At 36.1% G+C, this 72,089-nt stretch overlaps 1 protein-coding gene across 3 annotated transcripts; it reads right to left on the reverse strand.

Moving 5' to 3' along the window:
* Window positions 1–5,535: 5,535 nt before the first annotated feature.
* Oscillin (glucosamine-6-phosphate isomerase Oscillin) lies at window positions 5,536–57,451 on the reverse strand. Of its 3 annotated transcripts, none has more exons than XM_069840056.1 (8): window positions 57,366–57,451; window positions 50,742–50,891; window positions 46,617–46,718; window positions 42,187–42,369; window positions 38,191–38,375; window positions 35,688–35,861; window positions 24,366–24,433; window positions 5,536–16,563 (listed from the first exon to the last, which is right to left on the reverse strand). In XM_069840056.1, the coding sequence occupies exons 2-7, from the start codon at window positions 50,863–50,865 to the stop codon at window positions 24,368–24,370; spliced, it is 834 nt and encodes a 277-aa protein (XP_069696157.1). In that variant the 5' UTR covers window positions 50,866–50,891; window positions 57,366–57,451; the 3' UTR covers window positions 5,536–16,563; window positions 24,366–24,367. The 3 variants fall into 3 exon arrangements, with proteins under 3 accessions (XP_069696157.1, XP_069696156.1, XP_069696158.1); XM_069840055.1 differs by having other exon boundaries at window positions 57,225–57,440; XM_069840057.1 differs by lacking the exon at window positions 24,366–24,433 and having other exon boundaries at window positions 57,225–57,440.
* Window positions 57,452–72,089: the final 14,638 nt, after the last annotated feature.

The following is a 72,089-nucleotide window of genomic DNA, read 5'->3' on the forward strand; positions in this document are numbered from 1 at the left end:
ATTTGCACAAGTTATTTGGTTGGAGTTTCTCAGGGGTTTTTCCTCAACCAATTGAAGCAGAATTGCTGGGTAATTTTCGATGTTGGACCTTGGACTCATTTCGCCATTAATAATTCACATATCATTATCATCCATACAATAGCCCGAGTTAAGTTCACGGTGTGCTGTGCTATACTTGTACAAGAGAACGGCTGTTCGGCTACCAGTACCCAATCATTCACAGAATAGGAGTGGTAACCACAATAAGCCTCAGGCTGCAGTGTAAGCCTTCGAGTCCCTCTTCCTTACAAGAGGAAAAAAAAAGTAAAATTGTCTGTATATTTGTTACAATTTTACTTTATTTTATAATACCTTTACTAAATGATCATATTCTGATATACTGTACCTTGGTCAAGCTATAATAGGGGGAGAGATGTCCCCCATAATCTTGTTATATCTGGATTCTGTGGTTTTGCTTTGCCCCCCCCCCTCCCCCGAGGAAACGGTTCTCTCTCCACCTATGGCTGACAGTTATTACCCCTGCAACTGTCGCCACCACTACTACATTTCCATCACATTCTCTACTGTTATTGCACTTAAATCCATATTTGCACACGTATAATACGAGTAACTTGAATATTAACACAAATTACAAAATATACATGATATAGGGTACATCTGCATTTCAGTTTACAATTTGGATACATTCATGCATTTCTCTAGGAACATGCCTGATTAGCATTCCTCATTAATGACATGTATGCAGGCTACATTCATGAAGGTTTAGAGAATACTTACTTACTGGCTTTTAAGGAACCCGGAGGTTCATTGCCACCCTCACATAAGTCCGCCATTGGTCCCTATCCTGAACAAAATTAATCCATTCTCTATCATCATATCCTACCTCCCTCAAATCCAATTTAATATTATCTTCCCATCTACGTCTCGGCGTCCCCAAAGGTCTTTTTCCCTCTGGCCTCCCAACGAACACTCTATATACATTTCTGGATTCACCCATACGTGCTACATGCCCTGCCCATCTCAAACATCTGGATTTAATGTTCCTAATTATGTCAGGGGAAGAATACAATGCGTGCAGTTCTGCGTTGTGTAACTTTCTCCATTCTCCTGTAACTTCATCCCTCTTAGCCCTAAATATTTTCCTAAGCATCTTATTCTCAAACACCCTTAACCTATGTTCCTCTCTCAAAGTGAGAGTCCAAGTTCCACAACCATAAAGAACAACCGGTAATATAACTTTTTATAAATTCTAGAATAATCAAATTGATAAAGGAAAATTACCACATAAAAATCCTTGGCAATGACTTCTGGTGGTATTTAGAGATGTTTCTCTTTCTGTATGCCCTTCAGCTTAGAAGCTTAGTCTGCTTATACTAATTATTGAATCAAAGCCATATCCACTCCAAAATCCCTATATTTTACATAAGATTGTACAGATTGTAAGCTGTTTTGATTGCAGGTGTGTTTCAAAGTGTACTGTAACTAAAGTAACAGAAAAAATGGTATTTTTCATTATTTAAGTCTCCCCTATCATAATTTTTGTTTTCCATTACATTAACTTTTCAAACATATATATATATATATATATATATATATGTTATTAATGATGTAAAGATTTCAGCTTGGCTATGGTTTAAAGGTTGCCATAATGAAGAAACACAATACCAGGACATGATCAACACGTCAATTCAACCGACAACAGAAAACATATGAATTTCTAAGAAACTTATACTATATTTAATATAGACATTAAATATAATTTATGTACTATGAAAACTATTGTACAATACATCTGTATCACTTATTTACTTAATATGGACAGAATTTGACACTTCAGTAATACACTTTATCTGCTAAACTGGAGAATTTGCCATGGTAGCTCTGAACAGTGCTGTTACAGTTATGGCCAAATAGAACTAAATACACAATGTTGCCAACATAAGGATGTGATGTTGGTCTGTGGCGTCATTAGAAGCAGAAATTTGTTTTTTTCTCTCTCTACCTACTTCGTTCTGAACATTACTGAGCGATAGCACCACTGTTAGTGACAAGATGTATTTGCGTAAATTTTGCGAGTAGATTATGTGTTGTAGATGAGGGGCTCGTAACAGGAACAGTTTTGCTGTGGCACATGTGCAGACCTCTCATGCAGTGGCAGCGTGTTCCTTACTTGAATTTAATTTCATGTGTACATTTCAGATCAAATCAAGAAGATCCCTTCTTGCTCTGGTTATATATTGTGCATATACGAAGGTTATGTTTGGTTAGTTTAGGTTCTTATTAACCAAGTCCGCGCATATGCAGACAGCCAAGGTGATCCTGTTGGTCATAGTCCTTATGATAGTTTTTGTTTCGTAATATTGATGAACAATAATATGATGAAAGAGGTGAATAATGTCATGGTCGCTAAAAGTTTTGTTCTTAAAAGAAGAAGTATTTTCTCTAGACCACGAATAAAACTGCAACATGCTTGGCGAACATTAATCGGAAATTTACCTTCCTTCATTTGAATGATATTCCCTGAAACAACCTTTTCCCCCTTTATTTCGTTGGGATAACCTACTTTAAGATCTTACTACATCTGCATTTTCTTTTGATGCATTCAGAACACCGCCGTTGTACTGCATAAACTTCGCACTTGAATAATGGAGTGAATTATTTAAGAATATAGTCACGAATTTTATTACCACCATTTTGATTGTCTTCTGTTTGACACGGCTCGGTGACTAAGTGGCTAGCGAGCAACATCGACTACAGACGTTGGTCTACAGTGAGTATTACCCAGTTGTTCCACTTTATCTTATCTTCGTACTTGGCATGGGCATTACATTATTACCAATTTATTTTAGGGGCAGACCATTCAAGTCTGTATATCACCACCACAATATCATCATGAATTCTCAGAACTGTGATCAGAAGAAAGAAACTTTGTTAATTTCTCAATGACCTTTTGAATTAATTGATGAACTAGTGGACTTACTTGTGTTAAATATGAAATATTTGTCCGGCTTACAGCTGTTTCAGTGCTTCGTGCACCATCATCAGAGCCTACTAGATCGCGGCATCATCTCAGACTTCTCTGCCTGTTAGGAGGGTGTGTTTTATTGTTGGAAGGTGTTGAAGTGTGGAGTCGAATAGTGTGTGTGTACTGAAATTGATCTATGTGTTGAGGATTTGATCAGGGTGTGTTTTAGTGTGTTTGTATATTTCGTATTGTTCTAGTGTGTTGAGTTTTTGGTTCTTGGGTTGTGTGTGTAGGATTTCCATGTCCGTATTTATGTTATTATATGTATGGTTAGTATTGGTTATGTGATCGGCATATGTAGATGTATTGTGTCCTCTGGTTGTAGCTTTAATGTGTTCTTTGTAGCGTGTTTGGAATCATCTGCCTGTCTGTCCTATGTAGAACTTGTCGCAACTATTACATTTGAGTTTGTATACACCTGTGTGGTCGTATTTATTTGTTTGTGTTTTTTGTGTGTTGAGATGTCTTTGTAGTGTGTTTTCTGTTCTGTATGTTATGTTGTATTTCTGTTTTCTGAATGAAGATGCGATCTTATGTGTGCTTTTGTTTTCATATGTTAGTGTGATGTATTTCTTGTGTTTGTGTTGTGTTTTGTATATTTTTGTGTTTGTTAAGTTTTTGTTTTGTCTTCCTTATGATATTGTCTATTATATTTGGATTGTATCCGTTCTCTTGTGCTATGTATTTGATTGTGTTCACTTCTTCATTGTAGTGTTGTTGGTTCATGGGTATGTACAGTGTATAACTGACAAATAATTCTAGGCACAGACCAAAAGGTTGCATAAAATCTAATATGCACAATGGTGAAATCTTTAGATATGTGAATTGCCTGCGAGAATCATCAGTTCAGAATCTGCGTCGAATTTTAGAAGTCACTGACTCCTATCCTTATCAAATGTATATCATCGTTGTTCCTGCAATAACTTCTATGTGCAAAATATACAATTTTTTAGTAGGAAGAAAAAACACATTTATTCATCCTATGACAGGCATACATAGGGGATTGTGAATTCTTACATTTTCGAAAGAAAGAAATATAATTACATATAGGAGATTTTATTACACCCTAATCGAATCCTCAACACACAGATCAATTTCAGAACACACACACTATTCAACTCCACTTTTCAACATGCAAACGCACCCCTACAACAGGCAGCGATGTCAAGATGATGCCGGGATCTAGTAGGTTCTGAGGATGGTGTGAAGAATACATCGAAACAGCTGTAAGCCACATGTGGTTACACAATTTAACACTAGTAAGTTTGCCATTTAATCAGTCATTTGAGATTTTATTATTTGCTGTATCACTATTTAAGTTATTTAATAGAGTAAAAATCTGAAAATCGATAAACATGTCACATAGGAGTTATTGCAGGAACAATGACGATATCTGTATGTTATAATTAATCTCTATAACTTCAAAAGTTTTCGGATTTGATGGAAAATTCTATGTCCTTATATGCTAGATAGTCTTTTTCACACTGTCTTTTGTTAGTTTCACGTATGTTTCACTTGAAATTGCACTGACATGCCTATTAACAATGGAAGGAGAGGGGTCACTGGATGTCTGGACTGTTTAGTTTATTTGTATCATTATCTCTGCATTACCCCAAATGGAACCATGGTTATGGTTGGTGAATTTGAGTACCTCCTGCATGTCAACTGCAAGATGGACTCACGTTGAACATTCATTTCTTTGTTCACATCGTCATTCTGTTTTTCTTTCTCCATCACGATGTCTAGTATACTAATATTATATAATATTGTATATTAATTTTGGATGGCTTTTTTCAGATGTAGAGAGGTACGGGCGGGCGTCCGTGTTTGGTGTTACTGTACCAGGACAATGGTGTCTTTGTTTACACAACTTAAGACAATTTAATCAACTGTAATTATTATCTAGACTGCCTCCGTGGTCTGTTGGTCAGCATGCTGAGCATGCTGGCTTCCGGATCAGGAGGTCCTGGGTTCGATTCCTGGGCTCGGCGCTTGGTGAATTTTTCTTGAAGAAGAAGAATTCCCTGGGTGTCTACAGTCTGGAAATTTGTATGAATGTGAGTGTGCCGGATTAATATTAATTAACCAATCATCACAAATATAAAAATACATCAGGACTGTTGCTGGGCAGTAACCTGAACACATGTTTCAGCGTTACATTGTTGACAAGTAACTCCATCTGTTAGCACAACCATAAAGCATCTAATAGATGCTATAGAGTTACCAACAACGAAAAAAAATATATATATTATCTAGAAAAAAAACTGTCAAGGAACCAATTCAATTCTGGTACCAGTTGTCACAGGACAGATATTGTGGAACGAATTCTTGAGGTGTAAATTGCCAGGACACGCATTCTTGGGGCAAGGAAGTAAAGGAGAGAGAGAGAGAGAGAGAGAGAGAGAGAGAGAGAGAGAGAGAGAGAGAGAGAGAGAGAGAGAGAGAGAGAGACAGACAGAGAGACTGGAAGAACTGGGTTTGATGTGTAGGAAAGGTGAATCTTCAACACATTTTGATTAAACATTGCCTATAATTCCGTACTTCAATATACAAAGTATATCAAACAAGTAGCTATGAATGCCATATATTTTCAAGAAGAAACATCAGTTTCTTCTGTACATGACTCTCGATTCCCTAACAAAAATACCAATACTCTCTTTACAATAAAAATGTGTAATACATAAATCACAGCAACAAGTTGCAGTCTATACCTCGCTGCACAAGCCAATATTCATATATAAATATATTGAGATAAAAATATAGTACATACAGAGTCAACACAAGTCTTTCCCGGATTATAAACGTTTATTATTGAAAAACTACGCTAGGTACAGAGATGTAGATTTCAGCCAATAATACCTCAACTTACAAAGTTTTCATGCATACACTTTAACATGTCCTCCATTTGTTGCCCGGAGAAAATCCAATCAATATGCCATGTTTTCGTCAACATCTTGCTTTTCTGATGTCCAAATTCGAACATTGTGTCTGCTGGCTTTTCCGGAGGTGTGTAAGATTGCTTCATCAGAAAACAAATTTGCTTAGGTAATCACTGTGTTGAATAATTTTGAGGGAAAAATTGTTCCGGGGCCAGGTATCGAACCCGGGACCTATAGTTTGACGTATCAACGCTCTACCAACTGAGGTTCCCGGGAACTCTATCAGACACTGATCAAATTTTTCCCTCTATATCCAAAGGTCCCGGATTCGATACCTGGCCCAGGAACAATTTTTCCCTCGAAATTATTCAAATCAACTTTACAGGGAGTTATACCTGAAAGCTTGATTTGCATAATACACGTCACTGTTCGTTAACAGAAAACCACAATTTAAGTCGCACAGAGTTAGTGTGCACTCAACGTTGGTTGCTTGACGGTTGTCAGCCCACTTTGAGGTCTGTGGATATAGAGGGAAAAATTTGATCGGTGTCTAGTAGAGTTCCCGAGAAGCTCAGTTGGTAGAGCGTTGATATGTTAAACCAAAGGTTCCGGGTTCGATACCTGGCCCCGGAACAATTTTTCCCTCGAAATTATTCAAATAAACTTTATAGGGAGTTATACCTGAAAGCTTGATTTGCAGTCACTGTGTTGTTAAATTCGTTTCAGAATTTCTGCGGCAAATGCAGCATTTCGGAGTTGGTCATCTGGCAAGAAAGCTTGCATGATTTGCATTTTGCAGCTGTTTGTGCAAAATTTTAACCGCAGTACTTGGAGGTATGTCAAGTTCATTTGAGGCACGATATGTCTTTTTTTTTGGAAAGCGTTCAAAAGCTGTATGCACAGCACCAACAGTCTCATCTGTCACTCTAGATGTATCACTTCTCTGGTCTCCAACACTGTCAGTCTTTCTAAACTTTACATACCACCCTTTGATGGTCTTCACATATGACGTATTTCATCCATACTCCCTTTGAAAACATCTCTGAACTATAATTGACTACCTCGTTTCGTGATACCACAAAATTCACTGCACTTTCTCGTGCACAAACGTCATTTTGATTCTGAACTGTACTGTAATGCAGTGCTACATTTAAGGAAGAAAACTCTATGAATCAGTCAATATAATGCTGCAACTTTTATTTTTCTATTTAAAATACTTTTTAAGTTACAGTTGTTCATTATCAGGGAAAGACTTTGTGTTCACGCCGTACTTCATCAATCACAAAACTACCTGAACAACATTACGATCTAGTCTTACAATCCCTCTTCATTCACGGCTACGAAACATTTCTCACAGGCCTGTAAGCAAGAGAATAATGATAAATGACATTTGTAACTTAACAAGGCTCTGTGTAGAGCAATGGTCAGTGTACATAGTAGAGTCAATAATGCTGTGAACTGGTAGATGTGCAGCATTCTGTATATTGTATCCGAGAATTCAATATACATACAACTAGTGCCACGTTCGGCAACAGGCAATAAGCCTATACACATAAAGTGTAAACATTCACTTATATGAAATATGTCACAATTATAGTGGCCAAGTCTATCATGTTTGGAGAGTACGTAAACATAAAATTTAGTGAAAAGTTACACAAAACAGTAAATTAAACTCTGAAAACGTTGTGACACGAGTCTGGTGAATGGACGGTGCAGTACAATCGCACCCCTAGAATAATACTGTCGTAACTCCCAAAAATTGAATTTTGAGTTACAGGCAGTTTTGTAATCTTTATTTAATCCTCTATCAAACAGTAGAACTGTCATACCTCTGAGTTTAAGAACAAAGTCTGCAGGACTCATACTGATATTTGGTAATCCTGATTTATCATACGACTTTGAAATGTTACTTTGCATTTACTTAAAAATAACTTTTGGTGGTTATGACAGTATTATCACAGTCTAGTATATACGGTCACGAAGCTCAATACGTGGGAAATATGCATCCATAGATGGTTGCTAACAACTAGGATCGCTACTATCGCCTCATCACAGACAATGCGAAAATAGTACCTGCACAGTCTATTGTTACCAGTACCCTCATCAACTCAAGTTTCGTGACTGTATATACTAGACTGTGGTATTATTTTAAAGGTGCGAAATGTTTTGCAAAATATGGGAATAATCTTGATAACAATAATTAGCATGCCAGTTACATTTGCAAATCCTTGGTTGATTAAAAAAAAAAAAAAACATTTTTAGCACTGTTTTTTTAAGTAGGTTATTTTAAGATGTTGTATCAACATCTTAGGTTATATAGCATCTGAATGGAATGAAGGTGATAATGCTGATGAAATGAGTCCGGGGTCCAGCACCGAAAGTTACCCAGCATTTGCTCAAACTGGATTGAGGGAAAACCCCGGAAAAACCTCAACCAGGTAACTTGCCCTGACCGGGATTCGAACCCAGGCCACCTGGTTTCGCGGCCATACGCGCTAACCGTTACTCCACAGGTGTGAACTTTAGCACTGTTTCCAGCAATTATACAACTGCTAGTAGAAGTGATTCATAGTTGAAGCAAAATGGGGTTAAATGATCCCAAAAGCGACAATTGGAAAACAACTTTTTCGTACGTATCTAGTACAATAAAAGGCCTGAAGTTTACACCTGTTCAACACTGTGAAAAAGATGAAAAGCAGGACATTTTATCTGGAAAATTAGGATCTTCTACTAAAAGACATGACAATGTGACATATGGCGTGAAGCTTATTTTCAGTATTTTATATAATACAATTTGTTTAGTCCCAGTATATGATAAAATTGATACAAAACTCTTAATAATCATTAATTAAATTAACTGCTAATAGTACAGAGTACAAATAAGCTTATACCTTGTTTAATTGACAGATTTTTATGCTTCTCTGGTGATCCAATTTGTTTGAGTGAGGAATGTTGTTTGTCACCCAGTAAATAATTGTGGAAATCCACAAAAGATTTAAATTTTACAAACATAATTCCTCTAATGACTCCAGATATAGATGGTTTTTCTCTTTTGTCCACTGAGAATTGATGAGAAAGAAAAACACGACACACTTAGAAGCAGGATATGTCTGGTGAAATTCAGACATCTGGTACGGTAACCTAACTTTCAATGTCTCAGTGAAACAGATTATTATGTGAGGAAACACACTTTAATGTTACACTCACAAACAAGATACAGAGTGAAGCATGACGTTACACTGCCACTTTTTCATGTTCGGCATCGTTTTGAGTAAAACTGTTGATAAGAACATGGGTCTCATTTCAAATAGTTATGCTGTTATTTTCCATTTTGAGAAGTTCATAACCATTAATCACGCACGCTTTTTAGTTGAACTGTGTTCATGAGCCATAGTAAATACAGACTGACCAGACATACATAACACAAGTGAAAACGCCAGCTGATTAGTCTATGTATTTATTTATTTTTTTATTTTATTGGGTTATTTTATGACGCTGTATCAACATCTAGGTTATTTAGCGTCTGAATGAAATGAAGGTGATAATGCTGGTGAAATGAGTCCGGGGTCCAGCACCGAAAGTTACCCAGCATTTGCTCGTATTGGGTTGAGGGAAAACTCCGGAAAAAACCTCAACCAGGTAACTTGTCCCGACAGGGATTCGAACCCGGCCCACCTGGTTTCGCAGCCAGACGCGCTGACTGTTACGCCACAGGTGTGGACTAGTGTATGTATCTTTGAAAATTATTTACATGTACGATTTGTATTCATGTGACCAGATTCAGTTTAATGGAAAAGCACACATCTTCAAAAAATGTCTTGCCAACAACGTTTTTTTTTCGCAAGATAAAACTAAATTTAACATATATAAAAATATCATTACCCTTCTTGTGTTATATGAAATATAATACCGACAATTTTTTTTTCAAACTAAAATACACAAAAACAATGTGCAATATAAAAAGAAGTTACAACAATATAAATATAAATTAAGCTCCATTTCTGAAAAGGTTGCCAGATTTGACAAAGTGTATTATATATAATTTGGAAACACACCTAAAAGGTAAAATGATTTACATTTGAAAGGGTTTGGGAATCGAATATACAAAATGTCAGAAAAATTTACACCTAAGTAGTGTATATGCTCATTTGCAGTTAAGTAAGGGATAGTAGAATCATCAGATATGTTAGAATGATTTGAATGTCATTACCGCGAGAAAAATAATAGCTACGGATTTATTGACATTGATATCTAAACTAATCAATACGCATTGGTTAAGATAACTTGAAATTTCCATTGTCACTCCTATACAAGTGATTTCTCAATAAATAATTGATTAAATGGCGATCTTACTCGTGTTAATTATGTAAGCACGTGTGGCTTACAGCTATTTCGGTGCTACTTGACACCATTCTCATATCCTCACATAATTAACACGAGTAAGATCGCCATTTAATCAATTATTTATATTCAAGTGTTAAAAGTAGTGTACGAAAGATTCAACATGGATGATTTCTCAATATTTGAACCGATACTTTGAGAGCACTAATGGCTATTTCTTTTACAATGCTGTGTGTTAGGCCTAGGTTTTTACATTTGTTGGCAAAGAAGGAGGGTATGGTACCTCGTGCTCCCACCATCAGACCTATTACATCAATGTGGGACAGGGTATATTTATCTTTATAGAACGGGATTGTTGGTTCATAGATCCGTTTCTTTTAACTGTCCACCTCATGCAGTTAATCTGCATGTGTATCAAATCTGATGGTGGGATCGAGAATGTATGCAAAGTTGTTCTTAATGGCAATGATATGAATTCACCGAACAAAAAACATGTAGGTCTACTTTTGATTTTAAAAAGTACCGATAATAATTCTCTTTTGCACTTTTGTTCTAGTATTTTGTATTTTTTATTTTATAGTTAATTATTACTAACTTAGTTTTTTGATCCATGTTCACATGAACTTTTTTACTCAGTGAGGAAGTAGTAGTGTACCGGTAACTCTGTCGTTAATTATAACTTTTAATATCAAGAAACAGGTGTCCTCCCTGATTTGATTCGTAAATCCTTACCAGTACAGTCCATGTCCCAACCAGTTTTATATGCACAGATTTTTGAGTGATAATTTGTAAAATCATATCTTTGTCCAATTATTGCAGCCTTCTTATATAAATTAAAAGTGAGAAAGTATATTAATGTCACTTTCAGATAGGTTTCAGTTACAAGATGTCTCTCTCGTTTTTCCTACAACATATATAAGATGTCTGTGAAGATATAGAAAGATTCAAATTATAATTCATGTAGATTATAAAGCTCGAAATACGTAAGATGAATGGCATGATGAAAAGGGGACTATTTACCAATGTCAAATTAAAATGAAATGAGAACATTTAAAATTATTATACGGGATCCTTTATAAAATACATATTATTTAACCACGTTAACATTAAAATTATCTAGTGAAGGAAGGGAAGTGAAAAATTTTGACTGAGAATTATAAAACATACAGTAATTTGTAACAAATTTATGTATCTACGGCAGTGGTCAGCAAAGATTACATCATAAAATACAGCTCGCAAAACATAGCAAAGGGAAAGGTAGGAGCAGGAGGAGGTGTAACAGGGGAAGGAAGGGAAAAACCTTCACTATTGCAAGTTTTCAGTTCGCAGAGATGGACAGTGAAGATACCCAATCTGGTTCGGCGCATTCCGCCAGAAAAAAAAAGTACTGATCATAATTATGTCCTTGGTATCATAGTACAATATTATTTTGATATGAAATAAAGTGGAGGCTCTACAATTGAACCATCCTGTTCCAAGTGATACAATAGTTAAAACCTCGATAATAAATCTGCAGAGAAGACGAACTTCAGAACTATGTGTTTGTTGCAAAGGCATTTTCTTCAGTAGGTTAACTGAACCAGTTCAAACAAGGGTAAGGGCCTCAACAGCCTGTCGAGTGGAAGAGGCAACACCTCTATTAGGGTAAAATACAGCGGGTACTGGCTGTTAAACCTAAAGATATAAATCTCAAGAGTTGATTTACACTGCGACAAGCCAGTATATATCTATGGGAAATTTGTCACTGAAAATCCTCATTATGTCAAATTAAATTTTCCTGAAACTGAAATGAGTCTTGTTAAAGCTTAAGCTAAGAATGCCACTGCTACTGCTGCTGCTGCTGATGATTATGATGATGATGATGATGATGATGTGGTGAAGTGAAGACAGAGCATTTCGAATTGATAGGTCTTCATATAGCATCCTGTTTAACTTCGATAAAATTGCATTCAGAACTGCCCAATAAAGCTTCTGCCAGTAGCAAAGTCCAGATGTAGTTAATTTCCTTGTGTAGTCATCAAGTGAGGACTACAAGAAGCGGCATGGAGCTTACATCGAAATTATTCTAATAATTTAACTTAAAATATTATGTTACTCATTACAGAATTGCAGGAATTCAACTCCCTAGTTCAAAATGAATATAGATATCTAAAATATGAGAGTAAACTAAAGAGACTGCCATATATGCACAATATTCAGGATTTAAAATAATGTATGACAAGACATTCCGTTAACGGACTGAAAAGAAGCTATAACAGGGCCAGTCAAAAGTGACAGGTGGATGGAAGGAAGTTATTGTGCTCTCTCTCCACAACCATTTAATTTCTCTGTACTGTCGTCATAAAACCAATTCTAACATGATAGTCTCATACACAGGATTGTTCATAAGACTTTCTGAGAAAGGAGAGTGCCCAGCAACTCACATCTGGAACATTATTCACGATCCATTGTCGTAAGCTGCACGAGAAGTAATGAAATGGAGAAAATAATTTTGATTGCGTTCAGTTCAGAGTGGTGAAGAACGACAATATGAAGTCATAAGTAATGAAGGCGCATCTTCATTCAGCCGTAATTTCCAGCTAGACCCTCTATCATGCTGTACTACTGAAATGTAAAATCACAGATATGAATGCAGTAAACATTAATCGAAGATAATCCCAACATTTTAAGCAACAGTGCTTAAATTCTAGTTTATTATATTTCGAACTTAATTTCTATGGCATATTATCTTTGAAAGCCCACTTATAAGGCGAACTATACAATATTTTGGACCAATAAAATGCTATTTCCTAAAGTTTAACATTTTAATAAGTAACCTACACAAAAAATTGTTTATATACACATTTTTACCTGTCATTGCAGGTAACATATACATATAATGCTCAAAAGGTTAAAAAATGTAGCATTCTGCACCCTTTTCAGTATAAAAGTTTTAAAAATACCCTAGGATCCCACCGTTATATCTGAACAGCAGCAATTTTCTTCAAGGTTTGAAAAATTGCAGCTTTAGAATAAGTACTTGTCAACAGAGAGCTTAAAGCAACATTTCTCATTTCCTGTGCAATATCATTACAGTAACAATAACAATGTAAATAGAAGGGCCAACTAATCATTTACTGTATTTGCTGGTTAAAAGATGCATGGTGTGAAACATTTCATATACGTGTAACTGTCTATTTGTAAATCCTTTATATATATATATATTTTTTTTTTCCTTCAGGGGAGAGCTTGTAGGCAAGCACTGCCTTAGGCTTATTGTGCAACCACCTTTTATTGGGATGATTTTGAAGTCCTTAGGACTGCTCATCAAGCACATGATTCACTGTCTAGTGTCATCTTATCAATTCGGCCACAGTATCCCGGTATGACGGAGTCCGCGTGAACAGGAACGTTCCTCAGCCTCCCTATGATGTTCCTCAGTAGCTTCTTCAGATCGATGGCATCTGTTCGCAATTCATGTTCATGAATTTGCTACATCCCTAACCAGAGGGACACAACACAGTCGATTCCATGACTCACCGAGGCACCATCTATCCAAGGGAGCTACACTTCCCTTCCTCTGTCTACTGCAGTCCAATAATTGAAGCTCCTGCTCTTATTCCGATTGTAACTTTAGCTGCATTGAAAGGATTAATTGCTCTCCTGAAGCATCACCTATATTCGAAATGAAATCAAGTTCATTAGCATTCTTTACTTTTTTGTAACACTTGCCTCTCTAAAACTAGGTATATTTCCACCAATCACAAAATGTATTTACAGCTATGTACTTGTAGGAGTTTCATTGTCAAAACAAAATTAATGGTTCACTGAACTTGTAAACACTTATATGGTTAAGTACTCTTTGTCCCTTGTGGCAACTCACGAATAGTGAGAAGATTTCTAAAAATTTCTAATGTGCCGCTCTCGCAGACAGATGCCATCTGTAGGTGGATCTTGGAACCACGTCTGCCATGTCCTATTGGTCAACCTAACTATTGAAGATGCTTAATGGAATGATGCTAATGAAGATAAAATAACTTCAAGGTCCAATGCCGAAAGTTACCAAGCAATTCTACTTCAAGTGGTTGAGGGAAAACCTCGAAAAAAACCCTAACCAGGTAACTTGTCGCAACCAGAATTTGAACCCAGGCTCGCTCGTTTCACGGTCAGGAAGACTAATATCCTTTATATTAGAAGAGTCTATTCAAAACTGATGAGATATTATGTCAATTTTTTTTTGTGATCTGTATAGTAATCCCTCGTATTTCCAAACAGTCGCTGGTTTCATCCCCACTTTAAAACCTAAGTATGTCAAGTAGTGTGGCTGGCTGACTTCTTTTTCTCCCCTCCCCATGTCTTTTATCTGAGAGGGGAGTAGGCAACAGCCATCATTTGGTCGATAAATGGTTCCTGCCATAGCTGGATGCCAGCACAAACCTAAGTGAAAGAAGCCCACCTTTCCCGTGTACATATGAAAGGCATTCAGTTCAGAATCATGTGTACCTATGTAGCCATTGTGATTTTATAAATCTGAAATATCACACAGTTTCAAAACCTATAATCTTCTTCAAGGTCCAATCAGCGTGAAAATCTCAAATTTCATATAAATATTCCTGTTTGCAAGTATGATTACCTTAACATTGATAAATAGCAATGCAGTTTCTTTTGTATTCAAATTCCTCGAGCAGTACAATGTTATACAAGGTGTAGTAGTGATGCCGGTGATTTTTCAATGCTGAACTGTCAGCTGTAATAGGGAGCACATGACGATTGCCCTTTGCAACCACTACTTCAACATTCAGTTGTTATGAAGTTACGGAGTATTGTGTATCAGGCATTTGCAATGAAAGCTTATCACAAAAAAGTTAGTAGTGTAAAACATGTGCATACGCCAGAAAAGGTTACCAGCATGGAAGAAGCTTTTGAAGAAAGACCTAACTGTTCAGTGCACAGGCATGCAATGTCACTTGACATTTCTGATCGTATTGTGCAGCGTGACCAAAGAAATTCGATGTTATTTTTAAATACTTATTTATAAACGGCTTTTAAAGAATCCAGAGGCACATTGCCGACCTCACATAAGTCAGCCATCGGTCCCTATCCTGAGCAAAATTCAGTACTTTAATATAATCCTCCCATCTACGTCTCGGTATCCCCAAAGGTCTTTCCCCCTGAGGTCTTCCAAGTAACATTCTATATGCATTTCTGGATTCACCCATATGTGCTACATGTCCTGCCCATCTCAAATGTCTGGATAACTTTCTCCATTCTCCTGTAACTTCATCCCTCTTAATTTAAAATATTTTCCTAAACACCTTATTCTCGAACACCCTTAACCTATGTTTCTCTCTCAAAGTGAGAGTCCAAGTTGCACAACCATACAGAACTGGTAATATAACTCTCTTTTATAAATTCTAACTTTAAATTTTTTTTAAAGCAGATTGGACGACAAAAACTTCTCAGCCGAATAATAGCAGGCATTTCCCATTTCCTCTCGAATGTCATTTATATTTGTTACTGCTGCTACAAGATTGAAGTTTTCCACCTTTTGAAAGAATAGATTTCCAATTTTTATATTTCCATTTTGTACTATGTTCTGGTTGGGAGACATAATCATACATTTTGTTTTTTCGGGATTTACTTCCAAACCTATTTCATTACTCACTTCAAATAAAATTCCCGTGTTTTCATATAAGAAGTGTATTTTCATTTAGTATAATAATATGTTAAATCGATAAAGTAATACATTTTTCAATATTTATGGTGTTTTCATAATCACCTGATTCACTGTCTCACCTTGTATCATTATATTGTACACAGCAAAATTAAAAAGACTTGAGAAACATCTTTTAAGATATCAGCAAATACAGTAAGTGGACATTACATTATGAAGAGAGATGTCAGCACGAGACATCTTTCATTTTAGCTATATGTTCACCATTCTTATGTTTCACACAAAATCAAACAGCTAACATCTATAAGACCAATCGTTCTTAACAGCAATTTAAGTAACAAGCGTATAAGGATTAAATATTTAAAAAAAGACTGAAGAATACCATACACACCACGTCGAAATGGTTTTCTACATAAAATGTATAAAATTAATGACGTAAATAGTTAATGACTCAAAACTCTTTGTATGAACAGAAAACCTTGTTAAGTATGCTTAAATATATTCTCTAGTAATAAATACAAATAAGAAGAATCTCTTAAAGGCAACCAAAGAACAAATTCAGCTGTTGGATTGTGATGTAACTTGGTTCTTTGCAGCCGTTGTCACTTATCACCGAAGTCAGACCATGGGTTGTCGACCAATTGACTATGCACGCTCCAAAGATTCTGAAAGTAGCACAATCTACAGTTAGCAAATTGAATACTTCTACTTAGCAATTACATTACTGCTCTACAAAGTGAACACTCTGTCGCCAATGTATGTGGGCATTTATAAGATGAACTGAGAATCTGACGACTGTTAGCAAACTGTAATCTTTCTACACTCCAAACAATGCTACTTTTCAGGCTGGTTTTTGAAATACGTAAACAAACTTATTGTTATTATTATTCAGCCAGTTTACAATGTATGTTAACATCTTCTGGCAGCCAAATCAGTAAATTTCTCGTACTATAAGAAACCACTCTCCTCTACCCAACCATTGTCCTTCTCTTAACTGTCTTTTCTTCATCACTTCCAAAATTCCCTTTTTCTATGTTGTCATTGGTTTTCCTCTTTTCCTTCTCCTTGATGGAATTCAATTATATGCCACCCTTGGTAATCTTTCTTCATTCATTCGCATCACGTGCCCGTACCATATTAGTTGTCTTGTTGATATACCCTCTAAAATACTGTTCTTAACTTCCATTTCCTCTCTTATTAAATCATTCGTTATTCTATCTCTTCTTGAAATTCTTGCTGATATTCTCCAATATTATAATAATAATAATAATAATAATAATAATAATAATAATAATAATAAGTAGAGATGATGATGACCATGATAACAATAATAATAATTTTAACCACCATGGTGGTCCAGTTGCTAGAACACTGGACTTATAATCTTGTAGACCCGGGTTCTATCCCTGGTGTACCCCAGGTTCATAACTTGTGTTTGGTAAGTCCGTGGTCCAGGTAACATAAGGTTTTCTCCAGGAGCTTTGGTTCCCCTGTGGTATTCCAACAAATACATCATCATCTCATCTCATTGTGGATGTAGTGTAGACCAGCTTCCGATGGCACACCCTGGACGACTCTTGGTAAATTGGTCTACGTAACTGGCTTCATATGACCAAAAGTCAAGTACCAACAATTAATAATAATAATAATAATTTTAACCACCATGGTGGTCCAGTTGCTAGGGCGCTGGACTTATAATCCTGCAGACCCAGGTTCAATCCCTGGTGTACCCCAGGTTCATAACTTGTGTTGGGGAAGGCCGTGGTCCAGACAACATAAGGTTTTCTCCAGGAGCTCCGGTTCCCCTGTGGCATCCCAACAAATCTGCATTATTACCTCATCTCATCGTGGGTGTAGTGTAGACCAGCCTCTAATAGCACACCCTGGACAATGACTCTGTCGGTAAATTGGTCTACATAACAATTGGTAAATTGGTCATACGACCAAAAGTCAAGTACCAACTATTAATAATAATAATAATAATAATAATAATAATAATAATAATAAGCCATACAGGTTATAGTCCCAGAAGGACTTTACGGTCCACAAAAGTAATAATAATAATAATAATAATAATAATAATAATAATAATACAGTAAAATCTCGTTAATATGCTCCTGCTTTTAATGCTGTCCTATTCATTATACTCTTTTTATGCAGTCCCTGGATATTTCACATATAATCCTGCATAATTTTAGCTCATTGTAATGCATCCAAATCTCGCTTGTAGCACATTTTTAGCATCGGAAATGAGTAAAAAAAAAAATCATATAAATTGCGAAACTTACATGTTTTAAAAGCATGGTGAAGAAATAAATATGTTGTTGTGAGTGTACTGAGGGTTATTGCACCTCGAGTGAAAGAAAGAAATTTCATCTTCTATCTGAAAAAACTCTCCGGTCAGTACCGGTACTGTCGGAAGTTGTATTTACAGATACTTTCCTTTGTATGAAAGTTCAACCCCAACATAATAGACAACATAATACGAAAGACAAAACATAATCACAAAAAACGTAAAAATACAACACAAAAACAAGAACACAAAAAATACATCACACTAACATACGGAAAAAAAAACACACACAAGATTGCAACCTCATTCAAGAATTAAATTACAACATTGCAAACAGAACAAATAATACTCTACAAAAACATCTCAACACACAAACAACACAAACAAATACAACCACACAGGCGTATACAAACTCAAATGTAACACCTGCAATAACGTCTACATAGGACAGACAAGTAGATCATTTCAAACACGTTACAAAGAACACATCACAGCCATAACAAAATTACAAAACACGTCCACATATGCAGAACACTTCACAAATGCTAACCACACCTATAGAGATATCAATACACACATGGAAATTCTACACATCCATCCAAAAACCAGAAACTAAACACACTAGAACTGTACGAAATATACAGACACACAAAAACACATCCAAATGAAATTCTCAACACACAACTCAATTTCAGAACACGCACACTCTTTGACTCCACATTACACTACACAACACACCCCCACAGGAAACAAAACAAAGGCCCAAGACCAGCAACAACCAGTTTTGAAGAAGGTCAATAACAGATCGAAACATGTTAACCAGGTACAGTAATATTTAACACAAGAATGACATATAATACATATTCCGAAATGATATAGTGTTAAAAGCTGTGTAATCAAGATGTATAATCAAAAGTCCCTGTCATTCCTATCCTTTCTGTAAAATTTAGTCATTCTTTGAGTTCTGTGAAGTGTGCAGTAAGTTTGATAGTGCAAAATGGCAGGTCAGAAATCTCTGTCTATAAGTAAAAAATTACATTAGTGTTGCTCCTAGTAGTGTATCATGTGAAGTTATCTGTAATTACTTGAACCGCATAGAAAATGTTATCATTCATGTTTCATAATAGTAGTATAAACACATGGTAAATGACAATCCTAGATTTTTTTATATGAAATGAACTCTTGGTTTACATTTTTCACTGTAATTAATGTATAGTATAATATGTTCCCTATGAAGTGGTATCTAAATTGTTTTCCCCATTTCACAAATTATTTCCTATCTGTAGCGCTGTCTCACTTATAAGACTTCAAGGCCACAGTCCCTCGACTAGCATATTAACGAGGTTATTATGATAGTGGTATTGATAATGATAAGATAACAATAGCAATAATATAATAATAATAATAATAATAATAATAACAATAATAATAATAATAATAATAATAGTGTCTCAGACAAACTTTTTCTTATAAGAATAATTGTTTACTACTACTGCTTTCTGGATGACTTACTTGTTTTGTATTATACATATAGCTCAACTGATGAATGATTGTTTGCGTTTGTAAATTTAATAATCTGATTGGCTATGTATTGTATACTTTTAGTAGAGCCATCGATGTAGCTCAGTCGGCAGACTCGCTGGGCTGCTGATCCGGAGCTGCGTTCGGGCTTGGGTTGGATCCCCCTTTGGTCTTTGGTTTCTTCTGAGGTTTTCCACAGCTGTGGGACTGAAGCCGGATGGTCTATGGCGAGTCCTTGGCATCAACCCCTTTGATTTGATTACGCCCCTTTGATTTGATTACCTGGTTGGGTTTTTCCGAGGTTTTCCCCAACCAAAAGGCAAACGCCAGGTAATATTTTGGCGAATCCTCGGACCTCACCTCATCTCATCTCACTACATCTCGCCAAAATATTGTAAAAAATTGCACAAAATTGTAAAAATTGTAGAAAATTACTAAATTGTAAAACTATAAAAATTTGTAAAAATTGTAATTGTAATATTTTAAAATTTTGACTTGTTCCACATCTTAAAGCTTCATTGCTCATGTAAGATCTATGGAATAAAATAAATCAATGAATGAATGACATGTGACAGGTTCATCTTCTGGTTTGAAAATTGCTGCACAGCCTCTGCCACTGCCATTGTCACAACTAGCACAACTACTACTATTGCTATGCAATTCTCTATGCCTTTTGATCATATTTGAACAGTGACTACGACCTTAAAGTGTCACCTGTATACCTCTAACTCTTACAACATGCTAGGTAACTTGAAACTAAGACTTTTATGTTCAATCTTCAGTTTGTAGTAACATTTAATATTCTGTTATTGTCTCATATTTAACACTAGGCCTACAAATAAAATAAGAATGAATATTATCACATTAAGAGAATCTTATTAGCAACGAGCATAAATTCAGTCACCATAAAGAGAATGCGTCCTTAGTGTTGCCATTTCTCTCTCACACCTTATTGTTGCAGCAGTTCACTTATTTCAAGAACCAGCATGAAATTTATTATTATACCTTTTTAATACGTCGTTAATGCAAGACAATGATGTATCAGTAATGAGAAATAACTATTATAAACAATAACATTACTAACTAAACACAAACGTTAATGTGAGACACTGTCTGCTTCTAAAGTGTTAATCAGGTACGTGCAACAAACCTGGAAGCAATATTGGTTATTTGGCAAGCTGCAATAAATCTATCTGCTACAAGCACAGTGTGCATCTAAATGTAGAAAGGAGGATGAGAAAAATTATAAAAAAAAGGAAGAAAGTAAAATAACACAGAATAATCGAGATACAGTTGAAGAAAATAATATCAAAAGCTATGTGAATGTGTGAGAGTTTACTTGTGTAAAGGTTGATTCGCCTACCCCTTCCTTTCCAGTTTATGCAAAAAAAACACGCACGCACGTACATACACCCACACCACGCACGCACGCACGCAAGCAAACACACACAAAAAGAAACATGCCGGTACACTATATGTATGTATGTAATATGTCTGCTTTTTAGGTCATATATATGTATGTTTTTACGTAATATGTAGATATTTATACGTAATATGTAAGTATTTAATTATAACACTAATATACCTAATGGTGGAGTAGTGTTCAATACAGTTGGATATTCAATAATACCCAAATATCTGTCTGCAGAAACAGATTAATTGGGCAAGTGACCTCAAGATGGAATCATGAACTTCAGTACGGAATCCACATCTGGAGTGGAACTAGCCACAGTTGACACCGGCCAGAAAAAAATCAGCATTGCCAAATCTTGCAGGTAGAATATGTAAGCATCTGTTTTTCAGGAAATTTAAAACTACACCTTTTCCAGTTGTATTTCAGAAAATATCAATTGTATTTCAGACTTGTCATTTGTATTTCAGATTAGTCAATTCAATTTCAGATAGCAATTGTATTTCAGAAAACATCAATTGTATTTCAGATTTGTCAATTTAATTTCAGATAGTATCAATTGTATTTCAGAAAACATCAATTGTATTTCAGAAACTATCATTTGTATTTCAGAAGTTACGGTTGGCACCTTACTCTCCAATGTTGAATCCAATCGAGATCATTTGGTGTAAAGTGAAGACATATGTAAAAACCCATTTTGGAATTCCTGACGTCATAGCTCCTGGTGTTGTAGGCTAATTTATCTACTATACAATAGAGAGTAAAATTGATGAAGCAACACACAGAATATTGTTGGTGGTGATTGTGCTCATGCAGTACAACACAGTACAATTCATCAAGCTGCAACTGCAATTATGGTGAATATGCTTGTCGGAAGCTAAAATGCAATAAAGTTGAGGATTTTTAAATCCATTTTCCATTTTTTAAAATATATATTAAAATCTCAAGTAGGCCTACATTTGTTATTTTGTGAAGTAAAAGTGACTATGTAATCTTAAATTCATTGCTTATTTTCTGAAATACATTTGATACCATCTGAAGTACAATTGACAAATCTGAAATACATTTGATATCATCTGAAATACAATTGACAAATCTGAAATACAATTGATATTATCTGAAATTGAAATGACAAATCTGAAATTAAACTGACTAATCCGAAATGCATTTGATAATTTCTGAAATACAACTGGAAAAAGTGTACACCTTCTTTGAAAATTTGGTTGCAACTTTAGACAGCTTTGTATAAACAGTAAACATATATTATTTAAACACAAACTTAACACAATAAATGGGTTCTCAGTCGATGAGTGGGATTGTTGATTTCATGCTTTCGGTGACTAGCTCCACCATCTTCTTCAAGGATTGCAGTACCGCGGGACTGTGTCTAGGCCGGCATATAAGTGTTCAATTGTACTTATCACTGCTGACCAATCAGGAGCCAGTACTATGTCAAGACTGCCTGAAGTGTTCTGGTTGGTGGCACATTCCCATGCTATGCTCGGCCAAAGGCCCCATCTGTGCCAGGTCCTGGGTCTCCTCTGATACCCCAGCGGGGGATAGTCAGCAAAGGCCCTTAGAGAGCGAAACTAGTTTCTCTGTTGCCGAAGTTGTTCTGTCGGAGTGTCTCTGTCATTCTCTGGGTAGTCAAAGCATGTTGATTGAATGTTTTCACACTGTGCTCAGCTGTAGGCCCCTGTCTCTGTTGATATTATTTCCATCTAGCTGGATTTCAATGGTTTTTTTGATAAGTAGGTTCCAATGACCTTATGCCTTGTCCAATATGGTGGTAGCATCGAAATCTATCTTGTGGCCCGTTTCCAGGTTGTGCTGCGCTACTGCTGACTTATCGAGGTAATATAGTGTGTGTTCAGTTCAAAGTGTGTCATGGCTCGCTGTATGTCGTCACGTGGCTGGTCGATGAGCCTAGAGAATTCAATCTTCCTACACTTCCGCAGTGGTGTATTACTTATGTGCCAGAGAAGTTGCCTAGCAGGTACGGCGTTCATTCAGAAGAGTACTTACCGATACATACAGTAACGCCAGTAGTGGCAGGAATGTGAACTGTTTCGAAACATGTACTGAGGTGAGTTTTTTCTTACTGTCGGGATATGTGGAGAGGGTTAAGATGATTACTTACGTATTTGTTGACATTAACTTCGACGGTCAACATGGACACGGAGCATTTGATTTGTATTGTGGAATGTTGCCGTACACAACCGATGATAACAAATACCCTGCGTACGACTTGGCCGCGCAAAACACAGTTCGAAAGAGGTTATGGTGGCACACAGACCGTACAGACCGCCATCTGTTGCTACGACGTTCAAGTTATACCGAACATGTTCTCAAGTTCAGATTGAACGCCTTGATTAATAGACAACTTCTCTGATACAAAAGTTGAAACTCGCTTCAAATCGCTGACTCATCAACAGTGACGCCATGACACACTTTGAAATGGACACCCAGTAGTCTTATGCTGCGTTGATGTTCCTTGTAGCCTTCCATAATGGTGCGTCCTGTTTGGCCAATGTAGCATTTTTCACACTCACAAGGTATTTTATAAACGCCAGGTATCCTAAGATCAAGGTCATCCTTTACTGGTCTAAGTAAGTTCTGAAGTTTTGTCGGTGGCTTATGGATGGTCTTAATCCCATGTTTCCTTAGTAGTCTGCCAATCTTGCCTGAGGTGGGAGCTAGTCATCAAAAACTTGAAATCAACAATCTCACTCAACCAAAAAGAACAATTAATATCCAGTGCCGGGGAAAGTCTCAAGTGCTACAATAATAATAATAATAATAATAATAATAATAATAATAATGATAATGATAATAATGATAATAATAGTAATAATAATAGTAATAATAATAATAATAATAATAATAATAATAAATACATACAGTGAAACTGATCTATGTCACAAGGCAACTGTCAGTGAAATGCGGTCACCAGAACAAAGTGAACAGGGAAGAAAGGTATTTGTTAGAACCAGATACACACTGTGCTTCATATTATAATATACATAAGCAGAACATGCGGTTACTGTTTAACAAAATATCTACTTCTATCTATATTAGTTGCATGCAATATATGTATAAAGAAAAGCTAGAAAGTCAGTGTGAACTTAATAACCAAACCAGTGCACAGACTTCCTGGGCAACACTGGGAAATAAACAAGAAACACAATACTGGAGGAACAGCAACATGGAAGGCATACAATTCAATAACCAAAATAAAATACCATTATGGTTCATTCTTCGGTTGGTCATCATCTTCGTCTATCAGTTTGTGGTGAACAGTACTCAAAACCTGTATACATGAACATGAGAAATGATTGCAACAACCACCAGTGCAGTAACCAGCTATATTCCATGCACTTAGTTACGTGACACTCTACTATAACAGAGACCAAGAAACTGTGTCAGCACTAGCAAATTCTCAGTTAAATTTCCAGCTCTACGAGCACGGCTGTGATGTTTGGTTGAGACAGGGTAGTTGTCTGCTTGTTTAAGCCTGTCTAATCAAGGGATTTTTATACCTGGGCCGGTGAAACAGCTGAGAGTTCCGTGAAGGGAGGGAAAAGAAAATTCAGAATTTAACTTATTCTCTTACAGAGTTTTGTTGAAAGTACTAAAAGCAAGTTTGTAGTATGCTACTGTCTTTTTCTATCAAGGATTAAAATTTTTCTTACACCTATTTCTATCATTCTCATACGTATTACTTTAGGTACCCTAGTAGTCGAATGTCTAGACTACTGAAGGCCACAGCTAAAGATTCTAGGAAATTCAAGTGAAATATGTTTTCAAAACCTCGAGCGGGAATCGAACCTGCGACTTCCTGTTCTCCGGTCAGGCGCTCTACCACTGAGCTATCGAGTTCGTCTCACGCCAAAGGCTTGGAATTATCCGTTCATACTGGCGACTCTGTTATAGAGTACTGTCCATAGCGTCTGATCTAGTCAGCACTGCTTATGGGTTTGAAAGAAACTTTTACAAATGTAATCTCCATCTTACGACTTTCAACCCATAAGCAGTGCTGACTAGATCAGACGCTATGGACAGTACTCTATAACAGAATCGCCAGTATGAACAGATAATTCCAAGCCTTTGGCGTGAGACGAACTCGATAGCTCAGTGATAGAGCGCCTGACCGGAGAACAGGAAGTCGCAGGTTCGATTCCCGGTCGAGGTTGTGAAAATTTTTCTTTCATACCATGGCATGATAGTGACTACAATAATATTTAAATTCATTAATATGTCACATCAACGGACGTGTATACGTCACCAAACATCGTAAGATGGAGATTACATTTGAAATATGTGTTTAGGAGTGCCTAGAACTACCTCAACATGTGCAATAGAATTGAATGTAATGTCCAATCTGTTTGGTTACATATACGTGAGAAAATTCTTAAAATTCACCTTAAGCTTCAGTCTTCGTCAAGATGTTGTATGTTCTTTTCAAATAACGGATCACAATTTCAGCAAGTTTTATAACATACAAATGTTCCTTTAAATGTAACCTGTTTAATGATGGAACAAAATTTAGTTGTCAATGAAACTCCATCATGGATGTGGAAAAGGCCAAAGTGTTATATTAATATCCCTGGCGATTATACTAAGAATGATGCACCACATGTTTTAAAATCTGGTGCCATGGAACTAATCTGTAACAAATATGAAAATTTTCTTCACATTTATATTCATGGGTCACGGAATCCTGATGATGGACTTTCAGGTGCAGGGTATTATATCCCAAAATATAACGAGAAATGTTATACATCATGTTCATCTCCCTCTAGTCTCGAAACAGAACTACTGGCCATAGAGGCAGCTCTTTTACATGTCTCTACCTTATCTGATATACTTGTATGCATTTTCAGTGATTGATGGGAGCTATTCTAAATATCATGAAATATACTCCAACTTCCTATGCACAAATTACAATCTCTATACAAGAAATATTAAACAAACTAAATCTTAAAAAAGAAATAGTATTCCAATGGGTACCTAGTCATTGTGGCATTACTGGAAATGAGATTGTAAATAATATTGCTAAACAGGCAACATCGTTGGGATCCAAACCTATGCAAATAACTTCTTTAACCAGCGCATATATTGCAGCTAATTCTCATTTAACAAATTTATGGGTCGAATTATGGCTTTCTTCTGATAAAGGCCAAGTACAGAAACCTAATGATTTACAAATGTTCTGCAACATTCCCAGACACATACAAACTTTCTTAGCAAGAGCCAGGACAGGCCATATTATGACTCAGAAATATCTTCACCGCTTCAATCTTGTTGACTCTAGTAGTTGTTGCTGGTGCAACAATAACGAAGAAGATTTGGAACATATCCTCTTAAACTGCCCTGTCACAAACATCCATAGAACTAATCTAAAATTTGTAATCCCTGTAACCTTGGACAATTCTCTCCAGTACATATTGAATACACCCTATCTTTGGAATGTGGCTGCTGAAATATACAACAAGCATCGTGCTTTCTACCCATCATTTGCAAGAAGAGGAAATTCATAGTGAAACATAGTGGAACACGTGTTGTCAGCAAATAGCTGGATACACTACGAAGATAGAATAGAAGTGAAATATGTCGTGGACAAAGACAGCAACGTGGAGAGATTTTCTCACGTACCCATTTCTCTTGCTGTATTTCCACTGTTTCTACAAAAATCACAATCATTCTTGTCACTGCTACAGTAGCAACAGGAAAACACTGCACAAGAGACCAACCAGCACTATGTGTTCTTATAACAGTAGCTACAGAAATCCCTGGAGATTAATTATACTAACATCTGAGTATTCATTCCAGCAGACAACAGTACATTGAATATTGGATATCTCTCGATCTTGAAGTGATGGTCTCACGTCTGATGCTTGAGGAAACCAAACACATGGTAATGTGAGAGTGTCGGATAAATGGATTTATTATGAAGAATGGAGAAGAAGTTTCCATCTATTCTTCTTTATTCTCTTCTCACACAGAAGTTCACTATGAGACTAGGAACTATGATGACTGCATTTAAGTGAAGATGCTCTAAAGCTTTGTGGTGACAAATATGCGGTAAGAAAAATAGTTATTCTTCAAAACAGTGCATGGCCCTATACTGAATGTCTGTGCGTGGAAAAAAATAGAGGGGGATGGATTTAAACTTCTGTTGTATTCATTATACTGTCCAGATCTAGCATTCGTGCTCTAATGTCCATTTGTTTCATAAATAATGAGATGTGGTAAAGTCACTATTTGGAGGTCAACAAAGACATCAATGAGCTGAGCATCAGTATTGGTGGGATGATGTAATGGAGTTCTACTGCAAGAATATTTTTGAACTCCTAAAAATACGGTAACCAAAATTACTCAGTCAAGATCATAATTTCATTTAGAAGTAGGGAAATGTTTCATAAGTGTTTGTTTTTATGATCTATTTCTTTGATTGTGATAATTAACACGTTCGTGACTTACAACCTCGTATATAAGAATTTACAGAGTTGCCCTTTTAAATCGTTTACCTAGTTCTCTTCTATGTATCATATGCAGATCACCAAGGTTCATGCACTGGAGAATTCAGAAAATGTACTACACTTCGACAGTCTTTAACTTCCTTACAAGCCATGCTCGAAGATAGGTTAATTTAACTCTATTTACCATCAATAGCCCACCTCAAGTAATAATAAAAATATCTGTGGTCTATTGTATTTGTTTCACATAAATGACGCACCCATAGAGCAGCCAAGACAAACGTCATAATTACGCTTTAAGTGTAACAGAGTGAGTTACAAAGTAATAACAGTTCTTGAAGACGACATTCTTAAGATCATCATGAGCAAAAGTTCATGTGAACATGGGCTCAATTTTTAATACGCAATTACAGCGCTGTAACTCTGAATCTTAGGACAATTACTAATGAGGTAACTATAGAGGGGGAAAAATACGATTTCAAGGTACTCTTCCATTGGAACATAAGTACGGACCAAGATATGGAATTTGGAATAGGCTTACTTGAAGTTTAAAATATATATACATATACATATATTTTTTTGTATTGTAGGTTAAAGGTAAGTTTTGTCTTTTTTATTTCACAGAAACAAAACAACCAGTGGTTTATGAAAGATATATCTGTATCTAGTAGAATTTGTTCCCTTGCGCAAAACTACAGTTAAAAGCAGATGTTAAAAAAAATAATTTATTGTTTCAATGCCCCTGTGATATCAGCATATCACACATGTGAATTGCAAGGTATGTGTCCCTCAGAGATATATAGTCCAAACACACGACACACTCACTTTGCATTATACAGAGCGTTCCAGCAATAAGTACCGGTTTATTCTTCGACCGCCGGCAACGAGGTCCTTAAACTCTCGGTGTTTCACCAAATTAAAACTTCCATGCATATTTACTACCATCATCATCATCATCATCATCATCATTGGCGCTATAGCCCTTGGTGGGCCTGGGTCTCCCTTAGTAATTGTCGCCATCCGTCTCTATCTTGTGTAGCAGCCTTCCAATTCTTGCACTCCAACTTTCTGGCATCCTCTTCCACTCCACCAATCCACCGCAAGTGCGGTCGACCTCGTCTTCTCTGACCTCCTGGATTTGTTATTACAATTTTTTTACAAGGTTCACTTAGGTCCATGCGGTATTACATGTCCTGCCCACCTCAATTTGCTTGCTTTAACTGTATTGATTATATTTGGCTCTCCTAGAAGTCTATATAATTCATAGTTGCATCTCTTCCTCCAGAGACCTTTACTAACCATAACATGTTGTATTTAACATATTATATGTTACATTAATTCTGTCGTCGATTTGCAAAAGGGGACATGTCCAAATAACAAAGTGTTGGAAAATCGCAAAAACTATAACGAAGTTAAATTAAAATGTTCATATATTTTTCCTAATTAGATCACTATGGATACATATATTCAGGATCCATGAACATTTTAATTTTTTAAGTCTGTTATGGTTTTTTTTTGCGACTTCCCAACACTTTTATTTTGGACGTGTCCCCTTCTGCAAATCGACGAGAGAATTTTGTACTCACCCTCATGACAGTAGCTGCTGGAAGTGTTGACTATTTTGTGCTACACAGAGTTCACATCACCGTAAAAAAAAAAAAACATTGTTCACATTCATGACCTCCACTGCACTAATTTGTCTAACTGCATTACAAATGTAACGATTTCTAAATTTTCGCCTTGTTTTGCCACACGATTTTTTTTTTCGTATAATAAGTTTTCACAATGTATATATGTTCAAGCACAGAATATCTCAACATTATGCAATATCCACGTGGTAACTAAATGAGCAGCACGGCATGACACAACACAACACAACACAACACAACACAACACAACACGACTCCTCTCTATGTAGTCCAATCTCAGACTGACTAGTCATTGAAACGTTACGTGAGTATTGAACACCGAAAGAGGTGGAGATGGCCGCCCAGCAGTTGCTCAACCACTGCTGCCACCTAGCGGCCGATGAATAAACCGGTACTTATTGCTGGAATGCTCTGTAGATATCTGGTAAGACTATATTCGATAAAACTGCATGGGTGCAGATGAACTAGAACATCTGATTCACAATAATGTAAATGGGAAATAACTCCATAAGTATTAAGAAATAAATCTACATTTATTTGAATCTCTCTCTCTTTTTTTTTTATCGAAAATGATCCCAGGAATAAGACAGCAAGTGCTGATATACACAGTGAGTGATATCTATTTAATTCTCAAGATAATCTGATAGTAGAAGTAAAAGTTTTTATAAATTAATTTAATAAACACTACTCAGTAATTAATGATTAATACTTCAGAGGAGGAGGGCAGGACAAATAATTTCAAGACATATGGAATGGAAGCATGTATATGTAAGTAGTAAATTCTTTCAATAATATCTTTCGATTTATTGTTTTGTTGAAATAATCGTACAAACTAGCATTTCACGAAGTTGTGATTTTGTTGTAAAAAACTAGGAGTTTTGAACACTTCAATTAACTGGCAGTACAAATGATATTCCTGCCACAAACATTAGCACTCACTCTGTAACATACATTAATCCCAGTACCCACTAAACTACAGGCATGCACTCTCATAGCACATTCCAATTAATTTACAGTAATTAGTATATTGATCTTGCAAAACAAATATAAGAAACAGCTTTCTAAAACTTAACAATAATAATTACAACAAGGCAGACATTTTCACTCAATTTATCTGGGAATCTACCAAAGTTTATATATACCGTATATAATTAAGACAGTAATATATGTACAAAATAAAAAAAAAAGTGAAAAACGAGGAAAAAGGATTTATATCCATTCAAAATATCAACTGTGAGATTTTCAACTTTTAATTTACATACTTTAATAAAAAGATAGATAACTTTAGTTCATTATTTCCACGTCTGTAAAGGCACTGTCAAGTATCAGTCTACTGGCATGACACAAAACCCATGTTCCTATCGAGTGTCCTCCATTTCTGATATGTTCCTGAAATGGTGTGCAGGACGAACATCATTTAGTACCAATGCTACTGTTTTATGCCACCACTAGCTTCTTTTACTTTTTCTGTACTGCGATAACAGTTATTAAAATAATAATAATAATAATAATAATAATAATAATAATAATAATAATAATAATAATGACAGAAATGAAAGAGGGACAAAAAATAAGATGATATTTCTAGATTTCTGATGATAAAAGGAAAGAGTTTCCCTGACCAAACCATCTTTTGTGAGTGAGTGATCACTAACAAATTCAAGATTTGCTGCCTCAAACCCATCAGCTTAGGATAAAAATATTGCATTTGGCATAGAGTTAGAATTAGAAGAGAAAGTATTCATTATTTATCAGAAAGCCACAGATGGCTCAGGAACCAAAGTTACCCATCCTTGATTTAAGAATATATAGGGCTACTACAAAAGAATCATTCGTTTTCAAACTGCTATAGGCACCGTGCATGGGTCTCAAAATCGTACTGGTGGTGCCGCGCAGTGTCTCAATTCCTAATTAACTACAGGCTCGCAGTCATTCACTAGTCATGTGTGATATAGAAATTACATGCGGCTTTCTTCTGATAAAAAGTTGTAATATTGGTAAGAATGGGTTCATTGATTCATAGTGCTCTGCCCAAGGGCAGGTCTTTCACTGCAAACCCAGCAATCTCCAGTCTTAAGTTATTTTATAGACTCAGTGGAAAGTTCAGTACTGCTAGAGGAGTGTAAAAATGTAACTACAAAGTTCCTGAAATATCAGTGAAGTTGTTTGGCATTTAAATCAGATTTTAGATCATTGAATGAGGGTGCACAGTCATATTACGAAAACATTGATATACTTATATTTGATGTCATGACGTGCGTAATATTTGTGTGTATAATGTCTCTATAAATTACGTATTTTAATGTGATTTAATTCTAAAAGTAGTCTTAATTACACTTCCTGAATAATGGGCGACTGCAAATTCTCTAAAACACAACATATAATGAACAATATCATCAACATACTACCTCTGATTGAGGTTCTGGCTGATATGTGCATCTACTATCAGGCTGTACATCTCACTTGACGATATGTGTCAGAGGAAGAACAATATTGTTTGTATGCATCTGAAGTCTCACTAGTGTAATTTGTAGCTAGTCGGCGACATATGCAATGGAAGCGAAAAAGAACTGGCCACTCTACCCCATGATATTCTGGCCTAGTTGCCTCATAAGTGGTGCCTTGTTGGTATCACTTGTGAGGTTCAGACTTCTCTTTGGACAGTTGAATAAACAACAATATCAACATGCGGAAGCAGTTCAATTGATAGTTCGTGTAAAATATTATACTGTATATTTTAATTCGCTGAATGCTCCTTTCAACATGGATTCGAACACTGGCAATGCTGTAAGTAGTTTCGACTTCTTCAGCTGTTAATTTACCATCATGCAGATATGGTGGAGTAACAACAATGATCCCTTTATCGGAGAGGTTTGTTATTATTCCGGGAAAACCTTGCTTCATCACCACCTTCTAATAAAGTCAATAATCCGCAATCAGTTGTTATGAATGTGTCACTCGATCTGCCTCGGTAGCATTTAGATTTGAAGGCCACCATCTGATCCACATTGGGTGGCTGTTCCACTTCTGAACAATTAATTGTCACTCTACATTTTTCAATATTGCAGGCATTGTTTCCTGAATACTTTTTCTGCTAGGCCAAAACCCAAAATTACAGTAACCATTGTGGATGTCAACAACATTAAAGTAGCCATAAAAATATACCATAATTATAATTGTACGATTAACTCTGAACATCACCCTCATAACAGAATACGACAATCCAGTTTTCATTTTAATTGGAAAGTATGATTCTCTTTACTAATCTTACTGTTGGACAGATTTTTTTCGAAAGCTTTCGATGTGAAATTCACTAATAAAAATGGCAAAAATAATATGTATGGGGCGTTTCGACTATCTATGGCAGCTATTTTTGGGTTAAATGATAGAATTGGAAATATTTCTTATTATGATTCTACGGGTATGATTGTGTTTCAATTGGCAGCAATTTTAACAATATATTCGAAACCACAAATGTCACTCCCATTAAGTCTGGTAGTTCTGTCTCATATTTTATTGTAGAATAATTTCGGAAACCTTGCATTTCATTAAACATATCATCTATTCCTAAACGCTTGTCATAACATTTCTTATGTGACTTCAGTTCGGCATGTAATGGAATAGACACTTGAGTAGACAATTCACACAATTCAATTGTGAAAGAAAAAACAAAATCACTAAGAATGGTTTCATTTACTTCTGCCTGTATGGCTACTTCATTTTTCGAAACAACATTTGTTGAAACTTAAATTTTCATCTTTTCTTATTCTTAATGCGTCTCTTTCGTACCTTCCCGGAGATAGTTGAGATGAGGCAGTCTTTTTCTTGTAATCTTTTATAAAAATACTGGGAACGGTATGCTAGTTTTGGGGATGTTCTGATCTCGTTCACAATAAAAAGAATACCGCAAATTCTTGCTGCGGGTATTGGTTTCCAAGGTCAACCATTAGCACTTTTTTTTTTTTTTTTCGTTGTTGGTAACTCTATAGCATCTATTAGATGCTTTATGGTTGTGCTAACAGATGGAGTTACTTGTCAACAATGTGACGCTGAAACGTGTGTTCAGGTTACTGCCCAGGGACAGTCCTGACGTATTTTTATATTGTGATGATTGGTTAATTTATATTAACCTGGCACATGCACAATCACACTCAGATTCATACAAATTTCCAGACTCTAGACACCCAGGGAATTCCTCTTCTTCAAGAAAAATTCACCGAGAGCCTAGCCCGGGAATCGAACACGGGACCTCCTGATCTGGAAGCCAGCATGCTGACCAACAGACCATGGAGGCAGTCAAACCATCAGCACTTGAAATCAAGAATCAAATATCGATATGAATACATTTAAAAAAAAGTATATTATTTATTGTTGCTAATATTATACATAATATATATGTAAAGAACTCAGTAATTATGTACTTTTTAAAATTTAAATGGTAAATTCCTGTCGTTGTTAACTTAATGGTTATTTATAAACATAATACTATATACATTCTATTTTTTATATCAGGCCAAGCATATAATAACACTAAGATTCTTGGATCCACAATTAGCGTCATTGCGCTTCAGTTTTCTGTTTTGGGAATGAATAAAAACAATATCGGTTGGTGTGTTCCTATAAGCAATACTACACTCAAGAACACAGCAATTTGCATTACCTTTCCGCTTTTTAGGATCATCCATATTTCTAATCATTTAACCTGAGATGTTAAGTATATTCATACGCTTCAAGCACAACTCTATCGCTCTGTCCCGCAGTTAGTAACAACAGTCGCCACCGGAGGAGCTTGCACGGTGCCTATATTCTCCAAAGTATTAATCGTACAACAATGAGTGAACTGGAAACGCACCTGGTTTGCATTGTGTACACCAGTTGGCAATATGAGTGTTGTGCCTGCACAAAATGGTGACAAAACAAGAAAAGAGTTTTGTGTGTTGGAATATGCGAGATGTACGTCTGTTATAACAGTGCAACACGCATTCAGACGAGAATATGGACACGAATCGCCATGTAAAGAGAGCATTTTGCGGTGATATCAGCAATTCAAGACGTGTTGGTGCATATTACCAAGCTCTGTTCCCTTGGCCCCCCAGATCACCAGACCTAACGCCATGTGACTTTTATCTTTGGGGTACATTAAGGACCGCGTCTATGTACCTCCAATGCCACATGCACTGGTACAACTGGGGGAGCACATCAATAATACAGTAATGGCCATTGACAGGACAATGCTACACAATGTGTGGAACGAACTGGACTACCGCTGGAACGAACTGGACTACCGCCTGGGTGTTGTGTCACCCGAGGGGCATACATAAAACATTTGTAGAGTGTGGGAATAAATGTGTTGTATGTACGGTTCTTTTGATGTATCACTCATTGTTATACAAGTAATTCTTTGGAAAATATAGCAGTTTGAAAACGAATGATTCTTTTGTTATAGCCCTGTATTAAAAAAATCCACATTATATTATAATGAAGAGACACGTTTGCATGCAATACAGAGTGATTCAGAAGTTCGGCGACATAGACAATCTCCGTTATTAGTGCAGAGAGCAAAAAATGGGAAAAGGGAATGTATGTAGATTTGAATCTGAAGTGAATTTTCAATGTAAAATGCACAGTTGAGACTGTACACTGATACAAGCCTCAATGAGAATGGAAAATGTCCTGTTGCCACATGCTTCGTCCTCAAAGGGGACATTTACGTTATCGCACTCACCATAGTGTACTGGGTAAATTACGAAATGATGACAATAATCAGCAGTCTTGCCAATACAAGTTCAGAGAAAACCGACAGGCAAGAATGAATTCCCCTGAATGCTTATGCTATCATTTTAAAGAAATGTTTCTTTGCATTGTGAGAAATTAAGCAATTGCTCATTTCTGCATGTCGGCTATTTTTCTCCGTTAAGTAATACACATCTAAAATCCACTAGAACTAGCGGAGGGGCCACTGATTTGGCAGCATTAGGATTGGCAAGAGTGTCGCACTAGCGTACAGCCCCAACGGTTTATTTATTTTACGTTGAAAATTAGAAAAACATCGGACTGAAAATTACATATTTCCAACAACAACTTTCCCCTCTTTCCATTTTTTGCTATCTACACTAATAACGGAGTTTTTCTATGTCGTCGGACTTTTGAAGCATCCTGTATAATTGTCCAGGTAGCAGAGGTACTTTATAGTGACAATTGTTCGTCATGCATACTTTTCACTTATCCTTACTCCCTATACAATTAGTTTATTAAATAAAAAGAAATTTAACCAAGTACTACTGTTTGAATATCATTAGGTATCACTACATTATTGGCAACACTGACATATCAGGAGTTGACTACACAAGTTGGAGATAATCTGTAAAATGTTGGAATTAGTTCATTTAGTTCATCTTCAGGAAGAATCCTTTTAATTCTGAACCATCTAACATACCTTGAAGTACTTGACAGTCTTGACTCTGAGCTCCAATGTTGCATCCTCATCACAGATAAACAGTGTGTGTCGGTGCTGCTGGAATGCAGATACTGTCCACATATGATTCACGCCTTCCTCTATTGCCTTATACAAGGCAAATGCCTTATGTGCCCCTGTTATGAGGATCATTACCTGTTCAAATAGACTAGAATTAATTTTCTTACAAATGGGTTTTAACATGAAAAAAACGTTAATTCTCCTGACTTAAAAAGTGAGATGTTAAATAAGATAGTAGCATATGCCATTCTAAAGGTTGATACAAGAAGCAGAAGATATCAATTTACACATTAAATCAAATCTGAGGATTTCGGAAAATGAGGCTCTACATAAAATCATGACCTCCAGGGAAAGTTGGGTCTTTCATGCACTTTTCATAAATTTTCTGTACATCAATAAAGTAAATTTTGCCTCTTTACAAATCTATAGCATTTTTCTTCGTCTCTTAAAAAGAGGGAATGCTTATTGTTTCGATGCTCATTTTTCAAAAGCAAAAGTTCTTCATAAAATTACAAACAAAAGTGGTAATATATTCATTAAATTTCTGAATAAGTGCTATCATTTGTTGCATACTGCTTTGACAACCTCAAAGATGCTACATGCTGATATAATAGTCATTTTTTACTCCGCAGAATTGCCTGTTACATTCTTTCTCACTTTCCACACTTCTTACTGATCAATATTTTGTAGCAAACCTTTCATCATTAGCTGGACCAAAATCACACCACTTCTTTGCCAACAAGAACACTGTTGGTTATGAAGGGGAATTTCATATATTGAATTGACTCCACTATGTCACAGTGACTGATGCAGTTATAGTTAGATGCAAGGAACTCATTGCTGTATTGACCACTCAGACTTTTATTTTATTTATTTATTTTTTTCATATATATATATATATATATATATATATATATATACATATACATATATATATATATCCCTACACATCAACAACAGCTGCATCATGGATCTTTTAACTATTTGCTTTTTATTTAAAATTAAAGATGTAAAGTGAATTAAGTGAATACCTGCACATTGGAGAAACCCATATTAAACAGTATAGTGTTAAAAACTTTCATTACCCTAATCAGAAAAATGCGTAAAAATTTAGTACAAAAAATTACAGATTGAGGCTTAAACTCACAGAGAAATTTACTGCACTTGACTGGATCCAGACAGATCCTTGCAGTTGAGCTTACTTTGAATTTGTGGGACATATTTTCTATAAATGATTATGTTCTGAAGAAACAATAGAAAAACAAATGCAGACTAAATTCGCATGAGATGCACAAATTGACAACAAGTTGACAATACTCCTGGTATCACAAGTAAAGACACACTCCGCCAATTAGTGACACTATGGACAAAGATACTACCAGAGGATTCCTAAGAATACTGTATTGAGAATTTTCCATCTTTGAGAGAATATTCCTGCACGTGATCACTAAAGCCTTGGTTTTTAAGAACCACTCAATGATGCCTGCGTGAATGAAACGTTGACACAGACAGGTCCACACCCGTTGCAGTACTCCAATGTCGACTCAACACTGTGGATGAAGCTGTACGGTCCGTCATGGCCATGTGGACAAGATGGTGGTCATCCCGTGTTGTGATCACATTACAGCATGCCTGTACGAGCCAAAATGTCACGGTATGACAAACCTGTTTCCCGGAGACCAACCATTCGAACTCACTCATGTGCTGATATTGCGCCCTTCCACTTCGATGAGGCATACCTGCACTAGCTTTCACGTTTCCACTTCGTTTGGAAGCTCTGCACTGAATGAGCAAGGCATAACAATGACCTTGCTGGTGACACAAGAGACGTCACTGTTGGGCCAATGTGTACACCATCTCTCTGGAAACGTAACCAATTATTGGTGGTACACTGTTCTACACATTTCCCGAGTTTGGAGTTGTTCGGACCATTCTTTCTGGGTGTTGCACTTTTCACAAATAATAGTGTAGTATTTATTCAATTGATTTTATTTACCCGAAAATAGAAAGTATAGTAAAAAGAACCTAACCAAAAGCAAAATCTGGCAAGAGCTGAAGGTTGTAGCAAGAAATATCCTCTATACAGTCTGTCAATCACTCTCTACTTGTGGAACTGAGAGTAGTCAAGATGAGTCCATGACTTTTTTGGAAACTACTCAGCACTGAAAACCAATGAATATTCAATACCATTCTTTTCAATATAATACTTTTTAACCTCAGTAATTTGCTCACCGGTCAAGAAACATTATGAACTTATATGAACAATCAAGATAATAATATCAGAATTACTAAATATGTTTCAATAATTACTATCTAAATTTGTGCTTAAACATGTATTTAAGCAGTTCCTTATAGAAATGCGAAATATTCAGTGGGAGCAGGATCAGTCAGACAAACAGGTTTAATGCAGTTAGCATAATGAATTAAATTTATTTCCGGACAAGCAAATAAAGTGTCTCCTCACCTCTTTCGCATCCATGACAGTACCAACACCTACTGTCAGGGCTTGCTTAGGAACTTTAGAGATGTCGTTTCCGAAGAAGCGAGCATTGGCTTCCAGGGTGTCTTGAGCTAGAGTTTTCACTCTTGTTCTGGAGACTAGAGATGACCCGGGCTCATTGAAGGCTATATGTCCGTCTGGGCCGATGCCTGTACAAACAAGTATTCTTACAGACTCTGGTTATATTACTATGGTCTCGAATAAGATAAGAATTTTCAAATTATGATTTACTTTACGACATCAAATGTTTCTTTCAGAAATAAATGTGTAATGAAGAAGAGAAGGAGTGTATAAACAATATGTTGTAAAGTTTTTTTAATTTCCAATGGTAGAATTTTGGCTTAGACACCATTCATCCATAAGACCACGTGCTTTCCAGTATCACATTTGCTGGATGATTGTATAGCATGCAGCTTTCAAGATTTTTCTGCTCATTTCTTCTCCTTCTTTTTTTTAGTTGGTTATTCGAATGGCTGCCTAGAATAACGTTGTAAGTCCGTTTTTGGCAAAACTGAGTTTATGGCTGAAAAATGTTGTATCTCACATCTTGCATCACGTGCTGTCATCGTCTTACTGATATTCACACTACTTCGAGAGCTGTAATATTTTGATTGTGTTGTTGAGCTGAATAACGTTGTAACGCAAATAAAATGGCGGACAATCATACTTGTAATGTGTCACATGGTTTCATAAAAAACGTAAATGGAAAAAGAAAACGTAAGATTAATATCATGCAATGGAAGGACAATGTACATAAGACAATAAAGGATCAGGGGAAAGAATATACTTCGAAGAAAGATGACATTAAACCAGCTGTGAAATGACCTGGATCAGTGAGTAGAATAATGTTGTAAGTCAATGTAGGCCTACAGAGTGCTACAGGAGAATACTAAGACATTCTACCATGGCCTAATAACAGAATAAAGAGAAAAAAAATCTTGTCTGTGTAATATTGATATTGTATGCCTAAACATATTATCTAAGTTGTGTATTTTGTTTCAAGTTCTTATGATATAAATTTATCTATTATTATTATTATTATTATTATTATTATTATTATTATTTAATGTACTCAAATGTAACAACCATAAAGAATCTACCAGGAAATATGGACAGTATTTAGTTTCTTTGCTTTACAACGTTGTTCTTCTGGACTGACATACAACATTTTTCTACTGTAAATGTTAAAAAAGTTGTGTTAATTGGAAGATGAAGACAAAATATATATATATATATATATATATATATATATATATATATATGTTGTTGTTGTTTTCTAATGCCAGGCATTTGATAATAAAGTCATTTGACCTCTTGCACTCCAATATTTTTCAAAGATATTATCATGGCCAGCCACTGAAGCACAGATTTTGAGGTGTTCCGAATCCATTTCTTGGTTTGAGTTGCACAAGGGGCAGTTAGGGGACTGATATATTCCAATTCTATGCAGGTGTTTGGCCAAACAATCATGGCCTGTTGCCAATCTAAATGCAGCTACACACGATTTTCGTGGTAAATCGGGAATTAACTATGGATTTTGATGCAGAGAGTTCCATTTTTTCCCTTGGGATTGAGTTATCAAATTTTGTTTGTTGAAGTCTAAGTATGTAGATTTAATAAATCTCTTCACAGAGTAATACGTAGATTTAGTAACAGGTCTGTAAGTAGCAGTGCTGCCCTTCTTTGCTAAAGCATCCGCATTCTCGTTTCCCAGGATTCCACAATGGGATGGTATCCATTGGAACACAACTCTTTTATTGAGTGATAATAATTGAGAGAGCATTTTAGTTATTTCTGCTGTTTGAGATGAAGGTGTGTGTTTAGAGACTATTGATAGAATAGCTGCTTTGGAGTCTGACAATATAACTGCATTCCTAAATTTATTGATGTGGCATAGAAGATTCCTGAGACATTCACTTATTGCAATGATTTCACCATCAAAACTTGTTGTTCCATATCCAGGAGATCTATAAAGTGAGAAGAGACAGCACGTAACACCTGCACCGGCACCTTGTTCTCTGGAGATCAAGGATCCGTCGGTGTATAAATGAAGCCAGTTTTGTGGAGGGTACCTAATATTAATTGTCTCTAAAGACAATTGTTTCAGCTTTTCAGTGTTTACTTCTGATTTCAGTATTTCTTCTGATAATTTTGATTATATTCTATATTTAATAGAGTTAAAGGGTTTGGTTTAATTTGTAAGTTTTCTTTTAAATTCGGGATATTGATTTTCTGTTTTAATTCTTGAACAATGGATATGAAACTTTTTTGGGTTTTCAATCTACAAAGAGGACTGTATGAATGCCAATTGTTACCTGGTAATCTGATAAGTTTTTCATACTGAATCAGTGCTTTTTCTTCTATTGTCATTTTGATGCTGTTAATATTAGTGAGGAATCTCATAGAATCTATTGGCGTTGTTTTGATTCCACCAGTAATGATTCTGAGAGCTTGGTTTTGAACATATTCTATGTCGTTTATGAAAGGTGAAGTAATTAAAATTTCTCCGCAGTATGTCAGCACTGGCTATATAAACATTTTGTATGTAGTGTTCAAAGTATTCCTAGAGCATCCCCATTTCTTTCCTGCTAGTCTTTTTAGAAGGGAGAATCTTTTACGAGCTTTTTCAGAAATGTATTTCAAATGGTTGCTCCATGTTGTTAACTTACTATCGAAAATAACTCCAAGATATTTGGATTCATAAGTCCTAGGAAGGTGTTGGCCATTGTATTGGATATTGAATTCTCTTTCTTTTATATATATATATATATATATACATATATGGTGTGAATACTTACTGAAGTATTAATACAGACCTAACACAATCATATTTTGTAATATTTAACAATGTTAGTATGGAATAAACATATTTTTAATTTCCTGACAAACTGTAAAAACTAACTTACAACGTTATTCTAGGCAGCCATTCATTTAACGATGTTGTATCAATGACTAGGTTATTTAGTGTCGATGGAATTTGTGATAGTGAGATGGTATTTGGCTAGATAAGGCAGAGGATTCGCCATAGATTATCTGACATTTGCCTCACAAATGGAGAAAATCTCGGAAAAAACCCAACCAGGTAATTTGCTCAAGTAAGAATCGAACCCATGCTCGAGTGCAGCTCTGGATCAGAAGACAAGCACTTCTGCCGACTGAGCTAAGTCAGTGGTTCATTTCTTCTTGTTAGTTACAAAACATACAGGATGAATAGGCCCAGATTCTTATTCAGAGCAAGTGTTTTGCTAAACAATTGTGGCCAGTCTTGAGGCAAAAGGAGCAACTACTGCTCTTCTTGGCCATTCCTTTCATTGTTTCTGCTGCAATGTCAAACCAAATAATGTGAAGATTTTTTGAAGAAGAAAAAAAAAATTTTATGTTGTAAAGTCTTACTTTTTAATTAATATTCAATCTGTTCTTCTTTTGCAAACAAGGACTACATTCCATTGGCATCAATTCTATTGCTGATTAACTGTAAACATTTGCGCAGCAGTACACTGCATAGACTAAGACAACATTTGATGAAAAGTTTTGCCCATGCACTGGACCAACATAATTGTTAATGACAATGAGTTAAATACTGAAACCCTTCAATTGTTTACTGGACTATTTTCATCAAACAAATAAAATTGTTCAATACTTATTGTTAAAAAAAAATGTGGGGCATTTCAAGGTTATTTAAAAAATAAAAGAAAATGTTATTTAATATACAACAATAATCAGATATTAAATTAGTCACTTCATCTCATAACTCCTCTGATTTACAGAAAAAGTAATAAAATATCTTAAACTTGGACAGGTTCTTAGTTTAAAATGATTTTTGACGGACATTGGGACTCATGGTTTGGACTAGTATTCGAGATGTATAGTAATCTTAACTATGAGTACATTTTCATCTTTAAGTTATGTTAATTTGAAAAGAATTAAAATATCTATATCACTTTAACAAGAATTTCTCACCTCCAATAAATAGTTCTACTCCTCCAGCTTCTGTTATCTTTCTCTCAAAGTCGTCACACTCTTTCTGAAGATCTGAAGCATTGCCATCAAGAATGTGTGCGTTGGCTGGCTCTATGTCTATATGTTTAAAGAAATTGTTCCACATATAATAATGATAGCTTTCTGGATGATTCCTCGGAAGACCTAAAAACATACCACACAATTAAGTTAGTCATTTCAAGAATGTATTTTAAATACCTACTATATTGAATGAGCGTTTTTAACATGACATTACAACATATTTCGATAGCTGGCACATTTAATTACTGATTTAATATAAATATATAAATTAAACATAATAAAGGATAAAGGTTCTTGATGATTTATATTTACTTTTATTTATTTATTTCTCATCGTACGTAGATGAAATTATTGGGGATCATCAGTGTGGTTTTAGGCGTAACAGATCGACTACTGATCAGATTTTTTGTATTTGACAGATATTGGAGAAAAAAATGGGAGCATAAGGGTACAGTACATCAGTTATTCATAGATTTCAAAAAGGCATATGACTCGGTTACGAGAGAAGTATTATATGATATTCTTATTGAATTTGGTATTCCCAAGAAACTAGTTCGATTAATTAAAATGCGTCTCAGTGAAACGTACAGCAGAGTCCGTATAGGCCAGTTTCTATCTGATGCTTTTCCAATTCACTGTAGCCTAAAGCAAGGAGATGCACTATCACCTTTACTTTTTAACTTCGCTCTAGAATATGCCATTAGGAAAGTTCAGGACAACAGACAAGGTTTGGAATTGAACGGGTTACATCAGCTTCTTGTCTATGCGGATGACGTGAATATGTTAGGAGAAAATCCACAAACAATTAGGGAAAACACGGAAATTTTACTTGAAGAAGTAAAGTGATAGGTTTGGAAGTAAATCCCGAAAAGACAAAGTATATGATTATGTCTCGTGACCAGAATATTGTACGAAATGGAAATATAAAAATTGGAGATTTATCCTTCGAAGAGGTGGAAAAATTCAAATATCTTGGAGCAACAGTAACAAATATAAATGACACTCGGGAGGAAATTAAACACAGAATAAATATGGGAAATGCATGTTATTATTTGGTTGAGAAGCTTTTGTCATCTAGTCTGCTGTCAAACAATCTGAAAGTTAAAATTTATAAAACAGTTATATTACCGGTTGTTCTGTATGGTTGTGAAACTTGGACTCTCACTTTGAGAGAGGAACATAGGTTAAGGGTGTTTGAGAATAAGATGCTTAGGAAAATATTTGGGGCTAAGAGGAATGAAGTTACAGGAGAATGGAGAAAGTTACACAACACAGAACTGCACACATTGTATTCTTCACCTGACATAATTAGGAACATTAAATCCAGACGTTTGAGATGGGCAGGGCATGTAGCACATATGGGCGAATCCAGAAATGCATATAGAGTGTTAGTTGGGAAGTTGGAGGGAAAAGACCTTTGGGGAGGCCGAGACGTAGATGGGAGGATAATATTAAAATGGATTTGAGGGAGGCGGGATATGATGATGGGGACTGGATTGATCTTGCTCAGGATAGGGACCAATGGCGGGGTTATGTGAGGGCGGTAATGAACCTCCGGGTTTCTTAAAAGCCAGTAAGTACTATATTGAATGAGCGTTGTTAATATGACATTAAATCATATTTCGATAGCTGGCACATTTAATTACTGATTTAACATAAATATAAAAATTAAACATGATAAAGAAATTGTGTCCAAGGGATGCATTTACATCCATGCAGAAATCATGACAAAAATAACAATGATTATGTTGGCAATCAGATAAAGGTTCTTGACGATTTATATTTATTTATTTACTTCTCATCAATCTTATCTGGACATGGCGGATTTGACGCATTCCACGTCATTCCCATGTCAAATACAAATATAATATATCATTTCACTAGTACTATGAACAACTGCATAACATAACAACTCTGATTAACATAATAACATTAACATTATGTATGTTCCGACTAATATGACTCTTATGATACTAATGCTCAGTACTCCATCTACCCTCTGCCTCCCATCTCAGAAATTTGTCCCCCGTCCGCTTTAAATTATTCTTATTCTATTATCATATTCTCTATCTTTAATTATTTATCCGAATTATCCTTTCTTCCTTCTGTCAATATTACGAGGCGTGTTCTTAAAGTAAGTTCCAAAAGGGTGTAGTAAGTAAACGGGAAGATATTTACAAACCATTTTTGTTGCATTGTATTCCCCACACTTAAATTACTTCTCAACATAATCTCCACCATTATTGAGGCATTTATTGAGTCGTGGCACAAGTCTTTCTATCCCCTCATTGTAGAATTTGCCCGCCTGCAATGCGAACCACTCCCGCACTGCTGTTTTCACTTCGTCATCAAAACGTCATCAAAACGTTGACCACCGAGGAACTTCTTGAGATGCAGGAAGAGATGAAAGTCACTCGGAGCCAAATCCGGGCTGTAGGGGGGATGGTCAATTTGTTCCCAGCCAAATTTCGAGATGAGATTTTGGGTGTCACGAGCTGTGTGTGGCTGAGCGCTGTCATGAAGCAACACAACTCTGTCGGTCAGCATCCCACGTCTCTTGTTCTGAATTGCGCGACGGAGCTTCTTCAAGGTCTAACAATAGCTTTCTCTATTAATGGTTTCACCCCGAGGCAAGAATTCGATGAGTAGGACTCCTTTTCTGTCCCAAAAAACAGTGCACATGATCTTGCGTGTTGACATGGTTTGTTTGAATTTACTTTTCCTTGGCGATGCAGTGTGCCTCCATTCCATGGAGAGCTGCTTCGATTCAGGTGTCATGTGAGACACCCAAGTCTCGTCACCTATCACGATATGGTCAAGAAACTCATCGCCTTGCTCACTGTAACGTGTGAGAAAGCTCAATGCACTGGAAGCTCGTTTGGTTTTGTGTTCCTCGGTGAGCATCTTGGGTACCCATCGTGAGCACAATTTTCGATATCATAATCGATCTGTCACAATTTTGTAGAGAACACTCCGCGACATTTGTGGAAAATTCAAGGAAAGCTAAGAAATTGTGAACCTCCTATCCTCAAGAATTTTTTCATCGACAGCACGCATCAAATCGTCATTAATCAAAGATGGCCGACTGGTACGCTGCTCGTCATGCACAGAGATGCGGCCCTCGTTGAACTTCCTAACCCATCTCCTGACCATTCCATCACTAATGGCATCATCACCATACACCTCACAAAGTTGACGATGAATGTCAGCTGGTTTGATGTTTCTCGCATTCAAGAAACGGATAACAGACCGCATCTCACAGTCGGTGGGGTGCTTGATCACTTTAAACATTTCAACTGATCACAACTAACCACACACACGGACTGAAGCTCTGAAACTGCATGCACAGCTTGCCTGAGGACTGCAGAAGAAAACACGCATGCTCAAAATAACGATTGCAGTGATGCAAGAGCTATAATTGAAAACGGAACTTAATTTAAGAACACGCCTCGTAAAATATCACACTGTAACTTAATGTTCTTATCCTACACTTATTCATGACCTATAAGCAATTCTAGTTCAATATTCCTAAATCTTTTACTGCTATTATTCTAATTCATAGTTTTACTTGTTTCCATAACTATTTAAAAGATTATTAATTTGGTTACTCCTCAACTAATAGCTTTTGTAGAGTGAAGGATTCTCTCACATTATAATGCCTTCACACTGTTTCTGACGATTTATATGTATTTTCGGGTGTAGAATTTAAAAATGAACATAGAATTTCTCTATTACGTACAATTTTCTATTATAAGAGAATGAAGCAATGCAGAGTATGTATTAAAAGTTTAGAAAAACCACGAGTACGATCTTCTCACCCTGTAGTGGAGAAATATATAAACTATTAACAGTTGTAACTTGTCACCAATTCTTTATAATTTGCGTTTGAAAACAGGAATAATTAATTTGGGAAGTTCATTTAAAACCGGAGGCATTCCGGGGACAAAAGTATGAAAATAACGCTGTACAATAAGGAGATTACCTATTTGACTCGTGATTAGAAAAGTTTCTTACCTAATTTGATTAATGGAAGAAAAAGAAATTATTTCATGTTTCAATTATGACCTTCATCAATTTGCACTGTAAACTGCTGACAGATTGATGGATGGGGTAATTAAATGCCAACCTCTGAAATTAGACTATTGACGCAGGAAAGAGTTTTTATTATAATGGGGTGAGTTTCTATTTTATGAACTCCTATTAAAATATTTGATCTCACTAAAATAAGAATGACTGAAAAAAATAAATTATCAAGGGCAATGCAACAATTCTCTCAACAACATCATGACTTACTTTCACAGGAAATTTTAAATTAATTTCGTATGTGCTACAAACTGATAATATCGTGTAAGCTGATTTTCATGACATACCAACATATTCATCCATGTTGAACGTCTTCACGTACTTGAATGAGATCTTGCCAGCATTGTGGAATTCAATCAACTTCTTGTACATTCCCAGTGGGGTTCCACCTAATGGACAAACATATTCATATTAGACTGGAAACATGTTCCTCACATGCATAAGTTATAAGACGTAATTAGATCAAACAAATGGTAATATAAAGTGAATGTAGGTTTATTTATTTAATTGCTTATCGGTCTATACCACTTTTTCAAAATGAAAATATGAAATGGTAATATATTTTCGGTAAAGTTTTAGTTCGGTACTGCCAGTATAGGGAATTAAAAACAAACACTGAAAATACCTTAGTTTTGTAGTGTGGAGTAGTAGAAACTCGATGTGATCACTGGGAGAGCTGTGGACCCACTCAACCCACCCTAAATAGGTTCCTTACTTATATAGGAAAATCGTCGTATTTGAAGGAAGAAGGCGGCCATATTTCGTCGTTGTGACGTTATTTGAGGTTGAGTGGGAGAATGACTGCAGTGTCGCCAACTGTGGTAACCATTCATATTATCTTCCACACCTAACAAAACCTAACCTAACGTGCTACACACCTATTGTAACATTCCTAACGTTTAGCACACCTGTTATAACATTCCTCACAGTTTCATTTCGTTTGCCAATATTGGCATCCCTGCTATACCTGTACCATATCATCTGCTGGAATTCTGAGTCCATCTAGTGGAAGTGAAGTGAAACTGCAACTCTGTTAATTACGTTTCCGAAGTTGTTTCTGTGTTATCTGCAAGAATGATTGTGTCATTGTAGTGATAATTGCATTTATATTGTACAATAAAAATTGAAATGTGTCGTGGCTGAGATAAAAGTTTTCTAAATTGATTTCCAGCACCACAATCCCAGTGATAAACGTGTGACTATTCATTAGGAGTCCATTGGAAGTGGCCGTAGGGTACTAAAACTTTACCATATTTTCAAGTCCAATACTCATATTTCTAATGTAGTGATTTTTCAATCTCGAACATTTGACAATGAAGCCATACGCTCTTCTCAAAGAAATGTATACTTATTTAATACCCAGTTTCAAATTTTGATAGGTATTATTCAATATACAATACTGTGCATCAATAAGACTTACCCGTTCTTTGTACCAAATGACTTCAAAACCTTCACCAGAAATGGAGGAAATGCCATTTTCATATGATGTTCTGCCCCAAACATATAGTGTCTCACAAGTGGCGGAAGTGAGAAATGGTTTAAAACTCCAAGAATTCTTATAACTAGGTCTGATGGTCCCACAGACCAAATATAGATATATGTACCACTTAAGCTTGTGCTAGATGAACATTTAAAATGGTCTGTACACCTTCAAGAACTAGGGAAAAAATTAAGTAAAATTTGCTTTGCCTTGCGATTACTATTAAGAGCATCATCTATTGAATCTGCTCGCACATTGTACTTTGCATGCTTTCACTCTATCCTAACGTGTGGTATAATCTTTTGGGGTAATTCACCCAATGCAATCCAAATATTTAAACTACAAAAGAGAGCTATTAGAGCCATAGTTCAAGTGTCTCAAACTACCAGCTGCAGACCATTCTTCAAAAAATTACATATCTTGCCATTACCCTGTATTTATATTTATGAAACCTTAAATTTTATCAAATACAATTTGCATAGCTTTCCTACAAATTCAGACACACACCAGTACAATACAAGAAATAAAGATAATATTTTTATTGAAAGTTTTAACACAACTCTATATAAAAACAGTTTCATTCATGCTGGTCTTCTTATGTACAATAGCCAACCAAATTATCGTAAAGAAATATCTGCACATCAGAAATTTAAGAAAGCTCTTTATAAAATTTTAATCAAAAACTGCTTTTACAGTATGAATGAATTTATTGGAAATTGTCGTAACTGAATAGAAAGAATGCCTTACTTCAAAAAACTTTACTTCCTCTTTTCCAGATCCTGACTTCGAGAAGTATGTCTTCTCATGAAAGACGCGATGGTTGAAATTGACTCCTGACTTCAAGAAATATTGCAAATGGGACTTATAGCCGAAATCAACCGACCTGTAGTTTTCTTCAATTAAGTTCCAAGTTTTTTATATTTATATTTGTGTTGCATTTAATTATAGTTATTACTTTTATGTATATTATGTAATTAATTATTAGTTTGTAAATATGACATGTCCCATATCATGTATATGATCAGTGGATGTAATACATGATTATGATTATTATAATTATGATTTTGCTTATAAAAGTTCAACAGCATTAAATAATGTACCAGTATTTTATTCCTCAACAGTGAATTTCAAGCTTTTTTTGTGTTTTAATAAACAGATAAATCCACTGCAATGCCTTGCTTAAAGGACAATGATCTAATTCATTATTTTTAGTTATTTAAAGACGATGTATCAACTAATAGGTTATTTAGCGTCGATGAGATTGATGATAGTGAAATGGTATTTGGCGAGATGAGGCCGAGGATTCGCCATAAATTACCTGGCATTCACCTTACGGTTGGGGAAAACCTCGGAAAAAAACCCAACCAGGTAATCAGCCCAAGCAGGAATCGAACCCGCGCCCGAGCGCACTTCAGACCGGCAGACAAGCGCCTTAACCGACTGAGTCACGCTGGTTGCTATGATCTATTTCATATACACCAAAGTGCAAAATGGCGAATGGAGGAGCTCCAGATAGCTAAGCATACCAATGAAACACCAGGCATCCTGGTTTCTCCCACCCATTTCTGCTGACCCCACTTGTAGCTGGACTGTCTTCACATTTTCATGAAAATATTTGCTGTTTGGAATTGGACGTCTACATAACATTATACAACTGTTTAAAATAACTTAGAGGAAAGGACCCCATTAAGTAAGTAACTGTTACGTAATTTCCTCTGTTTCGATGACCCTGCGACATAACACTTGGTTGGAAGTAATGGGTTCATAAACTTTAAGCCTTTCAGTTAAGCAATCCTTAAAACTGATACACAAATGTCCAGTCTAGGCCGTGATTAAGTAGGTACTACAATTTGAATTTTACAACATTAAGGGGGATGATGGGTGAAATTCCTACATTTTTCAAGTTACGTCCTTGATTTTTTGTACAAATAGCTCATGAGTTTTATGATTAAATGAATACTTTTTGAATTAAAAAAATGAAATATTTATAGTAACAATGAAAAATTTATATTTTTAGATATACTCTGGTTATACAATTTTTTTCCTCTTTTTGATAGATAATGATGTAGTGGAGTTTCATTTCTGTAAGACAATTAGCTTCAGAGTTATTAACAAAAATATTTTAAAAAATTTGCATATTTCAAAATGAAACATGTCGCTTAATTTTCCAGTAAAACATCTGAAATTTTTTTCTGCAAAGCCAACAGCATACTATTTAGGAAAACATCACGCATTAGTTTTCCTATATCTTTACTACAAAAAGAAGGAAAAAATCGTATAACCAGGGCATACCTAAAAATAGAAATTTTTCACTGCCACTATAAGTATTTCATTTTTTTCTTATTTCAAAAAGTATTCATTATATCATAAAACTCATGAGCTATTTTGTTAACCGCAGTGTACAGAACATGAAGTAAAAAATTTCATGTTCCTACCATCAAAATTGTAACAGCCTTTATACTTTGAACCTGACGAAATGTGCTGGAAAAAGAAAGTGTGAGAAAACAGCTTGTAATATTTGCATGGAATTAAAATTCAAGGTGCAGCCATTTATATATTGCGTAACTTCTATGCTTTCGAGTGCCAGGGAGCTCAACATATAAATAAGAGATTGCTGATTAATTTTGATCAGGAAAACGAAAATACGATTTTTGACTGAAAATGGCCAAAATTCGACCCCCCCCCCCTCCAAACTTGGAGAATTTCTATATTATAATTTAATTGTACTCCTAAAAAATCAATTACCCTCAGATGGAGTTGAACTCACGCATCTTGAGTTCATAGGGAAGAAAAATACTAGGCAGCAGAGACATAAATACCAGTAACAACATTTCAGTTCTAATATGCTCCTTTAGCTGCTAGGATGTCTCTGAAGATTTATGTAACTTATAATAGCTGTGAGATAAATTACTATTAAACTCAGTTTACATGCCTGTTGGAAGCCCGAGAACGAAGTATCTGTCAGGTCCTGGTTTAAAGTCGTTAATTCTCTTGAGGACATATTTGGCTGACCACTCAGCTACCTTGTCAGCAGTATCCAAAATCACCAGTCTCATTTCTCTGGATCGTCACAATATCAAACCTGCAACATATACGTGTGATGCAAAATGGTAAGCTTCCCTTTATCAAATTCACTTGTTTTCACATGATTGAGCTTTATCTATTATATAAGTAAGTTCAAAGACCTACCACATTTATCTTATCTTTCTCCAATACACTCTAATAATAACAAATAACAAGCGCTTAAAAAAACAAGGTCATCTGACTATTAAGGAACCAATATAGTTATAACGAATATATATTTTCGTTTGAATAGTTTAATATCAAAGACTGACATCTGTCGTCTCCATAGTTTTGATCTAGAGGCACTTTTTTGATTCACAGTGTTTTTTGTAATATTTTTGTAGTGTTAGAGTTTGCATATAGTTCCACCATAACTGAAAAGAGCATGAAAAAATGTATAAGAATCCACATTATCTAAATTTCGATCTGAAGGTCAGATGTCCGCCTTTGATATTAAGCTACTTATATGTATGTGTGTATTTTATTTTATTTTATTGGGTTGTTTTACGATGCTGTATCAACATCTAGGTTATTTAGCATCTGAATGATATGAAGGTGATAATGCCGGTGAAATGAGTCCGGGGTCCAGCACCTAAAGTTACCCAGCATTTGCTCGTATTGGGTTGAGGGAAAACCCCAGAAAAAACCTCAACCAGGTAACTTGCCCCGACCAGGAATCGAACCCGGGCCACCTGGTTTCGCAGCCAGACGCGCTGACCGTTACTCCACAGGTGTGGACAGTATGTGTGTTTGTGTATATATGTATGTATATATATATATGAAGACATTATTACAAAAACAACCCTTATCAAAATTTGAAAGGCATGTTGGTCCGACAAGTTAACAAATTTAAAGAAACAAATATCAAGAGTCCTTCAATAACTGTCTATTAATAGACAGTTATTGAAGGACTCTTGATATTTGTTTCTTTAAACTTATCAAAATTGCTATTATTCAGGAGAACAATAAAAATAAATAGAACAACACATGTCAGCTGTTTCCGTACAACTGGTGTTTATCCTTGTGGCTCTTGCACCTGACATGTGTCATTTTTGGAGTCTGTAAACATTTGAAATAGTAGCAAATGTGTCCTTAACTCAATTTCATTAAAAGTGATAGGGTAGTTTTTGTAATAATGTCTTCATATATATATATATATATATATATATATATATATATATATAATGTGAGTCATTTTCGGCGCCCTAATGATTATCATAATTACTTTTGGGCTCAATCAACAAGATCAAATGTGACCAAGGACAATGGACTTTTTGATGAAAAAAATCCTGAGTGACGTTTCCATAAGAGCCAATGAAGCCATTGGTCGTCACATGTAATTATTAGAGGATGGATTTATATGCACTAAAATTATGAATATATGCATGCATTTATGCAGTAAAAAATTGGAAATATGCTCTAAAAATTGAGAAATATGCATAAAAAAGTGTTGCGTTCTCTTAATGAAATTCACAATTTTCTCCATAACATAAGCTTAGTGTCTTTTTATCAAGTAATAACTGTAATGATAAAGATAGAATGGTGTTATTCTTTCGTTGATGTTACTTAGCAATTAAATTACAATTTCTTACATAATTGATATTACTCTAGTATCAAATATCATTCATCAATCATTTCACGATCATTTCATCATCAATTGTTTTTGTTACAATAAACAACCAAATATTTCTCTAAATTATCTGGTAGAAAACAGGCTATGTCACTCGCAGAATAAGATTTATAACCACAGCTACCTGACCCATTTGTGGCACTGTCACTATGGCACAAAAGGGAAAGTGTTTTATACACAAGAAAATGCTGGTTTAAGTGTAAAAATATTGAACTGTCTTGAAACTTGAACTTGTGTCTCCAGTTTAATTAAATTTTATTCTCACAGTTATGGTACAATTTTTGTATTTCAACAATCTCTGGGTAAAAAGTGTTAATTCCATGCTGTAAGGTTTATGAGGTCAGTGTCATTTGTTATGCAGTGAGAGTGTACCATGCACCTGACGAGGTCAGGGTCACCCCTGACCTAGATGAATAGCGAGATGTATGTAAGAACATTAAATTCAAAGTCATAGGTAGCCTACTGTATACCAAATTAGAGTACAATAATTAAAAAGTGTAGCACATGGTAATGTGAGCTGGAAAATTTTCTAATTTATTTTTTCCAGTCTTTGAAGTCTTTTAGTCTGTGACTGAGAGCTTTTATTCTTATGGAAACATATTTTTGAGACCATTGTTGTGTGAGTTATGTCATTAGAACATTTATTAATATCGTCTGAAAGAGCATTTTTTTATGTAGGCCTAATACAGTATTTCATTTGTTTTGTAGAGAAGAACTATGGTTAATTGGTTATATAGTTACTATTGTAACAATTTTATTGTTGATATAAACTTGGAATTTTAATCTGATTGTTTTTATTAACTATCGTCTATAATTACGTAAATGTAATTTTTACAAATAAACATGATTGATTAATCGATATAATTTTTTTATTTGGTTATTTAACAACGCTGTATCAACTACTATGTTATTTAGCGTCGATGCGATTGATGATAGAGAGATGGTATTTGGCTAAATGAGGCCGAGAATCCGCCAAAGATTACCTGACATTTGCCTTATGGCTGGGGAAAACTTCGAAAAAAACCAGGCAATCAGCCCAAGCGGGAATCGAACCAGTGCCTGAGTGCAACTCCAGATCAGCAGACAAGCACCTCAGATGCCTGAGCTACACCAATGGCTGATATATATTTTTTTAATCCCTGTATTATGGAAGCAGTTTTATTGATGAAATCAACATAAAATAAGCTGTTTTTAACGAAAAAAAAAAAACGATCTTTTGATCCTGGTATAAAACTGAACAAAACAAATATCTTAATATAGCAGTAATACAAAATACTGAGGGCGATTTACAACAATCGGTCCATAAATTATATCAATTCGGGAAACAATATAATTTGAAAAATACCTTCAAGGAAAACTAAGGTAATGACTCACTATGGAAAATATCCTGTAAGCTTACACTCGAAAATTATAACAGAAACTAAATCTCTAGAACAAGTCTCTTACTTTGATTATTTAGTAAGTAATAAGTTTTAATGTAGATAAAGACAGTGAAAATAAAATAAATAAATTTCAATCAATATGTGGAATACCTCTGATTGAGGTTCTGGCTGATATGTATATCTATTATCAGGCATACATCTCACTTGACGATGTGTGTCAGAGGAAGAACAATTGTTTGTATGCATCTGAAGTCTGATTAATGGAATATGTAGCTAATCGGCGATGTATGCATTGGAGGGGGGAAGGAACTGGCCACCATAACCCATTATCTCCCAGCCTAGTTGCGTCATGAGTGGTGCCTTATTGGTGTTACTTATGAGGTTCAAACCTGTCTTTGGACAGTTGACTAATGAACAAAAATATGTGGAACAATCAATAGAACACTTCAAAATAAGACAAGAAACAAAAAAATAAAGTTTTACAAAATAATGGCCGTTCCAATTATTATGTTTGGAAGTGAGTTCTGGATAATAAAAGAAAGAGATAAAAGCAAAATACAATCTGTAGAAATGAAATTCTTCTGTAGAGTGAAGGGTTGTATAAGCAATGACCAGATAAGGAATGAAAATATACAAGGGCTTAACATATACAGTTTAAACGAGAAAATAGAAGAATATAAAGTCAACTGGAGAATACATTTAAATCACATGAACGACGAAAGAATTCCAGCCCTAGTTTCTATGTATCAACCTATAGGTAGGAGGGATATCGGGCATCCAAGGAAAAGATGGAGTTGAACATTGTGTAGATGGAACAGCAACTGTTGACTAATCCCTGATATGAAGATAATGATCTTTTGTGTCTGACATGTCCATATTCTCGAATTTCGCTTTTATTCTGTTCAGAGTTGACAGAGAAATAGGTGGCCAATTTGGATGAGTATTGTTAAAAAATGTGCGTACCTCTTGTTGTGTACACTACATCTTCGATCTTATGTCACCAAATCCTATCTTCATCAGAATCTCATTTTATCCAAGTTACCTGGTTGGAAGTTTTCCGAGGTTTTCGCACTCAATCACTTGAAGCAGAATTGCTGGGTAACTTTCGATGTTGGATTCATTTCGCCTTCATTAATTTCAACTTCATCTATCATCTTCAAAAGTTTCAGGTCGACCAGGAGATCGGGCAGATGTGGTACCATGATTTGACTACAGATGTCGTCTGTCTGAGGGAGCTACACAGGTCCTAGTGAGGCATAGGGGCTTTCACAGTGGATTACTGCAAACCAGAGAGTGTAGCTCCCTCATACAGATGGTGACTTGATAAGTTTTAGTATATACAGTGCTGTGATCTTCAGATCAATATAGGATGCAGCAGGATGTAGTACGTGAATTGCGAATAGATGCAATCGATCTGAGGATGCAACAGAACATCAACAGCGAGACAAAGGGGCACTCTTAGTCTATGGGGACTCTGTCAGAACTGGATAATGTAGCCAGATCAACAAGCAGGGAATCATGTACTCACAGGAATGCGGTCCTAAGGACTCCAACAATCATTCCATAATACAAGGAGGTTTCACAATAAGCCTCAGGCTGAGGTGCTAGCCTTCAGGCCTTCCACCGAAAAAAAAAATTAAACTATGGAGGGTACATTTCTTGTTATCAGTAGATTCAAACTGCAGAAGGTGGCATGTAGCCTATGGAGTTCTCATAGTTTACCTCCATTAAAAGAAATCTTGTGAAGACAGCAACTGGTGTACATTATTTAAAAGCCATGGATGAGTGAAATGGTACTGCAGTAACAACTACAACCAACATTAAAAGTAAACTATCTTACACGGAATAGTTTTATATGTTGGAATAATTTAGGCAAATGGAATTTTAATTAAAAAACAGCAGGCCTTATTAATCAGATGCCTGTTCCTACATTTCAAGGTTGAAGGTAGCAACCTTACTGTGTATGACTTCAGTGTTTGTGTCAAAGAATCATTCATTTATGAACTGATATTGGCTGTAGGTCTATAACTTAAAATTTGTAATATTTCATATAAATACCAGTAAGAACATTATGATAAAAGTCTACTTTCAGAACCAGTAATAAATCTAGAACAGACAACTTAACTTTTTCAAATTTAAGATTTGGTGTTGTTAACAGAAGAGGAAAAGATACTAAAGGATATGCTACTGGAACTAAATGGCAGCTGTGAGCAGATGGGATGAAGAGAAATGCAAACAAGATGAAGATCTCGGTTATTGGAAGAAAAATAAAGAAGGTAAAGTGTGAATTCAAAATGAAATAATAGAACAAACGGACAGCTTAAAATATTTGGGATGTACTATACGTAAGTTAGTAACATGAGTTGCTGCCAGGAAGTCAAAGGGACGATAACAATGGCAAAGAAAGCTTTCAATAGAAAAAGGAGTATATCTTCTGCGGACCTATGGAAAAAGAATTAAGGAAGAGACTAGAGAAGTTCTTTGTGTGGAGTGTGGCATTGTATGGGACAGAAACATGGACATTATGGCGAAGTAAGAAAACACGACTAGAAGCATTTGAAATGTGGATATGGAGGAAAATGGAGCTTGTAAAATGAACAGATAGAATGAGAAATGAAGCTGTGCTAGAAAGAGTGGCTGTACAATGAATAATGCTGAAATTGATCAGTAAGAGAGAAAGAAATGGACTGAATCACTAAGAAGAACCTGCGTTGGTGCAGTGGAAGGAATGGTGAACGTGAACGGGAGAAAAGTTCAGGGCAGAAGATACAAGATGATAGGCAAGATTATCGTATGAGGATGGTGAAAAATAGGGAAAATTGGAGAATGTTGGGTTTGCAGTGAAAAACCTGCCATTGGTCAGAAAACTATGAATGAATGGATGTGTAATTTAGATATTAATTTGAGAATTTCAATATAAATATCCTATTCATTATGTAGGGTACATATTGAAAGCATCTAGGCCTAAATACAAAATATATTATTTCCTTATAGGCTTAAGATACTAGGCCTATGTCCAACTAGGTATATTTTCTTCACCAACAGATGTAATAATCTCATGGCTGTTAATAAAATTTCAAAATAGCAAAAGACGATAAATTTGAAACGTTTGTTAAACAGTACAGATACGAAAGTAATGAATGTTATTCATACCTTCTTCATTGATCTTCACACAAACCAAGGAAAATATGTATCAAATATAAAAACGATTTGGCTTATGAAATACAATTTATGTATAAGAGACATAGTACACCTCAACATATATGAGCCAGATGTTAATAATCTATTTACAATTATAAATTCACTAAAAGAGGAGCAGGGCACCAAAACCTGTACCTACCTAACCTTCCAAACTCAACACCGCTAGCGTTCACAGTCAGCTTTTGCTTCTGTTACACACCATTAATAACTGGACGACTGACGTAAATATAGCAAACAACTTTCTCAACAAGCAATTTGATCCTTACTTGCTGGCACTGACCTCAAAAACAACACAGTGTCTCAGTACAATGACAGCGATGTTGATATCTCATACATTTTACAGCTTCCATTATCCCCATCTAGATGTCTCTGTACTCACCGTTGAATGTGTCGGCACCAAGTGTGAAGCTTAACAACTATTATAGTCTTGGCAGGACCTCCTATGGTCATGGTCTTGGTGCTCAGAGTAGCTTGGAGGAAGCTCTGATCACAAAAAATAATCATGTGATATACAGTAAATATAATGCTAGCGATTCATTTTCACAAAGTCGGTATTTTTGCTCAATACCTATGTTTATGTTTATCTTGCACGGATATAAACAAACTCTTATATTTTTTCGGGAACCAACAGCTGCATAATACTAATCACATATCTTGCTTGCTATTTATATCACAATTTCTGTTTCAATTGATAGTCCACCACGTTTTTACGTATCTCTTGAAAATATTTTTCGTCTTCACATTTTAACTTGTAAGTCCACTGCTGTGGAGTAACAGTCAGCGCGTCTGTGGAACGAGCGGGTTCAAGTTCTGGATGGAATTTTTCCCGAGGTTTTCCCTCAACCAATTGAAGCAGAATTGCTGGGTAACTTTCGGCGTTGGACCTCGGACTCATTTCGCTATCATTAATTCACATATTATCATCATCCATACTATAGCCCGGGTTCAGTTCATGGTGCGGCGTGCTGTAGGCTTACTTGTACAAGAGCGTTACCGTTCGGCTATCCAGTCATTCACAGAATAGGCGTGATAAGCACAATAAGCCTCAGGCTGCAGTGCAGGCCTTCGGGTTCCTCCTCCGTTCAAGAGCAAACACCTGAGTATTTATCACCAGACTTGTACAATTCTGACAGTTGACTTTCTTATTGATTTTGAATGAGCACATCAATAGTGGCCGGTGACCGAAATCTTCGGTGAGACCTGACAATTCAGGCTAAGTAGACTACTTCCCATATAAAATGTTTATTAGGGATTATATTAATAATTAATAATAGGCCTATAATAATAATAATAATAATAATAATAATAATAATAATAATAATAATAATCATTATTATTATTATTATTATTATTATTATTATTATTATTATTATTATTATTATTATTATTATTATTATTATTCAGTGTTATTACTTTTAGACAGTTTCTCAGTTAGTTTGTTTTTTTGCTCTTAAAGATACGTATAGTTAGTGTGAATGGCAATTCTAGAGCTCTTGTGCTAAGATTGCACCCTTTGGAGGTCTTGTCAACACGTTCATGTCCTGGAATGCCTTTCAGCCTCTGAGTCGTCTGACCTATTGCATATACCTCGTGCACGCTATCAAATCATCCGCGTCTTGTCAGTTAGGACACCTGGCTATATATTCGATCTACGAGTATATAATATAGGTATGTGACATGTAGCACAGCATCATAAAGATATAAGATAGACAACAAATTAACATGATAGTGAGTTCAAAACAAGTATTTGTATTCTGATTCTTCAGGACGACATAAATTTGTCTACATTTCGTCTTGTGAGGGATACATTCTCAGTAGAAAAAAGTATAAACTTACGTAAGTAGAAAGGTTTCATAAATTCATTCATAGTTTTCTGTCCAAGGGCAGGTTCCTTAGGCTACTTCAAACCCAACATTCTCCAATCTTCTCTCTTTTCCCCCCTTCATCTTAGTCTCCGCATGCGATCCATTTATCTTAATGTTGTTTATCATCTGGTATCTTCTGCCCCGACCTTTTCTCAAGTTTACCATTCCTTCCAATCAATAGATCCTTCAGTAGGCAGTTTCTACTTAACCAGTGACCAAATCAATTTCTTTTTCTCTTACTGATCAGTTCAAACATTGTTCTTCAGTCAACCACTCTTTCTAGCATAGTTTCATTTCAAAATGCTTGCAGTCGTTTCTCTTCACTTTCTCGTAATGTCCACGTTTCTGCTACACTCTACCCAAAGTACGTCACTAATCTCTTCCTAGTTCTTTTTCCAAAGATCTGCAGAAAATGCTCCTCTTTCTACTAAAACCTTCCTTTGCCATTGCTATCCTCCTTTTGACTTACTGGCAGTAGCTTATGTTACTACGTATAATCCTAGATCATATATGTAACAAATAACTCATCGCTATGTTAAAATCGGCAGCACTTTGAAGAGAACAACCGCCAGGATCGCCACCCGTCCGCCGTAAACGAACACGAGATGGCAGTACAGTCGCTAATGCAATTCAAATGAGAATTATGACGTGACTCCTTATGTAACAACTAGATGGCAGCGTTGTAAATCTGACAAACTTTGTTAACCTCAAAGCCTATAAGGCCGACCTATCTGGGTATATATGATCTAGGGTATAATACACTATAAGTATTTCAAGCTGCCCACTTATTCTACTCCTTAGTTCGGATTTGCATGTTTACCTCCTTGATTTTTCTTCCGATAACTATAGTCGTCTTGAATAATTTTGAGGGAAAAATTGTTCCGGAGCCGGGTATCGAACCCGGGACCTTTGGTTTAACGTACCAACGCTCTACCACTGAGCTACTCGGGAACTCTAACCGACACCGATCCAATTTTTCCCTCTATATCCACAGACCTCAAAGTGGGCCGACAACCGTCAAGCAACCAACTTCGAGTGCACACTAACTCCGTGTGACTTAAATTGTGGTTTTCTGTTAACGAACAGTGACGTGTATTATGCAAATCAAGATTTCAGGTATAACTCCCTGTAAAGTTGATTTGAATAATTTTGAGGGAAAAATTGTTCCGGAGCCGGGTATCGAACCCGGGACCTTTGGTTTAACGTACCAACGCTCTACCACTGAGCTACTCGGGAACTCTAACCGACACCGATCCAATTTTTCCCTCTATATCCACAGACCTCAAAGTGGGCCGACAACCGTCAAGCAACCAACTTCGAGTGCACACTAACTCCGTGTGACTTAAATTGTGGTTTTCTGTTAACGAACAGTGACGTGTATTATGCAAATCAAGATTTCAGGTATAACTCCCTGTAAAGTTGATTTGAATAATTTTGAGGGAAAAATTGTTCCGGAGCCGGGTATCGAACCCGGGACCTTTGGTTTAACGTACCAACGCTCTACCACTGAGCTACTCGGGAACTCTAACCGACACCGATCCAATTTTTCCCTCTATATCTACAGACCTCAAAGTGGGCCGACAACCGTCAAGCAACCAACTTCGAGTGCACACTAACTCCGTGTGACTTAAATTGTGGTTTTCTGTTAACGAACAGTGACGTGTATTATGCAAATCAAGATTTCAGGTATAACTCCCTGTAAAGTTGATTTGAATAATTTTGAGGGAAAAATTGTTCCGGAGCCGGGTATCGAACCCGGGACCTTTGGTTTAACGTACCAACGCTCTACCACTGAGCTACTCGGGAACTCTAACCGACACCGATCCAATTTTTCCCTCTATATCCACAGACCTCAAAGTGGGCCGACAACCGTCAAGCAACCAACTTCGAGTGCACACTAACTCCGTGTGACTTAAATTGTGGTTTTCTGTTAACGAACAGTGACGTGTATTATGCAAATCAAGATTTCAGGTATAACTCCCTGTAAAGTTGATTTGAATAATTAGTTAGTGTGCACTCGAAGTTGGTTGCTTGACGGTTGTCGGCCCACTTTGAGGTCTGTGGATATAGAGGGAAAAATTGGATCGGTGTCGGTTAGAGTTCCCGAGTAGCTCAGTGGTAGAGCGTTGGTACGTTAAACCAAAGGTCCCGGGTTCGATACCCGGCTCCGGAACAATTTTTCCCTCAAAATTATTCAAATCAACTTTACAGGGAGTTATACCTGAAATCTTGATTTGTATAGTCGTCTTGTTTGCATTTAACTCCATCCTATACTACTCATAGCTGTTATTTAGCTCCAGTAACATGTCCTTAATATCATCTCCTATTCTGCTAACAATGCCATATCACCAGCAAATCTTATGAGCTTTATTCTTCTTTCTCCTATCACAGCTTCCATGTTCCTAAAACAAGTTCTTCACTAAATCCTTCAAGTAGATGTTGAACAGGGTAGGTGATAAAGAGCATTCTTGTCGTACCATTCTCCCTATTCAATTTCTCTCTGACATCGCTTTTCCTACCTTGACTTCTGACTCGTTTCATATAAATGTTATTTAATAGGCACTTCTCTTTACAGTAGACCAATTTTCTTCAGGATTAAATTTATTACAATATGCTGTCAAAAGCATTTACCAGGTACACAAATTCTACGTACATTTCTTGCTATTTATGACTTATGACCTTTTTACCACGGACCATAGATATATCAATTGATTTTATTATTTATTATTGATATTATTATATATCTTTCTTCCTTTCTTTATTTCTTCCTTTCTTTCTTTCTTTCTTTCTTTCTTTATTCATTTCTTTATTTCTTCCTTTCTTCCTTCCTCTGTTCCTTTCTTTCTTACTTTCTTTATTCCTTCATTTCTTTCTTCCTTCCTTTCCTTATTTCTTCCTTCCTTTCCTTATTTCTTCCTTCCTTTCTTTCTTCTTTTCTTTATTCCTTTCTGTCTTTCTTTATTTCTTCCTTTCTTCCTTCCCCTGTTCCTTTCTTCTCTTACTTTCTTTATACTTTCCTTTCTTTCTTCCTTTCTTTTTTCTTTATTTCTTCCTGCCTTCCTTCCTTTCTTCCTTTCTCTCTTCCTTTCTTTCTTCCTCAATTGTCGTTTTACTGAAATTTGTTGTCGTTTCTACCATTCAAGAGTATTTTGTAACAGGAGATTGTATATGTAGGCCTCCTCATTTTCACATTAAAAACTTAATCTATATTTTCTAATAGTGTCACATTTTCTAAACAAAAAAAAAAATGGCAGAGTGTGTAACAGAGAGGGAGAGAGTGATTTAAGTGAGTATTGAGATTTGAGTACGCTGATACTAACACTATAATGATTTACTATAGCTTATCCTAGATTAATTAAATGTTATCCTCACTATTGTTAAACAAAACATCCGACATTGTGTAGACTTTAAAACTGCTATACATAATAATTCTCGTACATAAGAAAAGCGCTAAATAAGTATAGACTTATCAGTCCGATGTCAAAACTCTGTAAACCCTTTTCGAAAATTACAACAAGAAGAGATTCACTCACTCACTCACTCACTCACTCACTCACTCACTCACTCACTCACTCACTCACTCACTCACTCACTCACTCACTCACTCACTCACTCACTCACTCACTCACTCACTCCTGACAGTAGGCCTAACGGCTGCTGATGTTCTGACTAATGTGATAAAAGAACCTGCAGCGATCTTCAAGTCAACCTTTTTTCCATCACAAAAAGAACGCAGCACCAATACTACAGTACATCTTCAGTAATAGAATAAACTATCTTGTTGTGGGTCTAATTACTTGGGCAAAAGAGGCATTGGCAACCTCTTGGATAGCTGCAGCTGATCACATTTTATGACCCAATCTTCAGGAAACATACGGGCTGGTATAATGCTGCTTATGAGTAGGTTTTCTCCGGAGCAGTTGTTTGCACGCTTTCAATCGGAGACCTCCGATTACCTCCGATTGATGCCGCGCAGGTTGTATATGTGCTGTGGCGCAGACGTAAACTTTCCGCTGAGCATTCCTTTAATCGGATCAGGTAGTGATTCGAGTCCGCTGACGTCCGCGTATCTTTTAAAATAAGTTGTAATTTGTTGTTGTTCAATCTCTCTTTTATGTTAATCTCTCTCTCTTTCTTCGGCTCTTTTTTTTTTCTTGTTTTGCTTGAAGTGCTACGTTAGCTGACAGATTTTTTTTTTAGTTTTAAAATTCATAGTATATGTGGAAAGGTGTATTAGTTTTATGTCATTGATCAAATTAATAACATTCAATCTAACTGCAAAACTAACGCAGAAGTAAAGCTTTTCAGTAGCTAATGTAAACATTTATACTGTAGTTCTCCTAGAAACTCTCGTTTGATCGCAAACAGTGTTTGTCAATTATTATTCTAATCGGTTTAGTTTAACGTAAAATAAATTAAGAGAGCTTCATAATGGAACAAAAGAAACGTGGGCTATCAATGGGATAAAGTTTACTGTCCAACATAATTTATTCAGATTCTTCACCGGATAGGATTGTGATTATTGTGTTAAAGGGTGTCAGTATTTGAACTGCCTCTTCTAAAACGCGCCACTCTTTCTCTGTAATAAAAATATAAGCGGATAACAACTTAAGGATAATTGTAATTATATTATTATCACATGTTTCTTTAGCTTCATTCAGAAACTCAATATTTTAATCCAAACAGTAAAATATAACTCAAGTTGTCTAAACAGCAAAATGTAACTCAAGTCGTCTTGTAAATATTTCATATGTTTTTTATTGCCTCGAAAGTTAAGTTTTAGAGAAATTTCAAGACTTTTTTCTATACTGTGGACCTTTGGGAACAATAGCACTAAAACAATTTAAAAAGAAATCGTATCAAATGTTTTGCGTAATTGTTTTCATCAAGTTCGCGATTGTGAGATCGCTTTAAATGGTCTAACAAATTCGAAGTTCCACCACCCTTAGAGTAAATTCGCCCACACAGTTTACAGTGTGCGACTTTATTATTACCTTCAACTAAATTAAAGGATTTCCATGTGACGGATATCCGATTTGGTGCCATTTTATTCCACTCACAACTACCGTCAGTCCGTACGCGCCGGTCGTCCTTGAACTGTCACTTGGCATCCCTCCGTATGTACCCTGTTCCACTTACGGTAGTACCGGAGATCTCCGGTGGAGAGCTTTATTCGTAATCTCCGATTTCTCCGCGGTAGTATTCACTCCGATGAGCAGCACTGGGCTGGTATAAAATAATCATAATCCAGTCATTATCATCATTGTGTAATTCTTTATGATGACTGTAAACATTTCAGCACTATTACCAATATAAGAACAGCACTTTTGAGGAGAAAGAGAAAACGTAGGGAGGAAATGAGAATAGCTATTATGATGACAGTAGGCCACTAACTAGAGCTCTGCATTTCATTACGTACAACCGGCCGAAAGTCATGATATGCACGTGCGATCGGTCGGCCAATCCGTTCTGTAGCAGCAGGCTGGCTGCCGCGTGTCCAGACTCTGCAGAAAGCAAAACACCCGATGAAGCATCACGGTCGACCGTCGGTCGTTTGAAGGATATCATAGAGTCATAGACTGGAAAGTCTCTTCGATCGATGTGTTTACAGTATGCTCTATGGAAATTATTAAACTGTCCAATGCCCTATCATCTCATTAGTGAATTTAGGAGGTGTACAGGCTATCAGATTGAATAAGAAATTACAACAAAATATGTAAGTAATAATAAATTAATAAATGAATAAAATGAAATAAAATTTTAACAAATTATGTTATCTATAAGAATATAAATAAGCATATAAGCAGCACTAAAAATATAAAAAAAAATATGTTCTTGTTTATCCTCTAGTTCAGGCCTGCAGAACTCGCAAAGTAGGGGAACTATGACGTCAACCTCACTCCACTTCTATTGGGGATGATCGACTTTCGCCCCGAGAATGAATGTTGATGCAGCCGAGCGTAACTAGAACGCCGTGACCGCACAGGTAGAAAAGGTGGGTGGGATAAGAAAGGGGAGGAAAGCAGTCGCTCTCAAGAGCTACAGTTCTGCAGGCCTGATCTAGTTGAATGGAACAGTTATAAATTATAATATTTTATAACAGCTGTATTCGTAATATCACAGGACAAAAGTAAATACATTAAAGAAACAAAGGAAGTAATTCTAGATAAGAATGAACAAAGATTGTTAATTTTAAAATCAAATGGGGTTTTTTTAATCGATTCTTTTAAATTTGGAGTAACTTCAGCACGAATTTTGTTTGCTACATCCTTGATATTTCGTGATATGGACGTGGAATATGGAATAATAGAGTCTGCAGACACCTTACCATAAGTAGCTCCAACGTAAATCATTGTCAGAGATTGAGCATCTCTTAATATACTCTAGGGTCTATTGTAAAAATTTTAAGCAAACTGAACATGTAGATTTGGTTTATTTTTATTAAACATTGTGACTGAAGTAGATCATGTCTTCTTTTGAAGAAATTTGAAACACATCACAGAATCTTGTTATTTTTATGAAATCACATAAAGCTACATTAAACATTTTCATTACTGATAATAGTGAGTTTGACAAGGAGGATGTTGAATAACATTATTGATAATGGAAAGCATTATTTCAATTAAAGAATTGTGTTATTTGAAAATTATGTTTCCTTATTTAAATATTGAAATACTTCCTCCTTTAATTATACAATATAATGTAATTATATTCTGTATTCTGTATATTTAAATAATTAAAATAAAATAAAATAATAATAATTTTTCGTCTTATTTGAAATAAAAACAAATGGTAAACTTCTTCGGTAGGCTGTTTTGAATATCAGGCATTAAAAGGTGATGTAATTGCAGTGCAAGAACTTCGAGCGTTCGCGACCGACTGAGCAAACGTTTCAACCGATCGGTTATAAATTCTAATTTCCCGACTGCCTTCTTCACAACCGCGAGCTCCGGTCGGCCGTTTCCGTTAGAATGCAGAGATCTACTACTAACCGACTAAAACTATCCGGCACAAGGTGACTCGAGTATTTAAAAGCTGTAAAGTGAACATTTTACAGCTGAAAATGAAATTTCAATTCCTCTAGTTATTATTATTACTTCCCTGGAAAACTTTCTGACCATAATTTAGATCCCTCTTTTTACGGTGCCAAATGACGCCCTACTCATTTACTTAGACAGAAATCACCTGTCGGAGCGTTGAGTGATGACTGAAATGTTAGTAAAAGATCGAGATCAGTACTTTGCGTAATGTTGTTGATACGGACGAGGTGCTATTGATTGACACTCAGAAATATTGAGAAATAAGTTGTGCAATTGGCTGCCACTTCATTGGACGACTCTTATGACAGCACATAGCTTTGTCCACACTAAGTTCCTCAGCAACCAGCGATTCTATTCAAAGTGTTGAAAAAAAATATCACTTGTATTTCAGAACAGTGGAAAATGAGATATCAAAGTGGTGTGAGTTTACATGTATATGTATGTGAGAGTGCACAGGTGTTTAGGTAGGAAAATCTAGGCATATTGACAGACAGGTAGATAAATATATAGCCAGATATAGCGAAGGAGCTATAGAAATATAGACAGAGAGACAACTACATGTCAGGAGGCGAGACCTGGCATGTGAGCTGTGCGATAGGGGAAAGAATGAGCTATCAGAAAGAGTTTGTTTCAGAATGGTTAATATTATACGAATCTACCGACACGGAAGTTTATCTTAGACCAACCGTGGCGAAAATGTAATCGTGCGCCGAGCCACTGTGTAACCTGCAATGTGCATAGCACCTATGGCGGGAGGCGGACACCCGAAGGGGGAGTGAAGCAACTGTCTGACTTATTAACGGATTTTCATTTTCCTTACGTCAAGCACTTAAATATAATTTTATACAGTACAAGGCTACAAACTAATGTTTAGTACGTGTAACGAAGAAAGAAATGAACAATATCACAACCTAAAATTAACTGTCTTCAGAATGTCTCTACAACAAAGTTTCAAAATCAGGAATTATGTCACTTACTGCCAGTCGTAGTTGATCACGAAGAATTTGTCTGTCAGTTGTGATCTAAATTTGGTTTTTACTATTTTCATTGTTGAAAATAATTTTTCACAAACGTAAGTTGTAGCGAACATGGCTTCAACAGAGCAAGCGAAAGAACGAAGCTTTTATTTTTTGGCAAAGATTTGAGAGTTCAACATTTGTCAAGTCCTTACATCTAGCTTTCATTTGACATCACATAGTAAATCAGTGAGTTCAAACTGAAGATCTAACCGCATTATTCGTACATCTGCTGAAAAAGGGTCGACGTACAGAGATGATGATGATGATGATGATAATGATAATAATAATAATAATAATAATAATAATAATAATAATAATAATAATAATAATAATAATAACATTTAAACTTTTAATGTTCCATGAATAACATGTAGTATAATGCCATTTTATGTCATACAACCGTTTTTCTCGTAATACTTGTGAACAAACCATACATTTAATATTCTCATCATATTGACAGCAAAAAATGCGTCTTCCCATCCTATTTGAAACTTTCGTTTTTGTGTAGGTACATGGTTTCGAGAGAGACATATGCCACTCGCAGGTCAGAGACAAATACAAATGGAACGGAGTTTGACTCCAGTGAGTGAGAGGGGGGGTTTGGGGAGGTTAGAAGCAAGAGAAATGTACAGCTATCATTGCGAGCCACAATGTCTCGCGAGTCACATTCTCGCCACGGCTGTCTTAGACTAAAGCCTACCTTCCCCCTCGATACCCATTGGTGAGATAGCTACGGAATATGATAAGGTCTGAGGACAGGTCTTGTCTCCTCTACTGTAGCTAGATATGCAAACAATTTGCTATCTATGCAGACAGACATACATATGCGGAGTGTAAGTGAAATAACCTTGCAGATTGAAAGGGACGATAGGGTACACGTAAATGAATAGGAAACCTATATTACGTTTTGTGATTAAATGCACGGTTAATTAGAAAATTAAGTTTGAAGTTTCAGTAGTCGGCAACATCGTCACTCTACTCGTGATATAGATGTAAGAGGTCAACGAACTCGGTGAGTCTCCGTACGTAAGCTCGCTCGACCAAGACGTTTCCAGTCGCACGCTTCGTGCAATGACTTGGATTTAGAGGTTTATAAGATTAAATTTACACAAAAACCGTGCACGCTATTGAAATACACCAGAAGGAACAATTATTCTTATTAGATTTCCTATCGATATGGACAAAAATCACGAATCTACTGGCAATAGTTAACGAATAAGAGATTGTTAAACATTTGGGAAAAAAACATTTTTTACTGAAAGAACTATGAACTTCCACCAATATGGTATTATAGTTTTTTGTTACATAACTTACAACATGAGCTATTCGCTCTGGAAATCTGCAAGGCTTCCACCCTGTAGATACTGTAGACCAGGGGTCGTCAGCACTCGCTGAAATGGGTAGAGTGCAAGCGGTGTAAGGAATTATGCTCCGTCGTGCAGAAGGAATAGCGTGGCAGCATAGCCTACTCGCCAGCAGCCACGGTTGCACGCAGGTGCTGTAAGAGAGCTGCGGGTAAGAGATGCTAGCCCGAGAGTGCAGTGTACTGACGACTGCTGCTGTAGACCATTCGCTGAACAAAAGAGGATTCGTGAATCCCTGTGATTCACGACCTTCAAGCGGTGTAGATATACTGTCCGCAGTGTATACCTCCCTCCCTTGGTATCATTACTCAGTTTACGTGTGTACAAGCAAGCGGCAGCAGTGGTGGAGTGGTGGAGCAATTCTGAAAAACAGATATTTCTGGTTAGGATACGTGTTTATATGACAATTTTTAGTCAGAATATCTTCGGAAATGAGCTCCGCAAGTGGCGGTGAATCCTCGTGAATCACCCTGTATATATGAACTGTACAGCAGTGGCAAAAAAACTGGACCGACTCTTGTAGCTGATTTCAGAGCCTTGTTCACTCAGAGCACGATAGACTGGTAACTAAGACTTTCGTGGTTCGAAAGGAAGGAAATTTTTTTGTTCCTTATTCAAATTTATTCCCAATACTTTTCGATTGCAGCGATATTTTACTACCGGTACTTAATTAACTTATTATTCCCAGTTCCCAGAACATGAATTTTACCAGAAATCGAAAAGTATTGGGAATAAATTTGAATGAGGAACAAGAAAAAGTTTCATTCCCAGGCAGGATTCGAACCACGAAAGTCTTAGTTACCAGTCTATCGTGCTCTGAGTGAACAAGGCTCTGAAATCAGCTATAAGGGTCGGTCCGGTTTTTTTTTTCCACTACTATATATGAAATAATAAAAAATTTGCCTTGGAGCCTTCTCATTCTACAGATTTCTAGTGCCTTTTAAAATTAATCACCCTCGATAGGATTTGAACCTGTGCATCTCAGATCTAGTGATAAATATATATAATCAATATAGTATGAGTGGTGTAATTTTGTTTAGAAACATCTGCATGGTCTAAATGAAGACTTCAGAGCCATAGTGGGCCAAGCGCCATTTATTAAAAACGGAGAAAGCGAAGGTTAGGGGAGAGTCGGGTAGTATCGGACATCGGGTAGTATCGGACAGTGCATTTCTTTCATCTACCACCATATGGTAGTACCTGAATGACATGGTTACGTTTCTCTATGCGACATCACAGAAACGTAACCATGTCAATCAGGTACTATCATCGTGTGGTAGATGAAAGAAATTCACTGTCCGATATTACCCGATGTCCGATACTACCCGACTCTCCCCTAAAGTTAAGAGAATACCATAGTTTAATGAAGACTGACATATAATTTAGTTTGAATGTGTATACTTTATATTACTTCCTATATGTTTCCATTGAACTATGGTGATAACTTCATTTTAACCCTTGTTTTCTACGATTTTAGTAAATGGCGCTTGGCCCACCATGGTTCTTCAAATCTAGTTTCAATTTCAGTAAACGTTGACTGAGAAAGTCAAAGTATCATACACAGTTCCAGTAATAGGTCTATATTTTATAATTATATAATTAATTTAAAATCAGTTTTGTATAGGATTTTATATGAATCTTTTCTTTCTAGCGTCTCAGTCTGACAATATACGGACAGACCATGGAAGTGTAGTAAGATCACCGCTGGGTCTACATGAAACATACGAATTCGAATTAATATGTCTAGTCATTATCACTAAAGAGTAATGTACCTTTTCATTTTAATACCGTTGCTGATTCTTAACGTATCCACATTAATAAAACACAACTTCTTTGTAACACATAAACTACATTTTGTCCATTATGTACATCACATTATACACAAGCACATCCCACCAGATCAATCAATTCTAATCTCACTGCAAAATTCGGAGGAGAACAGTACTCAAGACAACTTCTACTTAACGAGTGCCATACTAGCAAATGTTCACAGCGCCGTGCGGTGGCCGATACAAGTTTCACGTCCAGAAGTTTCTGAACTGGATACAAGTCAGGACTTCAGCCAAAGCAACTTCTGGTACATCTTGTTTGCTTGGCCTCTGGAGTCGGGCGGTAGCGTGCTGGAAAGTGTGTCAGTTCAAATTGCTGAAATAACCTACAGTGATTCTTGGAATCCTCGAAGCAAGTTCCTGGTCGTAGTAATATCCACTATGCCTGAAAACTCCGAAAAGTTGGCTAGCGCAATATTTGAACTACTGTGGTACAGCTACAAAATCCTGGATGTGCTGTTTTTGTTTGTAGACTTGTCTGGGCGTGATACACAGATTAATACTAAGGTTGAAGCCTACTCTTGGTTTCCATATAGATCTAAAAGCCAATGTGGTGATGTGAAGGACATTGTGGTTATGGACCGTCAGTTTCTGATAAATGACAATGTGTTCAATGATAATGGTGACATGTTCCCAGATAAACTTCCCTCTCACTTTCACGGATGTCCACTAAAGGTGTCATCTCCATACATAAGTCCTTACGTAGAGGCCTATTACAACTACACAAATGGAGAAAACCAAACTATATACGTACCGAAAGGAATAGATGTTGATACTCTGTCAGTGATAACAGGAAGAATGAATTTAACTCCTATGTACAGTCCGCCACCATCCGAAGATTTATCTATAATTACGAAATTTACTTTGGCGATGGAGGAGCTAATGTTTGGCTCCGATTTAGTGGCAGGATGCATCCCTTTGCACCCAATGTTGATGTCTTTGGGAGATTTCACCTTTCCAACAATGAATTCCGCTTTCAAATGGTACGTTCCTTGCCCCAAGCCTTTGTCTCGCTTACAAAGAACACTAAAGATATTTTCATTTTCGACATGGTTTCTCATAACAGTGGTATTCTGTGGTGCCACCGCCACTTTTTGGCTGCTGTTAAGAACACGAAAACAAAGTTTTCATATCACATCCTCCTTGAGTCAGCTCTGGGCAATGGCACTGGGGATATCTGTGTTAAAGCCATGTCTCACGCCAGGTCTCAGATTATTTCTCAGTGTTTGGCTATGGTATTGCTTTGCTTTGAGTACTGTATTTCAGATTTTTTTAACTACTTTCCTGGTTGATCCCGGTCTACAAAAACCGATAAGAACAATTGAAGATCTCCGAATATCTGGACTTAAATGTGGTTACGACAATTTGATTAACGTGTATGTTTCTGACCTATCTCTGGGAAGCGACCAGAGTATATCCTGTACGATTGAAACCTGTGTTCGAGAGTTTATTGAAGGAAACTTCGCAACTCTGAACGTTGACATGCACATCAAATTGCTGCTGATCAAGTATGGAGTAAATACACATCTTTGTTCCCTAGATGATAACGTAGTGTCCGTGAGTGGGGTAATATTCTTGAGGTTGGGCAGTCCGTTTTTAGATCGTTTTAACGATATTATCATGAGCATGTGGGAAGCTGGACTCATAGAGCAGCTTCAGAATAACTTTCTGCTGAACTTCAGAAGAGAACATGGTATTCACATCTCAGAATCTGGTGAAGGAGAACTCCCGAGTGATGGCTATTTTGTATTCAACATACAACATCTTCAATTGGCTTTCTGGGCCCTTATACTTGGTTACAGTGTTAGTTTCGTTGTTTTTGTTGTGGAAATGTTATATTATTCACATAATTTAAAATAAGTTCAAATGAACTGTAAAATGTATTCA

The sequence above is a fragment of the Periplaneta americana genome, chromosome 11 (genome assembly GCF_040183065.1).
Source record: "Periplaneta americana isolate PAMFEO1 chromosome 11, P.americana_PAMFEO1_priV1, whole genome shotgun sequence".
Taxonomy (NCBI): domain Eukaryota; kingdom Metazoa; phylum Arthropoda; class Insecta; order Blattodea; family Blattidae; genus Periplaneta; species Periplaneta americana.

Coding starts and splice junctions, on each gene's coding strand:
- Oscillin (XM_069840056.1), bottom strand. CDS start 50,865: ATGAGACTGGTGATTTTGGATACTGCTGACAAGGTAGCTGAGTGGTCA. Junction 38,376..42,186: donor AGTAGAACTATTTATTGGAG/GTGAGAAATTCT, acceptor TTGTTTGTACAG/GCATCGGCCCAGACGGACAT. Junction 24,434..35,687: donor AGACTGTCAAGTACTTCAAG/GTATGTTAGATG, acceptor TCATGTATACAG/GTTTTGAGTACTGTTCACCA.